The sequence below is a fragment of the Staurois parvus genome, unplaced genomic scaffold, assembly GCF_062004578.1.
Source record: "Staurois parvus isolate SC_StPar_1 unplaced genomic scaffold, SC_StPar_1.0 ptg000298l, whole genome shotgun sequence".
In the NCBI taxonomy this organism is placed as follows: Eukaryota; Metazoa; Chordata; class Amphibia; order Anura; family Ranidae; genus Staurois; species Staurois parvus.
Genome location: NW_028318094.1, coordinates 10,030,099 through 10,102,187, shown reverse-complemented (window position 1 = coordinate 10,102,187; position 72,089 = coordinate 10,030,099). Strand labels below are relative to the sequence as shown.

General features: G+C 44.0%; 1 long non-coding RNA gene across 2 annotated transcripts; it reads right to left on the bottom strand.

Annotated features, from left to right (window-relative positions):
* Window positions 1-25,922: 25,922 nt before the first annotated feature.
* On the bottom strand, window positions 25,923-51,158 carry LOC149458047 (uncharacterized). Of its 2 annotated transcripts, XR_016313536.1 has the most exons (4): window positions 50,878-51,158; window positions 46,901-47,304; window positions 44,860-45,039; window positions 25,923-26,150 (listed from the first exon to the last, which is right to left on the bottom strand). It is a non-coding gene; the product is annotated as an uncharacterized LOC149458047 (long non-coding RNA). The 2 variants fall into 2 exon arrangements; XR_016313535.1 differs by lacking the exon at window positions 46,901-47,304 and having other exon boundaries at window positions 50,878-51,144.
* Between the last annotated feature and the right edge of the window lie 20,931 nt (window positions 51,159-72,089).

Below are 72,089 nucleotides of genomic sequence, written 5' to 3'. Positions count from 1 at the left end.
ACATAGATAATAGACATGTGCAAAATTAAAAAATGTGTTATTTCATTTCGATTTGTTTTTTGGAATTCGTTTCGTTTATTAAAATTTGACCAAAATCAAAATTTCGAACGGATTCGATAATAATTCTAACATTACAATCCATATTCCACAATCCACATATGTTTTTGATGGTATATGGGCTATATGACCATAATGGAAATTTCTATTTCACAGTGCCTTTGTAGATCACTACTCACGTCACCATAGCGCAGCTCACAATTTTTTGTAAAGTATTTTAGTCTTTTCTAATCTATTCTATTCTTTTCTATAATTTTATATTCTATGCTAATTTATTCTGTTCAAATTCATTCTATTAAAAATTTGAATTTCGTAAGGCAGTTATATTCTTTCTGTTCTATTGTTTTTCTATACCATACTATTCTATTCTATGATTCTCTATTGTAAACTTGTCTATTCTTTTCTCTTCTGTTCTTTTATATTTGTCTGAATTTTTCGGAACGAAACGAACTGCACATGTCTAATAGATAAGAACTGGCATATTATATACTGTAAATGCTTTGAGCTAGAGAGGGAGTGAGAGGAGTCTCATCCTGTGTTTGTCTTTCTCAACGCTGAGACAATGGTAAGTGCTGGTCACACAAGCTGTTAATTGTTTCATCCACAAGCATTACAATGCACTGGACCTGCCCTGTTTGAAATCTGATTAAATGTTAATAGGACCATGTCTCTGGCCTGGTAAGAAAACTGTTATAATCAAAAATTAAAATGATAAAAATATATATAAACTTCTTTTCATAAAAGTTCTGACAACTGATTGCCTTTAACCCCTTCGCACTGGCGCCTCCCGGCCCTTTAAGGGTTTCAGAAGCTGGGAGGCGGGGTTTAGGGTCATGTGTCCGCCATGACACGCCATCATGGTGGTCACATGATCGGGAAAGGTCCCGATCGAAAGAGGAGATCGAGACCTTTCTGTGAGTACCGGACATGTGTGCTGGGAGCACGCAGGGCACGCTCTCTCAGCACATATGTTCTTTTTTAATAGAACGCAAATGTGTGGCCGCTCGGCGTCTAGGCCCAGAGGCCGGGAGGCCACACATTTGCGTTTGGCCGGCGTGAAGAGGTTAAGGACCATTACAGACAGAACATGAATAATGAATATGTTCTCTGTAAAGCATTGCAGAAAATAATAGTACAAATAAATAGTTCTGGTTGTTGAAGTACAGTGTTCATGTATTTTGTGCACAACTACATCAGTATTCAGTAGCGATATATTCTTCAACCAGTAGATGGCAGTATTTATAGGTTTGTAGCTAAATCTATGGTAAACTCTATGTACTTTTCTTTGAATAAAGTTTCTTGTTTCCTTGTTGCAGTGAAGCAGATAAAACACACTGGACTGTGCATGGTGTTCTATAGGGCTATATACAGAATTTCTAACACTGGTCATCCATACACAGTGGTAAGGCCTTTCAAGCAATGTGTCCCACAATTCACTAAAGGGTTTGCATACTGGTTTCTTTTAGTACTTTTTTTTTAAAAAGGTCCTATACCCAAGTCAAAAGGCACAAGGTTCTGAGTCATTACTGAATCCTGTATTAACTCTATGGTTACTGAATGTATGAGCAGGGGGATATGAGTGATAACTGACATTATTCTGTTACTAGCAAAAGAGTTAGAAGAGTGTACTTGTGTAATGACATAAAAGAAACTGTTATGTTGCTCTCCATACCTGGTTGATTGAATGCTAGCAGCCAAGTTTCTCATACAGCACGTACCTTCAGAGAAGTGTCTGGAAGTATGTGCAATAAAGCATTTGCTGTGTGGAGGAGTAAAGAAAGGCGCATGCAATGTACTCAGATATTATATGAAAAGGATATCCCTGGTATCTAGTTAGATATTTACTGTATAACCTTTCCACCCTTATAGAGCAAACATGAGCTAGTCTGGGGAGAAAGCACTTTAAAAAAAAGGATAACAGGGATGCTTTCTTTGATATAATTCTGTTTACAAAAAAAACCTATTGTCCGGAGTTAACATTATGAGTAAATGAAACTCAAATACATACAGGTAGGTCAGTTGGCTTTTTCCCATAATTGGCACTAGTGTGATAGGGGCAGACTGTGGGCTCCATTGATAGGCAGGGAATAAATGTTCCTTTGTACCCTGTAAAGCTTTGGGTCAGCTCTATGAATGCGGGAACTAAAACAACAGAAGGAAATCTGAACGGCAGGGCCCTTGATGATCATAAGGCAGCTCTAAGAGATAGCAGAAGATAGGAAATGTGAAAAGTTTTATTTATACATTTTTTTGACTTATCTTAAAGTATTACTAAACCCACAACAGTAAAATCAGTCTGTATATGTAGTAAAGCATGCTTGTTATGCTCACTGTGGAACCTAAGGGGTTAATCCTCTGCATTGCGTAAAAAGGCCGTTTGGTCCTCTCTTGTTCAAATGTCCACCTGATGAGACAGACTGAACCGTAGCCATTCTGCACATAATCAGCACAGGGCCAATCAGGGACAATCAGCATAGGGGCAATCAGCACTGTCCAGACAGAGGATCAGGGGTTCTGCATTCTCCTAGAGCAGAAAGAAAACTCCTCCTACAAGCTTTAACCAGTGCTCTGCTGAAGTCACAAGACTGCTCTAACTGCTGATGAGAAAAGGTATTTAGCAGTTTACATTTACTAAAATAATTGCATTTCTATGTTCTGTGTACTGTGGGAGACCAGATATAGTGAAAGCAGGGTCTCGGGTTTAGTAAAACTTTAATATATAAGTAGCTAAGGTGTATATAATGACTGACTGAAGCGCGTTCACAAGTGTGCTATTTAAATATGAGACCCCACTGAGCATAAGTGTGTAATTAAGACCATGTCTGGAACAAATACCAGTGGTACCACTCAAGTTGGTAAGGGTGCTATGGTTAAGCAAGGCCCATCTACTCCCCAGAAAAGCACAATACGTCATACTTCCACCAATTCCCTTTTTTCTATCACTCAGTAATCCATCCACCAGACCATTCTCCACCCTGATAGGGACTTTATCATGTAAGTGGAAACTGGTATGGGATGAGGACACTTATACACATACATTTCCCATATTTGCTGCACTTAAAGAGACAAAACACTGATTTTCACATCACGCAACAACAGTAATAACATCCATACAATTTATCATTATGGTCTCTCTTTCTACCTTCCTCCTAAAACCAGATACCATATATTTAGTATAGTTATTTATCATAGGTATTTATATAGCGACAAGGTATAAGGTGCTTTACATACTGTACATTCATATCAATACCTACCATCAAGGACTTACAAGGTCCCTATCATACATAAATGCATGCACACACAAACTAGGGCCAGTTTAAACAGGAGACAATTAGAGCCTGGTCATACCAGTGTGATTTCAGGTGTGATTTGAGAATTGAAATCGCACCTGAAATCGCATCTAATAAATGTGAATGTCAGTGTCTTAACATCTGCGATTTGCTGCAGTGCGATTTTAAAGTAGTTCTTCCATTACTGTTTCTGCAGTTTTGTTGAGATTTCACATACATAAAATATAATGGAAATCACACTGAAAATTGCAAGAAATCGTTGAAAATCTTCACAAGTAGCAATACAGTCTTCAGAAATTGCGCTGAAATTGCACACAAATCGTGCGATTTTAAATCGCAGTGAGGTGACTGGTGACTTAACCTAAATTTTTGTCTTTGGAGTGTGGAAGGAAACAGGAATAACCAGAGCAAACCTATGCAAGCACAGGGAGAACATGCAAACTTCATGCAGATGGTGTCTTGCCCTGCATGTACAATTAAGATCTAGTTAACATTTAAAAACAATAATAATAAATTATAAATTAGGATTAAAGACAAATACACAAATAGGCAATCACACAAATTATGATGTAGGAAAGGATTGAAGTTAATAAATTAGACAACCATTTCTAATCTAGATAAAAATAAAACATCCATGGATGAAAAAAATTGACTAACAGGAAAAAAAAATAAAAATAAATAAGGGAAAATTTGAAATAGAAAAAAGGAAGCAAAAACACAGAAAAAAAAAACAGGATAAAATAAGTAAAGGTTAAAAAAAACCCTGAAACATGTTATGTACCAGCATCCTTGAAATGCTTTTAAAAGGCTAAAAATAAATAGAATTTTTTATCTCATGATAAAATCCCCTGATGATAATTCCCTTCTTTTCCCTCTTTCTTGCTCCTATTTCTCTCTTCTTAAGCTATCTACCCTCCCCCCTTCCCCAACATCCTTCCTTTCCATCATTCCGCCATTCCTATCCTCCAACCTTATATCCCCTCTTAGTCCCTTTTTGTCTTCTTGAGCCCTTCCTTCTTATACTCCTGACCACCCCCCTCTCAGAAAGACATGCACATACATTCTACTGTCCACAAATCAGCCAACCCACAAATCATTGAAACTTACCGCACCATAAATCACTGTATTATGCACCACTGTTGCCGTAAACTCAGAGAACAATGTGAATAGTATAAGAATCCATTCTATGGGGCAATTAGTAAAACATTTCTGAGACAAACTTTATCTCAACCTTGTCTCAACTAGAATGCAGACAATCAGCTTTAAAAGCCTTTAGACCAATTTCCTTACTGAACAAGGATGTGAAGATATTAGGAAAAATTCTAAGCTTCTGCATCAACAGGTTCCTGCTCTCCCTGATACAGAGGTAAGCTTTCTACCTGGCCACCAAGCAGGTGACAAATTCACTTGAACCACTTATTGAACCACCCCAAGATTCCAGGCTTCCTTCCCTCCCTTGATGTCTACAAAGCCTTTGATTCCCTTTTGTGGGATTACCTACACTATGTCTTTGAGAGATGGGGCTTTGGTTATTCAATCCTGTTGTTGATCTTGGCTTTCTATTCTTCCCCCACAGCCCCTGTTAAATATACTGGCCATCTTTCTGCCCCCTTCTCTATTCATCAAGGCATAAGACAGGGGTGTCCATTATCTCCCATTCTATTTATCTTGGCTCTCGAACACCTGGCAATAACACTCAGGGATAACACCAATATCTCTGGTATTCAATACGTGGGTGTACATTACAAGGTGAACTTATTAGCAGATGATGCACTTCTGACTTCGCAACCTGCAGCACCTTCTTTCATGCTTTTCCAATCTTTCAGTCCTTCGGATTAATCCCCATAAAACAATTACGCTCAGCATCTCCTTACCTCCCTCTATCGTGCCACATCTCCAAACATTCTTCTCATATGATTGAGCCACTTCCTCTCTGGACTATTTAAGAGTCACACTAACCCCCTCATATTCTACTCCTTTCACGACCAATTACTAGCCACTTCTACAACCATTACCTTCTTCAAGCAATAATGGCAGTTACCCTCTCTGATGTAGATTGGCCGCATTCACACGGCTAAAATGACCATCCTCCCTAAAAGTCACCAACTTCCCAACTCACCCTGCTTCGTGCCACCACGGATATCCCCTTTTGGGTACTCTTGGAGCTTCCCAATTGTGTACCGATCCCCATGGCAGCTCTTCTGTGGCTCCCCTACAGGCTCTGCCCCTTGTCCCTCAATCCCCTTATGATTCAAAGTTTATGAATCTGGGACTCAGTCCATTATTTGGGCAACCTTATGTACCATTTTCTACCTCTTCTTTCCCTTTTCAATAATCCTTCTTTCCCTTTAGGTCTAGAACAACTGAGAGCATTTTTAAGGTGGTTGTCCTGCAGCTTCATACAGGTCCACCACTTCCTCAGCTCTCACACCTCTTCTTTGTGGTCTTCTATTCAGGAGACTTATGAAGCACCACCTACAGAGTTTTTCCGCTAAGTACAATGTCGCCCTCCTTGAAATGCAATTCCATCTTTCCCTTTCATTCCACAGCCTTCGAAATACCTGTTGACACTCTGCTGGTGCTCTAATCACTATTTCCCTAATTTACTCTTCCATGAATGCTATTGACCCTCCTTCTACTTCTTACAAGTCTGGTTGGGAGTGAGATTTGGGAACCTCTATTGACCGTGAGGAATGGAGTAAGGCCTGGTCTTCCTTAACAAAATATTCCTTCAGCACGACCACGCTGGAAGCAGCTTACAAGGTCCTTTTGGAGGTGGTATTGAGTCCCTGCCCATATTCCAGGTTTCAACCCATTCTGCAATGATAGGTGCTTCAGAGGCTGCAGCCAAAACAGTGATGTGGTTCACATCTGGGGGTCCTGCCCACGTCTAACAGGGTTCTGGTCTCAGGTGTTTGGGCTCTTATACACGTTATTTCATGTACCTATCCGTAAAGATTCTAAATTAACACTACTGCATTACCCGATTCAGGACCTATTTTAATACTAGCAGAAGCTTGCAACTTATCTGTTTACTGCCGCTAAACATACTATTGCTAGGGCCTGGAAGACACCTTCTGTATCCTTTGCAGTGGTGAAGACCAATCTGACCACCCTGATGATAAACGAAAAGATGTCCAGCATCTTACATGACTTCCATGCTAAATTTATGAAAGTGTGAGTCCTTTGGTGGTCGTATGCTCTCCCCATCCTACACCCGACCAGCTTGGGCAACGCATGATTGTTGATGCTATCATGCAAGCCTGCAAGAACCCCCAACCCCCATTCCTTCTAGTTCCCCTCTGGAAAACATCCCCTCCTTTCCTTTCTTATTCCTTCCCTCCTTTTTTTTCTCTTTTGTCTTGTGACTGGTTAACCGGTTCACCTTTTTTGTTTTCCCTTGGTATGCACCTAGGCCTTTAGACTTAGGCAAATTATGTGGACCAACGGCTCCTACCACGCAGTCGTTCAATAGATAGTGTACTACCAAAATGTTGACTATATGACTTGTTCCTTGGTGTGTACCCCCTATGTCAGTGTTCAGCTGTCTTGTCCTTTTTGCGTGCAACAATAAAAAATTATTGTATCAGAAAATTTTTATTTTCTAAGCTGTGTGGAAAAAATGAACGCTAAAAGCTATTTGGTTGGCAAAGGCACCAGAACGTGTCTCAGACACTTTATTAATTCCTCCTTTGAGTTAAGATAGTCTATAATACCTTTAATATGTTTCTTGTCTATGGTGACTTCTATACTTCAGTAATATTTTAGTAAAAGAATAAATAAAAAACAGTGTTGTTGGATTCATAGGCTGTGTGTGTTGGAACACATGGATTGTGCACTGCCTATTATGGTGAATAAAGTATACACAGGTAAGTTGGCTAATACTGTACAAGTATTTGTTAAAAAAGTCTACAAAGACAACACCCTTACATCTGACACAACAATTTCCATTTACGAATAACACGTTATAACACTTTATTACATTTTTCTCTCTCAATGAAGAAAAAGGTAAAGGCTTGCAAGTGTTTCACCTGTAGCATAATGTTCCCAAAAAAAAGAGAAGTGTGGGAAGAACCAGCTAACAGAGTACGCAGATAAAACCTGATGATTATGTTTTATGAACAGGAGATTATGGTGAACTTCCTTTTGTTTTCCCCTATTAGGTCGATACTCAGAGTGTGTTGTAAGAGGATGTTAACCCTTCTTGCTTTACAAAATAAAAAAGCAAGGAAGTGAGAAATTAGTTCACAATTCCCTATTCTCTCCATTGTAGTTAGGAATGGCGAAGATAAGAGTCACATGACAAGCATGACAAAAATTTTAATCCATATTGTCAGCATTACCATATTTAAAAAAATTACATTGCATATTAATTCAATTTCTTCAGCTGATTAAAACACAATTATTATTTATATATACAGAGAGAGTGAGTGTCGATTTCATTTGTGTTTTGGCCAAGAGTCGCAAGTGCTTTATTTATAATAAAGACATCAGCAGTATGTATATGTGTATATATATATATATATATATATATATATATATATATATACACACACACTTAGGCAACATATACACACACAGTGTATACTGTGTGTATATATATATATATATATATATATATATATATATACATACATACATACATACATACATACACACTCACCAGCCACTTTAATAGGTCCACCGGTTCAATTGCTTGGTAATACATATTGCTAATCAGCCAATCACATGGCAGCAACGTGGTGAAGACAACTTGCTGACGTTCCGACCAAGCATCAGAATGGGGAAGAGAGGGGATTTAAGTGACTTTGAACGTGGCATGGTTGTTGGTGCCAGATGGTTTGAGTATTTCAAAAACTGCTGACCTATTGGGATTATCACGCGCAACCATCTCTAAGGTTTACAGAGAATGGTCCAAAAAAAAAGAAAATATCCAGTGAGTGGCAGCTGTGTGGACGAAAAAAGCCTTGTTGAGGTCAGAGGAGAATGGGCAGACTGGTTTGAGGTTATAGAAAGGCAACAGTAGCTCATATAAGCTCTTGTTACAACCAAGGTATGCAGAATACCATCTCTGAACACACAACACATTGAACCTTGAAGCAGATGGGCTACAGCAGCAGAAGACCACACCGGGTACTACTCCTGTAGCTAAGAACAGAAAATGAAGGCTACAATTCGCACAGCCTCACCAAAATTGAATAGATGATTGGAAAAACAATGCCAGGTCTGATGAGCCTCGGTTTCAGCTGCAACATTCAGATGTTAGGGTCAGAATTTGGCATAAATAACATAAAAGCATGAATCCATCCTGACTTGTATCAACAGTTCAGGCTGGTGGTGTAATGGTGTGGGGGATATTTTATTGGCACACTTTGGGCCACTTAGTATATGGCCATTGTTTTGGTCATATTTATTCCAGGCCTTACATAGATGGGGCTTGGGTGAAGATATTCTACAAAGGGTCAAGGTGGTTTATAGCTCCCCATCAGTGACCCTAAGATACCATGGCTTCCAATCGCCCACTGCTCCTAATCCTTAGAGACATGCGACAAGGCTGCCTTTTATCACCCATACTTATTACACCCATACAGTTTATATCTGCCAACACCCTAACATTAAATGTCTAGAAATTGCAGGGGTTCATCATAAGACTGCTCTTATTTCAGATCACATATTCGTATGTCAATTTGCCACCCTATTTGGCCTTCATGTAAACCCATCCAGGTCTACTGTTATGAAAGTCTCCCTCTTGACCCCCATTTTCCAGACTGTTCAGGCTCAATTTCCATTCCTTTGGTCTTCCACCCTTCCACCTGGGAATCGCACTCACACCCAATTGGGACTCTATTATCCCCCCTATGTTCATTCAACTTCAAAATTTGTTTTCATTATGGAACCATGCAACCATTCCTGGTTTGGTCACATCTACGCCATAAAGATGATGTTCCTGCCTAAATTACTGTACCTGTTTCGAGTTATACCGTTTAGAGTCCTATCTCACATTCTACATATACTACAGACCCAGGTTTTGAACTTTATTTGGGACTCGACTTGATCCCGGTTGAGCAGACACCTATATTATACAAACCCAGAATTCGGGGGGGGGCTGAAGGATCTCCCATGGATTCACAACTATCTACTCTCTACTGATGGACAAAGGGATATGTTCATATGAACATATTACAGAATTTCACCAGATCACTTTGAGAGAATTCTTTCATTTCTACAATTGCGACATTTCGTTAAATCTTTGGTGAAGAGCCACAATGCTCCCAAATTCCTCATGGGTTTTGAGTCCTTTTGCAAAATGTCCCCAAATACAAAAGGTGTACTATCCCCAATCTTTGCTTGAAATTTGGGAAACACCTTTGATATCTCACCATCTTACTGTGCCTGATGGGTACAGTACCTCAATGAAAATCTCCCGCCAGAGTACTGGAAGACAATTTGGCAAATAACCTCTTAATGATCCTATAATATTCAAGCCCTGGAAAATTCATACAAAGTACTTTGCCAATGGTATTTCACTTTCACACCAGCTTGGATAGCCAGATGAGTTCCCACCTACCTGCTAAGGTTGTGGAGTGGAGGGTGATATGTTCCACATTTGGTGCATCTGTCCGAAGGTAAGTCATTTATGGATTAGGATATATACCATGATAAATTCAGTAACACAGGTCAATCTTCGCAAAAAACCATGGGAAACTCTCTTCCACAGATCAATAAAAGACATCCCGCAGCACACCTGCTGTCTGATCACCCGCATTTTTATGGCTACGAAACAAACCATCGCATGTGCACAGAAATCACCATCCCTTAACTTCGAAGAAGTGAAATCGATGCTTCAGGGTACATTTGTGAAAGAAAAACTAACTGCATTCTTAGAAGATAATCACAATGTTATACTTACTGTTAAATTAATTAACGGACGTCTCAAAGACTTTGGAAATGTTTAGCAAAGTTTCATACTGTAAGCTTAACAAAATCCTGCGCACTCTCCATGGGTATTGCAAAGGGCCCATTGGGTACTTGGACATATGTGTATCTACCCCTTCCTCTAATATGTTCAAAGATAATTATGAGTGTCACAGTATGGGAGCCTGCCAATTATTAATCCCCTTATTAATGCCTTGTATCACATGCCCTCAGCGTCCTGCTCTGTATTGTTCCAAATGTCCCCTGTGTCACTAGGCCAAATGGCCTAATTCAGTGGCCTAATCAAATTACTCTGGGCCCCCCTCCCTCCCGGCCAGCTGGCTGGGAGCTCTCTGCACACCTCCCAACTTGCCTTTCATCTATGCAGACATCATCCCTGCCCCCCAGGATGTCCCTGTCACCAGCCTGATTCTCCCAGGGGTCTAGTATTCCCTTCCCCCCCTCTCGGTTGCCAAGGCGACCAGGGAGCATCCTGCAGCAGTTTAAGAGGCCGATGCTAGGCGCTCCGTTTTCATTCCGTTGTGCAGTCATCAAAGGATCTCAAGCTCCGGCGAGACCTTTGTGACTAGACTCTGCAAGCCTACCCCAGCCTCACAGAGACCCCACAGGATGGAAGAGACAACCAGAGAAAGCCTGCCTGCGATTGTGAGAGGCCCCACAGAAGGGTGAGAGACTACCACAGCCTGCCTGCCAGAGCCAGAGGCCACCCGCCTGATCCGGACTCCACAGGTACCTGCGTTCTGCTTCTACCCCTGGGAGACCAGGCTCCCTGTTGGATCCGTGAGTACCTGCTTCCCCACTGTGTTACTTGAACTGTTGCGGTGGTGACTCCTCGCACCCCCTCTTGTGTTGGACTACCCATGTTACAGGGACACCCCCTTGGCTCTCCTAGTGGACTATAAGTGGGTGGGGCCCCCTCGTTACCCTTTAGTGGCAAATCCAACCTCTCTGCCACCCCCCGTATTGAAGGACTGCCGTCTGTTTGTCTCAATAAAGCTTTGTGCGTCTGCCATCCACTCTGTGTGTTCTGTCTTGCCTTTCCTCCGTCACGAGAAATTATATCAGACCATCCTAACGGAATTAACAGGAATTGAAACATTTTAACTATCATGGCTAGGAAGAATAGCGGGCTTTATAATGTTGATATTCCCCAAAATACTATATTACTTTAGAACAATTCCACTCATTCCCCATAATTACTTCCTGAAGTTGGACACAGCGTTAAAAAAATATATATGGAAAGGGAAAAAATTGCGGATTCCATTCGCAGCTCCTACTAAACATAAATCTGAGGGAGGATTGGGGTTGCTAGTTATCTCAACTTATTACCATGCTGCACACCTGGATCAGCTTCAAGTATGGTTAATCCCTTCGTATAAATTATGGGTTTAAATAGAATAGAATATGGTCCCTAACCAAGTCCTCCAAGCTTTATTAATTGCAAAAACCATTACACCTAAACTCATAAATACCTACCTCCCTTCTATCCCGGCAACACTTGAAGCATGGTTGGCAGGACTAAACAAAACTTACCACGCCTCACCTAAGCTCAGAATGGATATACCATTAACAGCGTATGAACATTTTATGCCTAATCTTAACACAAGACCATTGAGAGACGCAGGATACCATACCTTTAATTAGATTAATTTCCCACAGCTAGGAAGAATCATATATCCTTTTATCCAGATAAGCAACTACCATATATCAAACCAAAAGACATGGGTGGCAGTGAACTCTAAGATATGGCATGTTATATTGAATCCCCTTGGGCTAAAAAAAAGGCATATTGTGGTTCTATAAGTATCTACAATACGAAAACGTTAACTCTACTGTGGCATGTGTGGATAGGTGGGAGAGGGACCTGCAAAGATCTTTTATTCAAGATGAATGGCACACTACTATGACTACCATAATAACCTAGGCCTCACAAAGTGTACCAATCATTGGGATAACTCTCTAAAAATCCTATACCATGGTTACATCACTCCATATAAATTATCTAAGATGTACCCCAACACATCACTCTTATGTTGGAGAAATTGCGGTAGTTTGGGCAATTTATTACATGTTATGTGGGAATGTAATTCTATACAATGTTTTTGGCCTGATGTTTTTGCACTAATCTCTCAAGTGTCTGGAATGCTTACCAACCCCCAATTTGGCATTATTAAATCTTACCTTAAACTTATTCCCAATTCAATATAGAAAAATAATTGCCCACATTCTAATTGCAGCCAGGCTTATAATTACTAATGCATTGGAGTCCTCTAAAACCTTCAATATATCGGATGTTATTAATAGCATACACTCTCATTATATCTATGAGAGGGCTTCGCCATCTCGTCCCATACTATAAAGATATTCAATACCAAGTGGTCCTGTTGGAATAGTATATTTAAAATTAGAGATCTGTAAGATCTAATTCAAATACGTAATTAATAATTGGTGATGGTGCATAAAGTTAGAACTAATATGATTCTGAACTTGATCTCTGTTGATTCTCTATCTTTCTTCCAACTTTCCATTTCTCTTTTTTACTGATTCTATACTACATATACGCATAAATATATCTTTTGTCTACGCTTAAGAAAAACGAATAATTGCACTGTGTATATTAGGTTAGTCTTATTTAGACAAAGTATTAACGTGTGCTGTTGTATATACATTTCCTAGTTTGATACATAGCTTTGTCTATTATTAATCCTAATCTGGTGGATTAGGGCAAATATACGAGTGTATTACCAATGTTACAATTGTTATTTACTCTGTAACCATTTTCTAACTTGAATTACCTTGTTAAAATTTAATAAAAAAGAATTGAGAAGAAGATAAACACGCTAGTTTTCTCATATGGCAACCCTGGTTAGATTGTCAACGCATTTCTTGGTTTACTCCTGGACTGACCCAACTTTGACTTTGGAGGAGACTCCCCTTATGCACATCTTTCTCTTTTACTGAGGTGGTATGTGAGTGAACCCTGTGGTAAACCCCCCCTCCTACCCACCCTGTTTCTTTCTTTCTCTCTTTTCTCCTTCCCTCACACCATTCTACTTTTTCCTTTTACCTTTTGGTCTTTTTTTTTTACATCTTTTGCCTTTGCATATTATCTTACCACCACTAAATCTACTATGTGCCTTAAATCCTTGAGCCTATATAAGTGGTTATAGTTGACCCATAACAATCAAAACAAGGTAGAGCAGGACAACATTATGTGAAGCTACAGGTACATTCCTTTCCTATGCCACTTCGGTCTCTTATTTGTACATTTTCTCATTCCATACCTTTTGATGTATAACGCAAAGCCTTTGTGTGGGCATGATACTTCTTATACTTCAAATACTCAACTACCCTGTATCTAACTCTACCTTATTATATTTGTAACTTTCTGCCACAAAAAGTTTATTTTGGTACCGGAAATGAGTCCTGGGGTGGGGCTGGGCACGGATAACTACAGCTACTGTACAAAAGGTAGAAGCTTATCTATCAGCTAGACAAGTCATATCCACTTTATGAACAAATTCCAAAGTGTGAACACCGCTAAAAATTACTCAGTTCAGGTGGTTCCAGTGAAGGGAAGAGGTAATGCTACAAGATACAATGGTGTTTTAGACATTTGTCTGCAATTCTAACCCCCATACACCATGTTTGACGGTACCACTTTTAAATATATATTTAGACGTTTATAATTTTTGCATATTTAAAGAGACCCACTGACCACACACTCACCAGAAAAACCCTCCCTTGTGTAGACATACAAAAGTCCTGAAACTGCTGCTGGGCACCACCATTTAAGATTTAATGTCAGTGGCCCCAGCAGACTCAGAATTGTCACTCAAATATTCCCAATTCGCTCCTCCCCCAGCAGCTTTATAAAGGATATACAAACAATATTGTCTATAGTGCTGTACCTCTTAATCCACATCCCTTTAACAAACATATAAAGTGTCTTCTTCAGTGTATTGAACCATGTATAGTTTATAAAATCTATCATGTACCTTCTATGACATACCCAGCAGGAACCCAAAATAATGAGAGGGCTTCCCTTTCACTTCTGGTCCAGACACCCCTGGAGTGGAGCACAGGGAATGAGAGGACACATAGTGGCACATGTGCCAGGAGTCCAGTCAATGGAAGCTTCTCCTAGAAGGCTTGACTGCACAGTGCTTATGTAGGATGATGGGAAGATTCCTGAGGAGAAGTGGACTTGATGGCAACTGGCTGAATACTGGAGCACACAGCAGGCTGGAAGTGTAGCTGGAGACAGGCAGTGATTACCAGACAACAGGTGTGGTCACATCCAAGAGTCAGCAGAAACAAGCCAAGTTCACACCTGGAATCAGCAGAGATAAGTTGTGATCAGGCTCTTGCAAAGGTCAAAAACAGGGATACAAAACAGAGACAAGGGCAGGGCGGGTTAGCGGGGGTAAGCAGAACACAGGAACAGTTACATTTTTCTTCACTCACAATATATTATTTGAAAGTGCTCCCTACAAGTGATTCCAACAATAACTATTGCACTCACCTTTCTCAAGTGCTAACATGCACTATAATGTGCTTTCTATGTATCCAAGGGGTATATTTGTGAATGTTTTGAGTTTTCAGTCTTTAAAAAGAAACTTTAAAAGACGAACATTTTTGGTTATCAACTAAATCTAAAGGACTACACAGCCACACCTCTCTAGGTTATGGTCACTAGTGGAAGAGCTGTGTTCTCTTGTCCTAATAGAGATGGGCAAGTAAGCAATGTTATCCTAAGACAGGAAGAGTGTTACTGCCAGAATTACCAGGTGAAAATAATGGGGAAAAAAGCCTGAAGCAAGCAAACTAATGCAGCCACCTCAACTATTGACCGGTAAGCAGCAATATATTACATTTTAGTTTTTGGGTGTTAATACACATTAAAACTTATATGATATTTAATAATTGGGTTTGGATGTACTTTAAAGACACCCTGTCAGATAGCTAAAGATTTAATCTGTCAGGTCCCTACAATAGAAAAGCATCAGAAAGCCCATACACCATGGCCATGCATTGTTATTTATTCTTCTGACTCCTATGCCACTGCTGAGTCTTTTAGTGACCTAAGGATTTAAGGAAAAATGGTGGCACTTGGTGGGAGCTGCAGACATCCAACATTCCTAGAATGACAACAAAGCTTTCAAAGGCTGCAGCACTGGAATGATGAGGAGGTGGGAGACATCTGCTGCCAGAGAGGTGTGTATACATTGTATTCTATTGTAGAGACCTGATGGTTAAAAATATGACCTGAGCTGACCCCTTTAAGGTGCCTACAGACACAGAATGGCTGAGTCGTTTAAGGAGAAGTTGATAGCACTTTTGCTGTAATTCTTACTTTTAAACTCAAAACTATAGTTTAATCTAGTTATCTCTTGCCTTATCTGGTTCTTCCAATACCCCCATAATCCTATAATACATAAATGTATATTTTGCTTCCATGAACCAGCAGGCATAATTCTTATATTTCCTTTATGTATTAGTCATGGCGATGCAGTGGTGCAGAGGCACTCCCAACTGGCTCTCAATGATCTTAAAGAGACCCTGTCACCAGCTCAACTCACCCTTCTCCCATGTCTCAGAATCTATTCAGCAGACTGTAACAAATACTATATAGGGAAAACCTAGAGACCGCTTAAGGTACGCATTGGGGAACACCTCCAAAGTATTAAAAAGAAAGATGATGAGAGCCCACTTATGTTACACTTTGCAAAGTTCCATAATGGTAAGCCTGATGGGATGAAGGTTAAAGGGAATTTTGCCCTCAAGTTATCACCACGTAGAGGTGATTTTAATACTATACTGCTGCAAAAATGAAAAAATGTGGATTTTCAAATTGGATACATTAGCCCCTAAAGGCTTGAACACAGAGTGCAACCTGCAGGTGTTCCTAGATGCACACTAGACATGCATATATGCTTTAGTATTTGCCACTGACTATACTAAATACATTTGGAAACTCGGGCACTGCCCGAGGGCCCCGGGTCAGTAGGGGGCTCCATGAGATGCTGCTGGTACCTTTTTCATAGGCTTTTTTGAGTTTGGGCAAGGACACAGAGGCCCCATGATCCCCTATTGCCCTGGGGCCCCATGAGTTGTCAGTCTGCCCCTGGGTGGGTCTGGTGGGTTATGATATAGTTAGACTTTGTTCGGGAACTAGATAACTTCTCCAGTTCTCCTTTATGCTTCTTGGTTTTCTTAGTTGGTTTATTTTTCCTTCTTTATTAAAAATCCATTGTCTTCTTTTTAACTACTACCTGGATGAACAGATCATTAATATGCACTGTGATATTATATATGTGATATAAAGGGGAACGCTGTGAATGCTGATGTAAAGGGAAATACTGCAGACCATGATTTAAAGGGGAACTCTGTTGTAAGGGGGTGTCTGTGTCCCCTTCATTACACAAGAGTCCACAGAGTTCCCCCTGATGTAATGGGGAACTCTGATGTAAAGGATAATGCTGTAAATCATTATGTAAGGGGGAATGCTGCAGACTCTGGAAACGCTGATGTAAGGTGGTCTCTGATCACCAGAGCTCCCCTTTACATCAGAGTCTGCAGGGTTTCCCCTTACATCATGGTTCCCAATGTTCTCCTTTACATCAAAGTTCCCACTTACATGAGTGTCTGCAGAGTTCCCATTGCACTGTGGGGGGAATCCTGCAGACTCTGATGTAAAGGGAAACTCTGAGGACTCGAATTGAAGGGGGAACACCGGAAACTCTGATGTGGGGGGAGGCACTCTGGTGACCACAATCCACAGACCTTCTTCTGCAGAGTGAATACACTAAGGTAAGGGGGGGAGAGGTTACTGATATAAGGGGGAACCTTATTTCAGTGCCCCCCCCCCCCACAGAATGTGTGGCCTGGCTGGAGGTGCTGTCACTGACCTGATTCATAATGCACACTCAGGTGCACTGTGCAGTACAAGCTCAGTCAGACGGTCCTCTGGTTTGATGCTCTTCTCCTCTCCAGTGACAGTCCTCCCTTCCTGGAGGTACTCCCACTCCCGGCTCCCCCTCCAGTCCTTTCTCTTTCTTTCATAAAAGGTGACACACAGCGCTATTACATCATCCCGAGACTGACCACCTACCAAACCCCTGCCTGAGCCCGTCACAGCCCCGGCCTGCGGTCATTTTTTCTTATGGGCAGTGGTTGTCCTTCCCGGACATTTACGGAGAGTGTAGAAATTGCTCAATTTTTACAAGATGTCTGTAAATTCACGGGCAGTTGGCAACCCTGCTTTGGGAGGGAAACATGGTGATCCAAAACTCTGAGAGAATGGCCTAGACAACCCAAGTACTTCTGCTGTGAAATTTGAAAATGAATTGCTCAACAGTACTTTCATCAACAGACATCAGTGAGAGCTTGTTTTATAGGATATGTATAGCCTGGCCACAGATCCGCATTACAAATGTAAACTGTGATTGTCAGTCTGATTTCTTAATATACATAAGCTGACTGCAGGCAGTGAGAATGAAAGTGTAAACTGGTTTGTAAAGTAGACTGGAGCACAGAGAAGAGAAGCAATGTTAGATGAAGAGAACAGAGAGGGACGAAATGAGGCTGAAAGTGAAAATTACACCGTGCATTGTGGTGCGATAGAAAGAGAATGTATTTTTCTCTAAGTAGAACAGAGAGGACAAATATGATGTACAAAGCGAAACTATTCTAAAAATGAAGAAGAGAAAAAACCCTGATGTGCAAGGAGAAGGTTTTTTTCCCAGACATACTGATGACAATACCTTGTATCAAATAATGAATTATTGATTGTTTTCCACGCTGACTCTCTGACTTCACTACTCTGAGTCAAGGACCAAGAACATGAAAGCAGATAATACCTTAAAGTGGTTGTAAAGTCCCCTCATTACTTACCTGAGCCTCATCGCGATCCAGCCATGTGAATGACAGCCTTGGCTGTCCCAGGTCTCTGCCTCCTCATTAGCTAAGAAAGCAGTGGCTCCTTCTGCTGTCAATCACAGCCAATGAAGAGATAGAGAGGGTGGGGCCAAGCCACTGCTCCATGTGTGACTGGATCCACGGAGCATCAGGTGCCCCCATAGCAATCTGCTTGCTGAGGGGGCACCCTACAGGAGAGAGGGGCCAGGAGAGCCTGCAGAGGACCCGAGAAGAGGAAGATCCAGGCTGCTCTGTGCAAAACCACTGTACACAGTAGGTAAGTAAAGACATATTTGTTATTTTCGGGGGAAAAAATGAACCTTTAGATTCACTTTAAAGTGATATTAAAATCTCAGTTTTTAAGAACATTTAGTGGTGTATTTACTCACTTATTGAGTATGCAGCTTCTTTATCTTTTAATTCTTGCCTATGTTCCACTTTAATCCGATGCAATGACCCACTGCCCCAGGTTTACCGTTTCAGGTTTGCTCCTTTCTCTTGCAGCATCCTATGCAGCCACCTATGCATATAGGGACTAGAGTTGTGTCTCCCTACACTATGTGCAAAGCACAAAGCCTAGGATGGCAAGGCACTCTCCACATCCTCCCTTCTCTCCCCCCCTCTTCTCCAAGCTAATGGACTGACTGGAGACTACACTGTGCAGTAGTTTTGCACACAATTGCCCCGATCCTCTTCTTTTTGGATCCCCCACCGGCGCTCTGGCTCCTCCCCATAAAGCAGTACCCGCTGGAAAACTGCTTGCCCTAGGGGCACTGCTACGAGCTCCCTCCCCAGCCACTGCTCTATGCATCCATAAGAGCCACGGCTTGGCCCTCTTCCCCTCGGTCTCTCCTCATTGGCTCACTGGCTGTGATTGACAGCAGCGGGACAGTCCCCATACAGTCAAGTCTATTGTGAATATCGCTGTATCGAAGGGGCTCAGGTAAGGATTGGGGGGGGCTGGGGGGGGGGGCACTGCACACAGAACGTTTTTTACCTTCATGCATAGAATGGTTGAAGGCAAAAATCCTTTAACCTTTGGAACTACTTTAACCACTTGCCCTTCTGAGGGTTTTTCCCTTTCCTGACCAGGCCATTTTTTGCATTATGGCACTGCGTTACTTTAACTGACAATTGCGCGGTCATGCAACGCTGCACCCAAATTAAATTTATGTCCTTTTTTTCCCACAAATTGAGCTTTCTTTCTGTGGTATTTGTTTGCCTGTGTGTTTTTTATTTTTTGCGCTATAAAACAAAAAAGACTGACAATTTTGAGAAAAAAAACAATATTTTTTACTTTTTGCCCAGTAAAAAAATTAAAAAAATCAAATTTCGTCATACATTTAGGCCATAATGTATTTTGTGACAGGTCTTTGCTAAAAAAAAATCCCAATATGTGTAAATTAATTGGTTTACGTGAAAGCTATAGTGTTTACAAATGGTGGCATAGATACTGGGATTTTTTTTTTTTTTACTAGTAATGGCGGCAATCACTTATAGTGAGACTGCGGCGGACATTCAGACACTGGGGGGAGTACCATGCGATCTGTTTGCTGTGTGTTTTATAAAGTAGTGCATGTTGTTATGGTTCAGTGACATATGAAGTATTGAAGCCAGAAAATCACAATAAAAGACATATATCTGCAATATTCAGAAAATAGGCAGCAATGCCAACCCCTTTATTTCCCTTGTGAATTATTTATTAAAGTGAAAACATAATAGTTTTTGGTCAAAACCTTTTAATGTTTGTTAACAGTTAACAGACTTTCCATTATGATCAAATCTTTGTTGAATACCCGTTTATCACAGTTTATTAGTGACATTCATGTGGCTTATGAGAAGCTAATATTTCAGAATTTAAAGTGGAACTACACTACATCTGAGCACCACAAACCACAGTTTGTATTTAATTCAGTTTTAATATTTAAAGTGTTACTAAACCCTCAACAGTAATATCAGTCTGTATATGCAGTAAAGCATGCTTGTTATACTCACTGTGGAACCTAAGGGGTTAATCCTCCGCATTTTGTAAAAAGGCTGTTTGATCCTGACTTCTCTACTCCTCCTTTTGTTCACATGTCCAAGTCTTATCTCCTTGTAAGGCAGACTGAACCCGTAGCCATTCATGCTCAGTTTAGTGTGTATTGCTAGCAGGTTTTTTTTTCTTGGGAGAGTGCATGTGATCAGCACAGGGCCAATCAACACTGTCCTGACACAGGTCAAGGGGTTTGCATCCTCCTAGAGCAGAAAGAATACTCCTCCTTCAAGCTTTAACCAGTGCTCTACTGAACATTGATAGAGTCTCAAGACTGCTCTGACAGCTGATGAGAAAAGGTATTTAGCAGTTTATATTTAGTATAATAATTGCATTTCCATGTTCTGTGTACTGTGGGAGACCAGATATAGTGGATGCAGGGTCCTCGGTTTAGTAACACTTTAAAGCAAACTCACTCATCTATCCATGTAGCCATGCTTTACTTTACTGAAAAATCACTTTGAAAAACACCCTTTAGCATTTCTGTCCATGGCCATCTTGAATAAGGCCTGTTGATTCATGTAACATTTACTTCCTGGAACCCATCTGTCCTTAAAGCGGATCTCCAGCTGACACCCCCCCCCCCTGCTTACCTGAAGATGGTATCTGCACATTTCAGATACTCACCTGTCCAGTGGATCCAGTGTTGTCCCGCTGAGACCTTCTCATGCCCTGCCACCTCTGTGTCCCACACCGCCATGTTCCCTCTGACATCATTAGGTTCAGTGGGCAGGCCGTACATATCACGGGAGGCACAGCGGGCAGTGTGCATGTCATGGGCTGGACTTTTTTCTTAAGGATAAAAGGAAAAAAAAAAAAACGCACAATCCATTTACAGGATTGAAGGAGGGGTGGAATGCAATAAACTTTTTGAAAAGGGTGAAAGTCCACTTTAACTCAGGCATGCAGGAAGGATGGTATGCCTAGCCGAGAAAACCCCTCCTCTTCTCCTCCCCTTCTGAAGACTCCTGGGATGTATGACTTCATGTGCCTAGGCCTGAAAACCAGGAAGTAACTGAAGAAATGTAACAAAAAAAAGTTTAAAACAAGTAAATATGATTTACATTTCTATCTATTTACTAATGCTAACAGCATAAGGATTAATGGAATGAAGTTCTGCTTTAATAATGATTCTGAAAGCAATTACTACTAAGGTCTGATCCTCCCGTACCTGAACATTCAAGCTTTCATGTATCAGAAAGGCTAGTCAGTAACCCACAGCACCCAATCACACTTTAGCTCATGCTAGCCAGAGTAGATTCGTGTTGGTCAGTTGTTATGGTACTGCAATTTGCTTTTTACTCTTTTCCTTACTGAGGTAGACAAGATGGGTAGCTAAAAATCATTGTTGCATCAAATGGTACAGGGATAGTCCCACTGCAATCAAATTGTGGAACTCATTCTCTTACTTATATTTAAATTGAATATAAAAAAAAACCACAAGATTAGATTGTCATCTATTAGCTGTATTTTAGGGAAGGAAACCCTATGCTGTAATCTTTGTTAATTGACTGTAACATACAACTTTTTTGGAAAGATTGGTACATTATTTTACAGAAAATAATTCAACTGGCCAGCATGATAAAAACAGTCAAAGTCAGGGTCTCCAATGTAGGGGAGGGCTTCAATGAGGACAATCATGTAAGGTTCTTAAAAAAAACTCCAAGTAAAATGTATTCATTTGTTTAAATGTTATTCCATAATTGTTAAAACTAACACCCCCCCGACACAAAAAAACAGGTGACAGGTAGATTGCGTCCCTTCCTTGCCGACCCCCAGAACCCGGATAGGAGAGGTTGTCGGGGCAGCATTTACTAGAACCACTAGAACCAATCCCCTATATTTTCCTTCAGCACCAGCTGAAAGCCTGCTTGTCCTCTTCTCCCTCCCACCGACATTCAGCTGCTGCAGGTGGAAAATATAGGGGATCAGTTCTAGTAAATGCTGCCCACGCCACCCCTCCTGTCCAGATTCCCTTTCTTGCTGGTTACCCCTCCCTCCCCCTGTGTGCTCCTCTGGGATTATTTCATTATTATTTCCATTATTATGGAGATCAGAGAAAGAGCCTGTAAATATGTAATTTACCCAGCCCTTCTTTTTATGAATGAAGACAGTAAGTGATCAGTACTGTTTATTCACTGTGTTCATTTATAACTGACGCATAGTAAACTGTTTAAAATGCTTCAGTTTGTGAATGAACAGGAAGCCACTCAGAGCAGAGCGCTTTCCATTCATTCACTGTACAGTGCAGGTGAGGCTGCAGAGAAAGGGACTAGGGAATCTCTGTCCTCAGTCCCTTTCTCTGTCCCAAAATTGAGACATCAGGTGTATGTTTAGACCTCTGATATTCACCAAAGACCCCCAATGGGGCTCTTAAACTATTTTAAAAAAATAATACAAATTAACAGAAAAAAAATATTTAAAATTGCAAAAAAATAATACAAATAAAAAAAAAACAACAGACTAAGTTTTCCTTACTGTTTAGTTAGACCTTGATTAAAAAGGACACCGAGTCACATTGATGTTTAATCTCTTTCATGTTGTTCAGGTAGATCTCCACCTCTCAAAGGTCGCCTACCCCTTCTCTACACTGAAATGCAGCAGTTTTCTGCAGTACTATTCTATTTGGTCTGCTTTGTTTCTTTCTTTATGTCTCCTGCTGCCCTTATTTCATTGTTGAGTTGATCGTAGTCTGGGCTGTGATCCATGCCAAGCTAGCCAAATCCATCCTGTGGACACTTTCAGTATATCTAAGTGTGCAAGTTTGGAATTTTTTCGTATATTTTTCACCAGCCACGTGTTTATTGGACTTTTTTTCTCACAAGATTGAACATTTATCTTGTTATCTTTGCATTATTCATGATGACGTTTATTTGAGAGCGCAAGTTGTTTCTTAGGTTGAAAATTTTTCATTTGTCAATGACATTTGTCATTTTATGATCCTACATGCTCTACACTTCTAAAAGGAACAAGGTATATCACATTATGGACTTTTATGTTCTACATAATAGAAGGAAGCGTCTTTATGTCAGATTATGGCCCTTTATGTTCTACATGTCTCGAAGAGTCGTAATTTCAGATTGGGGTTCTATAAGGAAGAGTCTTTATGTCACATTATGGACTTTTATGTTCCACATATCTAGAAATAAGAGGCTTTACTTTAGATTATGGTCTTTATGTCATACATATCTGGAAGGAACTGCTGATTTGTTGGACTATGTGTTCTGTATGTACCAGGGCCAGATTAATGAGCAGCTGATGCTCTATGCACAACATAACAATGGTGCCCCTCCTTCAGATCCTTTCCCCTCTACGGATGTATACTTACAAAGATCCAGCTGCCCCAGTCTTTGTTTAGCTATGTCCTATGCTGCAAGGTCTCTCTTTCCAGGCCAAACAGGCATATTACAGCCATGTAGACTTCTTCTGTAAGTTAGCATTGTTCCCAGCTATCTCTGTTGACTACAAAGCACACCTCACTCTATGTTATGAAGAGGGGAAGTGTTATACAGTCCTGACAGTATAGACACTCTGGCCTCAGTGCCTCCACCTTCTAAAGTTGATCCATGTTTCTATTTCTCATAGGTACATGGAATCTGTCGCAAACACCAACAATTTTGGTGGGTAGATGTGACAGAATTCTAAAAAGTGCCTATGACACTCTTTAGGCCTCATGCACACAGGACATTTTTGTTTCTTCCCTGGATGCTTTTGCTCCAGGGGAGGAAAATGCAGCTTAAAAAAAGTGCCTAAAGCATTTTGTATGTGTATTTATGTGCATTCGGCACTAATGCGTTTTATTGGCTAGAACATTAACTTATTATGGTCATTAGAATGTATTAACCACTTGAATGCCGGGCACTTTTCCCCCTTCCTGCCCAGCCAATTTTCAGGTTTCAGTGCTCTCACATTTTGATTGACAATTGCGCGGTCATGGAGCACTGTACCCAAACTAAAATTTTATCAGTTTGTTCACACAACTAGAGCTTTCTTTTGGTGGTATTTAATCAAAACTGGGGTTTTAATTTTTTGCTAAATTAACAAAAAAAGACCGAATATTTTGAAAAAAAAAAACAGGTTTCTTTGTTTCTGTTATAAAAGTTTACAAATAAATAATTGTTTTTCATAAATTTAGGCCAAAATGTATTGCAAGCATTTAACTGAATGAAATCGATTCATTCAGGTTTTTTTGTTGTGATTAGATGTTAAATGCTTGTGATTAGCTGTGATTGGCCACGGCTAATCACATGACACAGATGGGCTGTGATTGATCCAGCCTGTGCATGTGATCACTGTGACCATTCACAGCTAGACACACTTGTATACAATGGATGGCATGAAAGGAAGCCATCCATTGTATACAACTGTCATGTGACCTGCAGTGATTGGTCACAGCAGGTCATATGGTACTGGCAATGGGGCCGGTACGCAGATCTGTCATCGGCCATGTCTGAGGTACTCAGCCGGTGACAGATCTCACCACAGTGCAGCCCTCCGGGCATGCGCAAGGCGCAATCCAGGAAGGACGTCATATGACCCCCTACCGAAGGGACGAGAGGCTGGCCCAGCCATCGTTTTACTATAGGCCGGGCAGGAAGTAGTTAACACTTAAATGAACACACCTATATGCATCCGGCATTCATTTTTGAAATTTTCTTCCTCCCAAACACTCCTATTCTGAATGCACAAGTGATGGGGTTTTTTTGCCTCTAAACACTCTTGCCTCTAATCACCTGTGAATGCCTATGTGTGCATGGACACATAGGCTAAAATAAAGGGGCGTTTAGGGGCAAAAAAAAAAATCAAATGCTGTTAGTAACAGCGTTTTTTACGTCTTGTGCGCATGAGGCCTTAGGAATACCACAGTATTTGGTTAGCCTGTATTTCAGCTTTGAAGCAGTATTAAACTTAAAAACAACAAAAAAAGTATTATATTACAGCTTCGGCTTTCTCTGAGGATTACAGATGTCACTGAGTAGGAGGGGCCTGGAGGGGCAGAGCAGAGAGCCAATGACTGACAGTCACTGGCTCTCTGCTCACAAAAGACTGAGTACTGAGTGATCAGCGGTGTTTGATCATTCAGATCTCAGTCTTAGCAGAAGCAGAGAACAGATGCAGCATCGGACAAATGCTGTATCCACCTAGGTGAGTATAAATGTTTAGTAAGGTATTATGAATAGCGCCACAGAAAAAATTAAAATAAATGAATATACAAATAGCTGCAACTCCTTACCTATAAAAATAGGGTGCATAAATAGTGAAAAAAACAGGTTGCGCTAAATAAATGTACAAATAAATATAATCATAAATAAATCATATAAAGTCCAATCAAAAATAAAATAATATAAAGTCCAACTGAAAAAGTCCAAAATATAATGCGTGATGAAATACAAAGTGTTCAACCAGATATCACCAACAAGTGTATCCATCACCGAATAAATTGAATGAACTCACCAGAGCAAGATGCTGATCATAATAAAAATCAGCATACAACGCTTTCTGCTCTGGGAGCAATGATCTGTAACTTAAAGCAGCAACACTAGGAACTTGATAATTGGTCTCCAGGAAGCAATACTCTGCAGGGAATATATAGCATCTAGATCCACTTCACCACTCAGCCACCGAATCCTTAGGATGATCAGACCTCCACTCAAAATACAAGGGAATAAAAACTCATGGTGCAGTACTTAATAAAATTGTCGATTTAATAAAACATATTGGACTTACAAAAGGCAGTGTCTAAGCCGACACTAGCATGAACAGCGTGATGAATACCACAAACACGAACCCAGCCTGGCTGCGCATGCGCCGTACCACCGACTAGGGAACGTCCTGACGTCACATCCAAAAGCTCCAACCTACGCGTTTCATCATCGACGTCCTCACGGAGCGGAAGCCAAGAAAAGTGGCAGCTAGTGGGTTGAAATAAGCCATTTAACCCTGGCAGGGGTACTTGCAACAATCAACTAATATTCATTTATGTAAAATATTTATCCAAAAAAGAAAAAATAATGCTGTAACTACTTAAAAAAGTGTTTGCTGGAGTCAAGCTTTAATTTGTTAGTTAAATTATTCTAAATCTACTAACACTACTTTCTTCTCATATTAAAAATGCTGCTGTCCAAGGGTGGCTCCATAGTTAGATAGTTACACAATTAGTCATGCTGGCATTCACACAGGGGACTGGGATATGGGGGCCCCCTTGTTAAAGGGGGCTTACAGATTACTATTCCTATTAGTCTACCAGGCCAGGGTTGTGGGAAAGTGGCCCTTGTCCCCCTATGTTAAGGGATGGCCTTTTATGGTTCAGAGGGGCGAGTGCTGGCTCATTGTTCTGCCTCCAGTCAGGAAATACATTATGCCTATCCTGCTTGCAATATCAAACTTAACCACTAGAGCCTATTTCGATAAGAGTTAATAAAAATTTCCATAATTATGGAGAACATAAAGAGATGCATCTTGGGAGCTCAGACTCCATCTTAGAGACTAGGAGAGAAGGAGCCTACAATCAGAGCACATGTTGCACTAAAACCTGCATCTATTTGCATCCCCTAAACGCAGCATTGCTGATAGGCTTGGACTTTCTGCCATCTATAGCCTAACTAATGCTGTGTTTTTTGTATGTTCTTACATTAAGTGTATGTTTTTCTCATCTGTTTTTCCTAATAGTTTCACCCCCACCCTGTTTTGTAAATAAAGCTTCAAGATTACATTCAGTCTGGCTTATTGTAGAATAGGAGGGTTTAGCTGCACGTCGAGTTACAAATAGGAAAACATGTAGCGAGGACAGAACACTTGTCCTCCCCCTTTGCTGGCCTGCCAGGCTACATGCTCAGATAAAGGTCTGGTATGGATTTTGAGGGGGACTCCATGCCATTTTTTTTTAAATTATGGCATGGGGTTCACTTCAAAATCCATACCAGATCTGAAGGGCCTGGTATGGGTGGGGGTCCCCACACTGTTTTTTTTAAATAATTTTTTATGCCGACACTTCTTTTTTTTACATTCTGCTGTCAGAGAGGAACCCCGCTGACAGCAGATGAGTCATGGTTGCCAAGGACTCAACTCCTTAACAACCAGTTATTCACTTCCGACCACCAGCATTATAATACCGCTAGTTTTCACTACTAAAATACCGCATCATTTCAAAAAATATGTAATGCTGCATTTTAGTAGTGCTTTTTAGTGAATTGCAAAAAAAATTAAGGTATTTTACCGGGCATGTTAAAGCAGTATATACCTCTTTGTGAATGGAGCCCCCTATGCTTTATTTTGCTGAGAAATGACTTTGAAAAACACCCCTAGCATTTCTAGCCATGGTCATCTTAAGTAAGGGCTGATGATTCAGGTAGCCTATACTTCCTGGAATTCATCTGCCCTTAGCTCAGGCATGTAGACAGGAGGGTGAACTGAGAAAGCCCCTCCTAAAGACTCCTGGGAAGTATGACATCATTTGCCTAGGCCTGGAAACCAGGAAGTAACTGAAGAACTGTAAAAATATGTTTAAAGTAATCAAATATGATATATACTAATGCTAGCAGTGTAAGGATTAAATATAGTCAATGATTGATTGAGAGAGTGAAATTCCACTTTAGGGATTTCCATTTGGTAGCTGCTGAAAACATTGGGAGTTCAGCAAAGAAGAAACTCTGAAAATTCCCTACACACATGGCTTTACATCATAGATTTGACTAAAATCCACTACTACACAAAGTATTCACAAAGTATTATGAATCAGTTATAATTAATGACCACATGAAAGACCAACTGCCACTAGTAACTGTCTATTGTATTCTACTACACAGCAGCTTGTTTTTCAATAACTCTTAATGACTTCCTATTTCTTGCCTGCTAACAAATGATTCAGCAGCCTATTTGTACCTAGTTTTAGAGGAAGTTATTCAAACATAATGCTCTTTTTATTTTTGCACACCTAAACTTTAAATTTGTTGGAGAAGTGAGGGAACCATGTCATTGTATCTCAGGGCCTTTTCAGCAATAGGGTCTTTCCGAGGCCCAGTATGCAGCATTTTAACTAAAATCATAGAAATAGTCTATAGACGAATCAACATAAAATGGACATAGACATCAATTGCCGATGAAAGTTCATAAGGTGAGTAAAGTGCTCAGAAAATCATGCGTCTTCCTGCGCCCGGTGGACGTGCATATAAGTGTATAAGCAATGCGCACTCACCAGAAAGCGCATGTAAATGCGCATTAGTAATGATGTGATGTCATCTAATGGTCATCATGGGACGATAGCAGGAATCCTAAGCCTTTCATCTATGGGTGGATGGATTCTGAAGAATGGATTTGTCAATATCAGGATCTTCTAGAGTTCCCTTTTATGGGATAGGTGGGTGCAGTCCTCTGTGTTTAGTGGAGGCTCCATCTCTGGATGTTAGGATCGCTGTGAATTAAAGAAACTCCTCGGGGGAGTCAAAGCAAAAGGATGCCCATAGTGTAGTAAGTTGGTAAACATTTATTTGCACAAAATCCAGGTAACATGAACAGCAGGGCATATAAAACCATGTGGACTAACCGTCCAGAGTTAAAATATGGCCGCCAGAGCTCTTTGTTGCTCTGGCGGCGTGGCATCAACGGCGTTACTGTCTCTTGCTTACGCGTTTCGTGCACCCGCACGTCATCTGAGGGGAGTGTCAGTAACACTTAGCCGCGTGCCTTCTATTTATATCCACGATAGTGCATATGTAATTAAACGTGCGCCATCTTTATATGCCCTGCTGTTCATGTAACCTGGATTTTGTGCAAATAAATGTTTACTAAGTTACTACACTATAGGCATCCTTTTGCTTTGACTCCCCCGAGGAGTTTTTTTAATTCACAGCGATCCTAACATCCAGAGAGGGAGCCTCCACTAAACACAGAGGACTGCGCCCACCTATCCCATAAAAGGGAACTCTGGAAGATCCTGATATTGACGAATCCATTCCTCAGAATCCATCCACCCATAGATGAAAGGCTTAGGATTCCTGCTATCATCCCATGATGACCATTAGATGACATCAAATCATTACTAATGCGCATTTACATGCGCTTTCTGGTGAGTGCGCATTGCTTATACATTTATATGCATGTCCACCGGGCCCAGGAAGACGCATGATTTTCTGAGCACTTTACTCACCTTATGAACTTTCATCAGCAATTGATGTCTATGTCCATTTTATGTTGATTCATCTATAGACTATTTCTATGATTTTAGCGCCGCACTTTATCTTGTTTTATTTATTGGAGGTTTTGCTTGGTTACCTTGTGCTTGGCTGCTTTTTTATTCATTTTTTCCATCACACATTATCTTGCTTACTTAGTACCTTTAGGCGCTCGCATTTACCCATATTTCCTATACTGTAGCATTTTAACTCCCTTCTTGGTCTGTCTGCATACAATGGAGGAAGAGGTTCAGTAAAATAAGAGTTCAGAGTCAGAGCCTCCACAAGGCAATTGGGACAGGAGCCTGGGGCCCCGTGGATGAGCAGGAGCCCTATTACAGTCTTCATGCTGCTGCAGTAAACAATAGGGTAACGCAATTTGTTAAAGCTGTGCACCTACCTGAAGGATCTATTTATGGGCAGGTGGTGTCTGGTGATACCATGACAGTACAGAGCAGCGTTTCTCAACCTTTTCAATACAGATGGACCCTTGAAATGGTTTTCTGGTCTCAGGGAACCCCTTCTAAAAAATTACTATATCTACAACTCATGATACATTAGTGTGATGGTCAGTGAGAAGAATGCTCCTTCCACTTGTGGTCATTTGGAATGGATCAATGGGTCATTAGGAACTTATCTGAGAGGAAGAAATTTCTTTTTGCTCAAGGAACCCTTAGCAACCTCCAGAGGAACCTTAGGAGTTCACGGAACCCTAGGTAAGAAACCCTGGTACAGACAATGCAAATGTGGTGCCTTCTTGGTGCTTATTCCAATCCTTATCAATTAAAATTGAAGGTATGGCTAAGGGACCAAAGTTGTTACCTTGTCTAAGGCTCCACTGTGCCTTAATTTATCTGTAAAGCTTTATACTGTATATTCCTGTATATTACAGATATGTGCTTGCTGTTCCATGTACTTGTATGAAATAGTATGCTGTTCTCTTTGTATTGCGTCCTTTGTGTGAAATCCCTGGTGTCCCCACCAGTCCCTCTGCTTTCCTATTAAAAACTGACTACACTAGGAATGAAAGCACAGCATGGTCAGTTCTCTAGCTGTGCTGGGAACTCAATCTGCTCTCCTCCAATGATCAGACGTCTGCTGACACACCCAACCTGCACAGCCATTCAATGGGAAATTCAGTGTGCTGCTGTTTCTCCTCTGCCAGCTCTCTGTTCTCAGCTGCATAAGGAGCTTAGAGGATATATGATTACTTTTAAAACAGGGGAAAAAAAAGTTATATATAATGTTTTTTATACCTATACATACATTTTTTGCATTTAATTTCTGTTTTAAACTGAATGGGATGTTTTTCAAGGTGAGGGTTTACATATACTTTATTTAATAAAGGAAATTTATAAACTCATGGCATATGCCCAACAAAAATCTTTCTGCAGTATTTAAGCCAGAGTTAGTTGGTACTAGTGCCTTCGGATGATTGTTAAACATGGTGATGTGCCTGTTGATAAGATAAAGTGAAGGTCATGTTCTCATCTTTGGTTCTACTCCTGCATAGAATAATTACATGCTCATATTTCAAAAGTATATTTGACAGCAATTAAGGTTTTGTGCAACATTTAGAACATCTGGGAATATTATTCTACATTGTTAGAAGAGTGTTATGTAAGAAACTTCATACTATTAAGGAAGTGACTGAGACACACGTGTAAAAGACATCATTATTAGCTGTGAACTACCAATTACTAATCATTGTTTACATGAGTGACTGCATGCTTAAAAATACAACAAATACAATAGGTTACTTATTCTTTGACCAGGAAACTTAGAAAACTCTGAGCATGAAGTGTAAATCCCAAACTATTAATTGATCAGTGATTTTTCAATAATAAACATTAAAGTGGACTTTCCATCCACAGTAAAGGTCCGTTATCCTGCCAGCAGCAGCCACTGCCCAATCAAACATTAAATGTTAATAATAATTTACAAGAAATAGATTTTATAAAAACTCTCACCTCAGTCCCAGCTTCTCCTGGATATTCTAAATCCTATGAGAATGCAGTCTTGTGGGATACTGAGTGTCCAGCTATCCTAGGAGGCAGCAGTAAGGCGTGATGATATCACCTGCACCTCCTGATAGGTGGGACCTAGGTGAGTATATTCTATCTTTTTTGTTAAATAATTATTTTTAAAGTTATTTTTACTGGTAATTTTGTTTTGAGTGGTGGGGGAATTGGGAGAGGGGGTGGTGGAAACATAAAGGTTTTTTACCTTAATGCATTATATGCCTGAGCCCATTCATGATCCAGTGCTGTGCATGAGAGTTGAGGCTCTCCCAGCTCTGTCCCTCCTCTCTGGACAGATTGATAGCAGCAGGAGCCATTGGCTCCTACTGCTGTCAATTAAATGCTGTAACGAGCGGGAGGGAGGCAGAGCCTCTCCGCCTGTGTCATGTGTCAATAGATGCAGACAAGGCGGCTTGGGAGCATTTCTGCACGAGTGCCCCCAGAGAAGTCAGCTTCATATAGGGGGCACTCACCGAAGAGGAAGAGGCAGAGGTGCCAGAGGGGAACCGCAGAAGAAGAGGATCATTATACAGACATTGCACAAATTATTGCACAGAGCAGGTAAGTATGACATGCTTATTATTTTAATTAAAATAAACCTTTAATATCATTTTAAGTACAATTATCCTTTAAATTACCCCCCATGCTCCCAAGCAACCCCCTCCAAGTCTACTTCTGTGGCTCCTTCAAAATCTTTGTGCAGTCTGCTGGGCACCACAAACCTATCATTGCAGAAGTCTCCTCGTTTGGCTCCCCATTTCGAAAGAGAGGCACTGATGAAGTCATATTATTACTTTTCTCTCTTGTTCAAAGTGTTAAATTGACAGAACAGTATATTTGTGTGGAGATGTGAGGTAGCAGGTGATGCTGAGTTTAAGTGTTACTGTGGGTAGACTATATCTGTCAGGAATGGACTCGCCAACAGTGGTGGGACTCACCTGCCTTGTGGGTTGCAGTACCAGGACTGGCCAGCTGGTGCTCTCAGCAACCAGAGGCTCACTCCTGCAGTCAGCCAAAACACCTGAGGCTGATTGCAGGAGGTGCATATAAGGAATGGCCAGACTTGCAATCAGGGCCTTGGTGTATGTTTCCCAAGAGCCCCTGTACTTGCATCCTGTCTGCTTCCTGTCTGATCCTGCTTGATCCCTGACTCTGATTGAACTCCGCATGTCCTGACCTCTGCTATTCCTGACCACTCTCCAGTCTGCTCCTTTGGTACCTTGTCTGCCTGATTGTTCCTGACCCGGCCCGTCTGACTACGCTCTGCCTGCTCCTTTGTACCTTGCCTGCCCGTTTGCTACCGACCCGGCCTGCCCGACTTCGCTTAGTATTGTTCTTTTGTTATCTGTTGGGGGCTTTGGTTTGGTTTGTTTGCACTGTGTTTATGTTTAGTCTTGCACTGCATTTATGTATTGTTTAGTCTTAAATAAATTATTTTGTTTATACTATATCTGAAGCCTGCGTTTCCCTGTGTCAGTCCACACACCTCTGGTCATACCCGGAGCCCTGACACTACACCAAGGCCAATCCTGACCAGAAGTGGCTGCACAGGGAAGCCATCTTGGCTTATTGTTGCTGGGAAGGATGGATCTTGATGAGGTGGTGTATTTGTCTCTGCTAGTGTTTGATGACAGAGATTATGCTTATCAGACTCTGAAGGAGTATACCAGGGATCAACTACTAGAGTGCATAAGAATCGCTCATTGCCTAGTAGATCAGGGCACAGAGTTCTCTGAGGTGCAACCATTGATTCAGGTTTGTGCAGAGTTGGTTTCATCTGGTACCCCCAAAAGCAGGGATGAATTTTTGCCGCCATTTAGTGCCGACCAGGTAGAGTCCCTGGTATGGTTACTGGAGGATGATGTGGATTACTTTCTGGAGCGCTATTCTGCATGTGCACCCAGCCTCAATCAGCTTGCAACGTCATTCCTCTGCTCAAGGCACTCTTCCTGCATCCCCGACAGCACCCCCAGTGACGGCCCAGTATACTCTGCTAACTACCACATATCAGTCCCCTGCTCCCACTCGCTGCACCTACCTTTTCTTTAACCCTGTAAAGAAGTCCTCTGTAGCAACTGCTCCCTTCTTTGTTCCATCCCCCAGCTCTTCTCTGCCTACAGCTGCTCTATCCACTTATAAATCTGCGCTTACTTCCTGTGCTCCAGTAACTAAAACCAGGAAAAAGCGAAAATTCTTTCCAACCTGTCAGGAATGGACTGGCCAGCAATGGTGGGACTCACCTGCCTTTTGATCTGCAGTACCTGGGCTGGCCAGCGGGTGCTCCCAGCAATCAGAGACTCAACCTTTCAGCCAGCTAACACCTGGAACTGATGATACTGGTGTATTTAAGGGATGGCCAGACTTGCAGACTCTGCCTTGGTGTTGTGTTTGTCCTGGGCCCTGTATCTGTCCTGCATCCTGTTTCTGTTCCTTTGCTACCTGTTCTGATCCCTGGCTTGTGACCCTGACCATCCCTCTGCCTGACCCTCTGTACTACGCTGCTTGCTACCTGTTCTGATCCCTGGCTTGTGACCCTGACCATCCCTCTGCCTGACCCTCTGTACTACGCTGCTTGCTACCTGCTGAACCTGGCCTGTGACCCCGACCATTCTCTGCTTGCTCCCCCTGTACCTACCTGCCCAATTGATATTGACTCGGCCTGCCTGACGACGCTTGCTTGTATGTACTGTTATCTGTGGGTGGTTGGTTGGGTTTGTTTGCACTGTATTATGTTTAGTATTGCACTGCGTTTATGTTTGTATTGTTAGTGTTAATAAATTACATTGTTAATCACATATCTGAAGTCTGCGTTTCCCTGCTTCAGTCACACACCTCTGGTCATACCTGGGAGCCCTGACATTACACCAAGGCCAATCCTGACCAGAAGTGGCTGCACAGGGAAGCCATCTTGGCTTGTTGATGGGAAGGATGGATCTGGATGAGGTTGCGTATTTATATCTGCTAGTGTTTGATGACAGGGAGTATGCTTATCAAACTCTGAAGGAGTATACCCGGGATGAACTACTAGAATGTATACGGCTCGCTCATGTTCTAGTAGATCAGGGCACAGAGTTCTCTATGGTGCAGCCTTTGATTGAGGTTTGTGCAGAGTTGGTTTCATCTGGTTCCCCCGAATGCAGGGATGAATTTTTGCCACCATTTAGTGCAGACCAGGTAGAGTCCCTGGTGTGGTTATTAGAGGATGATGTGGGTTACTTTCTGGAGCGTTATTCCACATGTTCACCACAGACACTAAGAGATTGTATAAACGCAGTGCAGTCATTGACCAGACAGTTCTTTGCAGTATGGGTTGAACAAAGCTGAGCTTACACAGACATGGACAGACTTGTTGCACCCAGCCTCAGTCAGCTTACAAAAACCCCGTCCTGCTTCTAACTCTACTCCTGTATTCCCACCAGCTCCTCCAGTTACAGCCCAGTATACTTGGCTATCTACCGCATGTCAGTACCCTGTTCCCACTCGCTGCACCTATCCTGCCTTTAACCCTGTAAAAAAGCCCTCTGTAGCAACTGCTCCCTCTCCTGTTCCATCCTCCAGCTCTTCTCTGTCTCCAGCTGCTCCATTCGTTTGCAGACCTGCGTTTACTTGCAGTGCTCCAGTAGTTAAAACCAGAAAAAAGCGAAAATTCTTTCCAACCAATACCATCCTGCCAGTATCCAAACCGGTGAGCCTGCCTTCCGTGGTTCAGCCTGAAGCCTCTACTCAGCCTGAAGCCTCTACTCAGCCTGAAGCCTCTACTCAGCCTGAAGCCTCTACTCAGCCTGAAGCCTCTACTCAGCCTGATGCCTCTCTTCAGCCTGATGCCTCTACTCGGCCTGATGCCTGTACTCGGCCTGATGCCTCTACTCGGCCTGATGCCTCTCTTCAGCCTGATGCCTCTCTTCAGCCTGAAGCCTCTCTTCAGCCTGATGCCTCTCTTCAGCCTGAAGCCTCTACTCAGCCTGATGCCTCTCTTCAGCCTGAAGCCTCTACTCAGCCTGATGCCTCTCTTCAGCCTGAAGCCTCTACTCAGCCTGATGCCTCTCTTCAGCCTGAAGCCTCTACTCAGCCTGATGCCTCTCTTCAGCCTGAAGCCTCTACTCAGCCTGATGCCTGTACGCAGCCTGATGACTCTCTTCAGCCTGATGCCGGTACGCAGCCTGATGCCTCTCTTCAGCCTGATGCCTGTATGCAGCCTGATGCCTCTCTTCAGCCTGAAGCCTCTACTCGGCCTGAAGCCTCTACTCGGCCTGATGCCTCTACTCGGCCTGATGCCTCTACTCGGCCTGAAGCCTCTACTCGGCCTGATGCCTCTACTCGGCCTGATGCCTCTACTCGGCCTGATGCCTCTACTCGGCCTGAAGCCTCTACTCGGCCTGATGCCTCTACTCGGCCTGATGCCTCTACTCGGCCTGATGCCTCTACTCGGCCTGAAGCCTCTACTCGGCCTGATGCCTCTACTCGGCCTGAAGCCTCTACTCGGCCTGATGCCTCTACTCGGCCTAATGCCTCTACTCGGCCTGAAGCCTCTACTCGGCCTGATGCCTCTACTCGGCCTGATGCCTCTACTCGGCCTGAAGCCTCTACTCGGCCTGAAGCCTCTACTCGGCCTGAAGCCTCTACTCAGCCGGACGCCGGCATTCAGCCTGATGCCTCTACCCAGCATGATGAACTGATCCAGCCTGACGATCCTATTAGGCCAGTTGACTCGATGCCCGCTGTTGATCCAGATGATCCGGTACCTGATCCGGTGCCCGCTGTCGTGCCAATTGACTCAGAGCCCGCTGTCGTACCTGGTGACTCGGTGCCCACTGCCTTGCCAGATGACGCGGTGCCCGCTGGCGAGCCAAATGACCTGATGCCTGGTGACCCAGTGCCCGCTGTCATACCTGGTGACCCGATGCCCGCTGTCGAGCCAGACGATCCAATGCCTGGTGACCCGGTGCCCACTGCCTTGCCAGATGACGCGGTGCCCGCTGGCAAGCCAAATGACCTGATGCCTGGTGACCCAGTGCCCGCTGTCATACCTGGTGACCCGATGCCTGCTGTCGAGCCAGACAATCCGGTACCTGATGACCCGGTGCCCACTGTCGTGCCTGTTGACTCGGAGCCCACGGCCTTGCCAGATGACACGGTGCCCGCTGTCGAGCCAAATGACCTGATGCCTGGTGACCCGATGCCCGCTGTCCAGCCAGACGATTCAATGTCTGCCCCAGTGCCCGCGGTCATGCCAGTTGACTCGGAGCCCACTGCCTTGCCAGATGACGCGGTGCCCGCGGTCGAGCCAAATGACCTGATGCCTGGTGACCCGATGCCCGCTGTCCGGTCAGACGATCCAATGTCTGACCCAGTGCCCGCGGTCATACCAGTTGACTCGGAGCCCACTGCCTTGCCAGATGACGCGGTGCCCGCTGTCGAGCCAAATGACCTGATGCCTGGTGACCCGATGCCCGCTGTCCAGCCAGACGATCCAATGTCTGACCTAGTGCCAGCGGTCATGCCAGTTGACTCGGAGCCCACTGTCGTGCCTGGTGACTCGGTGCCCGCTGCTCCGCCTGGGGGCCCGAGACCTGTCGCTCCGCCTGGGGGTCCAGCGCCCGCTGCTCCACCTGGGGGTCCGGCGCCCGCCGCTCCGCCTGGGGGCCCGAGACCTGTCGCTCCGCCTGAGGGCCCGAGACCTGTCGCACCGCCTGGGGGTCCGACGCCCGCCGCTCCGCCTGAGGGCCCGAGACCTGTCGCTCCACCTGGGGGTCCGGCGCCCGCCGCCCCGCCTGAGGGCCCGAGACCTGTCGCTCCACCTGGGGGTCCGGCGCCCGCCGCCCCGCCTGGGGGCCCGATGCCTGTCGCCCCGCCTGGGGGCCCGATGCCTGTCGCTCCGCCTGGGGGTCCGGCGCCTGCCGCTCCGCCTGAGGGCACGAGACCTGTCGCTCCACCCGGGGGTCCGGCGCCCGCCGCTCCGCCTGAGGGCCCGAGGCCTGTAGTTCCGCCTGGGGGTCCGGCGCCCGCCGCCCCGCCTGGGGGCCCGATGCCTGTCGCCCCGCCTGGGGGTCCGATGCCTGTCGCCCCGCCTGGGGGTCCGATGCCTGTCACCCCGCCTGGGGGTCCGATGCCTGTCGCCCCGCCTGGGGGCCCGAGGCCTGTCGCTCCATCTGGGGGTCCGGCACCCGCCGCCCCGCCTGAGGGCCCGAGACCTGTAGTTCCGCCCGAGGGCCCGAGACCTGTAGTTCCGCCCGAGGGCCCGAGACCTGTAGTTCCGCCCGGGGGCCCGATGCCTGTCGCCCCGCCCGGGGGCCCGAGGCCTGTCGCCCCGCCCGGGGGCCCGAGGCCTGCCGCCCCGCCCGGGGGCCCGCTGCCTGCCGCTTCGCCCGGTGGCCCGATGTGCCTCTGCCCGGGGTCCTGCCCGATGTGCCTCTGCCCGGAGTCCTGCCCGATGTGCCTCTGCCCGGAGTCCTGCCCGATGTGCCTCTGCCCGGAGTCCAGCCCGATGTGCCTCTGCCCGGGGTGCCTCTGCCCGGAGTCCAGCCCGATGTGCCTCTGCCCGGAGTCCAGCCCGATGTGCCTCTGCCCGGAGTCCAGCCCGATGTGCCTCTGCCCGGAGTCCAGCCCGATGTGCCTCTGCCCGGAGTCCAGCCCGATGTGCCTCTGCCCGGAGTCCAGCCCGATGTGCCTCTGCCCGGAGTCCAGCCCGATGTGCCTCTGCCCGGAGTTCAGCCCGATGTGCCTCTGCCCGGAGTCCAGCCCGATGTGCCTCTGCCCGGAGTCCAGCCCGATGTGCCTCTGCCCGGTGTACCGCTGCCCAGAGTCCTGCCCGGTGTGCCAGTCTTTGATATCCCGCCAGTTATCAGACCCGGGCGGTGGAACATTTTTCCCAGCTAGGACTGTTTGGAGCGTCCTGAGGCCGCTCCTTGAGGGGGGGGTACTGTCAGGAATGGACTGGCCAGCAATGGTGGGACTCACCTGCCTTTTGATCTGCAGTACCAGGGCTGGCCAGCGGGTGCTCCCAGCAATCAGAGACTCAACCTTTCAGCCAGCTAACACCTGGAACTGATGATACTGGTGTATTTAAGGGATGGCCAGACTTGCAGACTCTGCCTTGGTGTTGTGTTTGTCCTGGGCCCTGTATCTGTCCTGCATCCTGTTTCTGTTCCTTTGCTACCTGTTCTGATCCCTGGCTTGTGACCCTGACCATCCCTCTGCCTGACCCTCTGTACTACGCTGCTTGCTACCTGTTCTGATCCCTGGCTTGTGACCCTGACCATCCCTCTGCCTGACCCTCTGTACTACGCTGCTTGCTACCTGCTGAACCTGGCCTGTGACCCCGACCATTCTCTGCTTGCTCCCCCTGTACCTACCTGCCCAATTGATATTGACTCGGCCTGCCTGACGACGCTTGCTTGTACAGTTGTGTCCAAAATTATTCAACCCCCACTGAAATTGAGTGTTTTGGCCAGTTTGACATTGCTTTTGATCATTCAGTCATCTTGCTTACATTTACATTAAAGAGGCACTTGTAGGTCAGACAAATATAACATAACAGTTATAATGAAATAACCACAAATGTCTTTTCTGTGCTCACAGCATTATCAGTTTTATTCAACCCCCAAGTGACATTCAATCTTAGTACTTAGTACAGCATCCTTTTACAGTTATAACAGCTTTTAAACGTGAAGCATAGCTTGACACAAGTGTCTTGCAGCGATCTACGGGTATCTTCGCCCATTCTTCATGGGCAAAGGCCTCCAGTTCAGTCACATTCTTAGGCTTGCGCACTGCAACTGCTTTCTTTAAGTCCCACCAGAGGTTCTCAATCGGATTTAAGTCTGGTGACTGCGATGGCCACTCCAAAATGTTCCAGCCTTTCCTCTGCAACCATGCTCTAGTGGACTTGGAGGTATGCTTGGGATCATTGTCCTGTTGAAAGGTCCAACGTCTCCCAAGCCTCAGGTGTGTGACGGACTGCATCACGTTTCCATCCAATATCTCCTGGTACTGAAGAGAATTCATGGTACCTTGCACACGCTGAAGCTTCCCTGTACCTGCAGAAGCAAAACAGCCCCAAAGCATGATTGACCCTCCACCATGCTTCACAGTAGGCAAGGTGTTCTTTTCATCATAGGCCTTGTTCTTCCTCCTCCAAACATAGCGTTGATCCATGGGCCCAAACAGTTCTAATTTTGTTTCATCAGTCCACAGAACACTATCCCACAACTTTTGTGGTTTGTCCACATGGCTTTTGGCATACTGCAGTCGACTCTTCTTATTCTTTGGAGACAGCAAGGGGGTACGCCTGGGAGTTCTGGCACGGAGGCCTTCATTACGCAGTGTGCGTCTTATTGTCTGGGCTGAAACTTCTGTACCCACATCTGACAAATCTTTTCTCAGTTCCTCAGCAGTCACACGGGGACTTCTCTCCACTCTACGCTTCAGGTAGCGCACAGCAGTCGAAGTCAGCATCTTCTTTCTGCCACGACCAGGTAGCGTTTCAACAGTGCCCTTTGCCTTGAATTTGCGAATGATGCTTCCTAAGGTGTCTCTTGGTATGTTTAACATCTTTGCAATCTTCTTATAGCCATTGCCCTTCCTGTGAAGAGAAATCACCTCTTCTCTTGTCTTCCTGGACCATTCTCTTGCCTTCACCATGTTTGTAACCACACCAGTAAATGTCTAGAAGGAGCTGAGTATCACAGTCATTTTAAAGCTGCCTAATTGGTGCTTATTATGCTTGATTGCTGCTCGGTGACATCCACAGGTGTTTTCAATACCTGATGGAAAGCACCTGTATGAACCTCTGTTCTTCAGAGTGGTAGTCTTTAAGGGGTTGAATAATTGTGGCAATGAAGAAACCACATAAGAACCATTTACTACTGTATTACATAAACAATTGATGTCATTTTAGTTGCATTTGGGTAGTTACAACGTCCTTGTAGGATTTGATTCTGAATACAATTCCAAATGTACACTATAGTCCCTAAACCCCTTTACAGCATTGGGGGTTGAATAATTTTGGACACAACTGTATGTACTGTTATCTGTGGGTGGTTGGTTGGGTTTGTTTGCACTGTATTATGTTTAGTATTGCACTGCGTTTATGTTTGTATTGTTAGTGTTAATAAATTACATTGTTAATCACATATCTGAAGTCTGCGTTTCCCTGCTTCAGTCACACACCTCTGGTCATACCTGGGAGCCCTGACACAACCAGTACCATCCTGCCAGTATCCAAACCGGTCAGCCTGCCGTCTGAGAACCCGCCTTCCGTGGTTCAGCCTGGTGCCCCGGCACACGCAATTCAGCCTGATACCCTGATGCCTGATGACCCAGTGTACGCTACCCAGCCTGATGGTTCTACCCAGCCTGATGGTTCTACCCAGCCTGATGTTCCTACCCAGCCTGTTGAACTGATCGAGCCAGATGACCCGGTGCCCGCTGTCGAGCCAGACGATCCAATGCCCGATGACCCGGTGCCCGCTGTCGAACCAGATGACCCGGTACCCGCTGTCGAACCAGATGACCCGGTACCCGCTGTCGAGCCAGATGACCTGATGCCAGATGACCTGGTGCCCGCTGTCAAGCCAGATGACCCGGTGCCCGCTGTTAAGCCAGACGATCCGATGCCTGATGACCCGCTGTCGAGCCAGATGACCCGGTACCCGCTGTCAAGCCAGACGATCCGAAGCCTGGTGACCCGATGCCCGCTGTCTTGCCAGATGACTCCGTGCCACTGTCTTGCCAGATGACTCGATGCCCGCTGTCTTGCCAGATGACCCGGTGCCCGCAGTCTTGCCAGATGACTCGGTGCCCGCTGTCAAGCTTAAAGACCCGATGCCCACTGTTTTGCCAGATGACTCGATGCCCACTGTCGAGCTTGACGACCTGATGCCCGCTGTTTTGCCAGATGACTCGGTGCCCACTGTCTTGCCAGATGACTCGGCGCCCACTGTCTTGCCAGATGACTCGGCGCCCGCTGTCTTGCCAGATGACTCGGCGCCCGCTGTCTTGCCAGATGACTCGGCGCCCGCTGTCTTGCCAGATGACCCGGCGCCCGCTGTCTTGCCAGATGACTCGGTGCCCGCTGTCTTGCCAGATGAGTCTGTGCCCGCTGTCTTGCCAGATGACTCGGTGCCCGCTGTCTTGCTTGACGACCCGATGCCCGCTGTCTTGCCAGATGACCAGGTGCCCGTTGTTTTGCCAGATGACTCGGTGCCCGCAGTCTTGCCAGATGACTCGGTGCCCGCTGTGGAGCTTGATGACCCGATGCCCGCTGTTTTGCCACATGACTCGGTGCCCGCTGTCTTGCCAGATGACTCGGTGCCCGCTGTCTTGCCAGATGACTCGGTGCACGCTGTCGAGCTTAAAGACCCAATGCCCGCTGTTTTGCCAGATGACTCGGCGCCCGCTGTCTTGCCAGATGACTCGGCGCCCGCTGTCTTGCCAGATGACTCGGCGCCCGCTGTCTTGCCAGATGACTCGGTACCCGCTGTCTTGCCAGATGACTCGGTGCCCGCTGTTTTGTCAGATGACTCGGTGCCTGCTGCTCTGCCTGGTGGCCTGGTGCCCGCTGCTCGCCTGGTGGCCCGGTGCCCGCTGCTCCGCCTGGCGTCCACCCTCTGATGAAGTGCCGTAGCACGAAAGGCCTCAAGAGGAGCCAGTAGCAAGTGTGACTTTCTGACCACTGGGACCACGAGGAGGTCCGGTGGTCTCTTATTCTTACCTTTGCCGGGTTAGTACATGCTTTATCTATTTTCCATACTTACCAGTCCGCTTGATGGCCGATGGTATTTGTGTGCACATGTGACCCTGGCTTAACTACTGTTGATCCAATAAAGTTCTTGAACCTACTACACTATTGGCGTTCCCTTTTTCTTTGACCCTCTTGCTGGAGGGTTTCAGATCTGCATCTACCATTTCTGGGGTACCTGGAACCAGGAGGGGGATCCCTGTCTACCTATCTTTTGGGGCGAGAGGGCTCTCTGGACCTGGAGGTATATCACTGCACCCAAGGCTGATGTCATTATTTGAGAGGGATGACCTATGTGTTCTTTGGATCTGCATGCCTGGCTGGTCATCTGGATGAGATTGCATACATGCGCGGTTGGTAAGTGCGCATTTTTTCTGTTTGATTCCAGTCACCTAATGAGGAGGAGGCCTTCACATGTTTATGATCATTTTATTGTGAAAGGACTTTATGAACTATTTTTAATTTATTTCTAATTTTACTGATTTAATTACTTTTTTACTTATTTAATTACATTACAGCGCTGCACTATATATACTTATTAAAAAAGAAACTTGCATAGCTTTTGTTATATGGATGCAACCTGAAGAGGTGTAGTGGATTGTGATAGACAGTCCACGTTTTATTAGATGATCAGTAAAATGACAATTTTATAGTCTTGCTACTGTCTGTTTCTTGCTCTTTAAATTCCTTACTCTCTTAAGTAAACAATCAGATATAGGTTGACAGAACAATGATGATAATTAAGATGGCGCCTTCATCCGGAGTCTCACCCTTGGTGACTCATTAGGAGAAAAGTATCTTTTAATGTAAACCACCCCCATAAAAGGGAATGAGTCTTTTTGGGGACAATGATTGGAAGATATCAACACGGATGGAAGAACACACAGAAACCCAGTGGACTTTTCACCCAATCAATGTATATGCTTTGCCAGCATCATAAGCCCTATAAATGATACTGTTAGTTCCTCAATAAAACAGAATTTTAGGAAGTTGGCAAACTGCGAAGTGTCAGTGTGTTACTTCCACGTGCACGTATTCTCATATTAATTTGGCTCACTGGTAGATCACGGTAAATGGTCTGTAAGTGACCTAGTCCAAAACAGAGGTATTTCATACAATGGATTATATGTGGATGAGCAGCACAGTAATCTAGTGGTTAGCACGTCTGCCTGGCAGTACTAGTCTCATCGGATTGAATCCCAACCACGGCACTACTTGTATGGAGTTTGCATGTCCATGCTTTGCCTGGATGGGTTTCCTCCCATGCTCCAAAGATATGCTGGTAGGTCATTTGGCTCCTGTCTAAACTGGTCCTAGTATGTGCATATCTGATTCTGAATATGAGTTCTTAGATTGTAACCTCCTTGAGGGCAGGGACTGATGTGAATGTACAATATACTGGGGTTAGACAACAAAATAAAAACATTACATGATTTGCAGGTGTGAAAGTGACCACATGTTTCGCTTTGGAAATAATATAACATTATTTTGCTTCCACTGTGTGATGAGACACCTAGATAACAGGTGGGAAGTCTCACTTTCGTCATTCACTGTGTACGCTGCTAGTAATAATACGAAGTCATGTCAGAGCTTACTGAGTCTCAAAGAGGGCATGTTGTTGGTGTCCGCTTAGCTGGTGCCTCTGTGACTGACATTGCAAATATAAAACAGTATCCCATGAAAACTGAGAATGAGCTTTGCAGTCACAAGTTTTATTCTTATTCCGGGTCACAATCCTGCGCAATGTCTTTTTATCTCTTTTGGACAGTTGACCATGTGGGCTGCGCTTATGCTTATCAGATGATATTTTCCCGGAAACTGTATATGCCGTTATAACCTTTAAAACTGTACCTAGCAACACGGCAAATAAATTGCCAACTTTAGTCACAGAGGCACCAGCTAAGCGGACACCAACACTTTGCCCTCTCAGTAAGCTGTGTCATGACTCCGTACTACTAGCAGTTCACATAGTGAATGACGAAAGTGAGGCTTCCCACGTGTTAGCTAGGTGTTTCAGCACGTACGAACGTAAAAGCACTCATTGGGGCGCCTACATGTGAAAACATTGTTTGCGATACACATGCATGTGCATGCCAGAGTAAGAACAATAATTACAGCACCAGACTTCCTTTATAACACTAAACTGATGACCTATAGGGGCTTTTGAAGTGTCTTCTATAGAAAATGTCAGGTACTGACATTTTTCACCATTTCATAGGCACACACAAATTTAGGTTTGGCATGTTGGGTATCTATTTACTCAGCTCAACCTCCTCTTTTATATTTTGCCCATAATTTGGGTAATATATTATGTTTTCCCTAAAATTTCACTGTAGTGTTATATTTACTGAAATTTTGCGCTTCTCAGACCTTTGCAATAATATCGTGTGACATAAAAAATTGGAACTGCCACTATTTTATTCTCTAGGGTGTCTGCTTTCAGAAAATACATAATGTTTGGGGGTTTTGTGCAATCTTCAGGCCTAAAATGCCTTTTTAAACATGCATGAAAAAACTGCAAAAACAGATCTGGCAGTAAAAAGGGTTAAAAAGGTATGTCAGAAATGACAGCACGCATACACCTCAGTAAAGTTTCTTTAAAGCCCAACTCCAAGCCTGAGATTTCCAACCCTCCTCATTTGCCTTTCACCCCTTTGTTATTTTATATCCTTAAACAAATATATATCCCTACCTTTTTTTCAGGTGTTTTCTATCTGGCCCATTGACATCACTGATCCTTTTCATCCTCTTCTTCCTCCGGTAGTAGGTGTATCTGAAATGCTGCAGATCAGGTTCATCTATTGATGATGCATTAATCTCTGTAGCATTTTCTTGTGAGTCCAGGTTGAGGATGGAGTCTTCACACCCTGGTCTAACAGAAAGTGAGTTGAATGACATTATTCAGTCGGTAGGAGGAGTGGTGCTGGATGAATTACAGGCTGAGTCTTTGGGGGACAGTGCCAGAGATATTGCAGACAGAACTATTTTTTTTAGCTTTCCTCATGCCAAGGGACTGATTATTTCTTTATCCCTGATTCACACTAAATGGGGCTCTGAAATCGCGCTACTTCAGCCGCAGTATTGTGATTGCAAAGCTGCCAGTCAGTGCGGTTTCATGTGCACCTTGCCGACATCTGTTCGACTTCATGTACAGATGTCAATGCAAGTCGCACATGAAATCGACAAAAATAGTGCAGAAACCTTTTTCAAAATCGATGCAAGTTGGAGTCGCACTAATTTGAACAATTCCATAGGCACAAATAGGGTGCGACTTGTCATGCGATTTTGAATCGTCAAATTGCTTGACAAATCGCATTGGTGTAAATGGGTTCTTAATGTTATTGAGCAGCTTTTTTTATTAGAAATAAACCAAGGTCATGTTCTTGCAGTCTATTAATGTTATTTTCAGAGCAGTAACATTAATACTAACTTAGTACTAGTCTAGTTATTTTTTTACACCCTTCCTTGTTTTTAATCTGTGCAGGTACCTGTTGATGGATTTTTGACGTCTGCAGTGGTTGCAGCAATTTCTAGTGGTTTCTTGAAGGAAGCTGTGGGATGTTACTGCATTCTGCTAAGAAATATTTGAAGCTGCAGGTTACATCTTCTGGGGGCGATACAGCATTAGTTATGTGTAATGGTTTGTATCCTAATACCTGCATGCAGCTTCTTCTGTACTGACTTTCCTCTAGCACTGTGAGGGTCAGCAGCTTTTGAGAAAAGTTACACTGCTGACCCCCTCCCCTTTCCCCTTCTGCCCTTCCTGGCATTCACAGAACTCATACCAATATTGTTCCACAGTGCGTGGCAGAAGGGGGCGGGCGAGTAGCACAACTTTCTCCGTAGCAGCGGCTGCTGTTAACCTTCACAGTGCCAGAAGATAACTGTTCAAGGCTGTATCCAGTGGCTCTAAAGGAGGCACAATAGGGAAGTGCAACACACTCTAACTTTGGTAAGATTTCTTTGTTTAGTTAGAGGCTTGCTTGAAACCTAGATAAGAGTCAGCCTGGGAGCAAGTCAGTGAGGCAACTTCAGATTAGACTGGGAGGCTCTACATGTCAGGGCTTCTGGAGCCCTCCCACCCTTCTAGAAGCAACTGGCACTTTTTAGAAGAGGGGCAGAGGAGGGGAGGAGGCTTGGATTTGTATGTTTGAGGGAATCTGTCTAATCCCCAGGCAGGAGGCCTAGCATGGTGGCTAGGATAATCCTTAACTATGGGAGAGCCTGATCAGCAGGGGGAGTAGGAGTCAGGTGGAGGATGGAATGAGGAAGGTGCTGCTGGTGTAGAGCCTGGGAGTGGGGAGTGGGCACCAGAGGAGGGGGTCTGCCTACAGGCTGAAGCTGGACAGTGTCCCACAGTCTAAAAAAGAAGGGGAAACAACCTGTGCTACACCCCAGGCAATACAATGTGTGAAAAAAATATATATTCTGAAACAATAGTGAAACAATTAGTGAACTGCTGCTACTCTTTCCCTGAACACCAGAGAATACAAACATATAAAAAATGAGTGCGCTATACACTAAATAATCAAACAATAATCAATTAAATAAATGCTGCTACATGAAAAATGGGCATAAATTAATTGAAATTATATAAGTCCACAGTCATATATTAAATATTTAAAAGTCCCAAAATCCAATAACACAGTGCTGTGTGCTAAAAATATCCTCCAACGGAAAGTGCATAGGTGTCCCCAAATGCTTGACACAAAAGAAAAAAATCAGCCTCTTACCAGACACTTTGATCTCCAATCAAGAGATCAAATGAGCAGATGGTGTTCAGATCCCACACTAACACCCTAGTTAGCCATATCAAAGAGATGAATAGAAGATGAATGGACAACTGCAGGTTCACTTAAACGAATCCATCACATCAGACAGCTCTCCACATCATGCAAGGAAAGGTTTAAAACAGAAGAAGAAAACTTTATAGTGCAACCCGATAAACCAGCAAAGAATTTATTAAAGTATTGCACTTACATAGATAAGGTGCATAAAGGCAGTGTAATCATTTAAAATTCCAGCAGTGTAAGACCACCGGCCAGAATGAGGTGACATCACAGAAAGCTCCGCCCGACACGCGTTTCTCCAAAAATGGTGTCCTCTGGGATTGGAGAACATTTATACGTCCCACAGTCTGCCAAGGAAAAACAGCCTGTCAGCATTGAAGGAGCCAGCCTAGCGAAAGGCCTGAAAGCAGCTGCAACCCATTAAATGTCAGGAACAGGACAGTGTGATAACTTCTACACCACCTGGGCCAAAGAAGAGAGAGGTGGTCAGGTGGACACTCTCAAGACAGACAAGTGGATGAGGAGATTTTCATCTGGGGTCTGAGTAGGTTCTTCCAAGGGGACAAAGTGCTCCTTGCAAATACTGTGTGCTGATTTCTGTCCTTTTTTGCGAAGAAATTTGTCCTCCAAAGTTGTACAGTTCCATTTGGCATCCCATATATCCATAGGCCCCATCAAAGTTGTTAACCCCCAAAATAATTTAAAAAAAAAATCTCAAAGACTGTTTTACTGACCTTGGATGAAAGTGTGGAAAATGCATGTTGCCTGGCTGTGCAGAGTTTAGGGGGACCCAAAAACTCAGTGGCCCTTGAGAAGGTAGTGCTACAGAAGATTTTTACCATTCACAGCAGTCTGCAGGTAAAGGGATATACACCATTACACATAACTAATGTGTTTGGTGCTGTATCCCAAACAAAATTACTAAACATCAGCATTAAATTCGAATGTTCCCCACAAATGCCATGCTGGCAGCAGGGTGACTATTGATTAAGGATTCTTTTGATAGAAACATCCAGTTATAGATGTAGAGGTGGTCAAAGGCCAAAAGGTGACATGAATGTGTGGGACCAATCTAACAATTGGAACAGGACTCTTGATCATAAGCTTTGAACATAACTATGGATGTTTAGGCTGTCTGAGCATGCAGACTTATGTTTTGGAATGGGCAAGAGAAGTGGGGGAGGATGGCAATGGCTTATCTCAAAAGAACAAGACTTTTAAATCTGTATCACCACTTCTTTCCAAAATTGGCTGGCTAGGACCAGAGACATTAAAATGGTTGCCAGGTGACCCCCCATCACATATCTATAACAAACTAAAGTGGTTGTAAAGGTAAACTTTTTTTTACTTTAATGCATTCTATGCATTAAGGTAAAAAACGTTTTAATAGTAACTCTCCCGCAGCCCTCCCTCCCCCCCAATACTCACCTGTGCTCAATCTCGATCCAGCGCTGTGCATGTCTGCAGCAGCTCTTCTCCCCTGTCTCACATGCTTGGCTGAGAGCAACGGGAGCCATTGACTCCTGTTGCGGTCAGTCAAAACCTGTGAGCAGGGGGCGGGACCAAGAGAAGCTGTGTGTTTGAATAGACGCAAACAGCCCAGCTCGAGATCAAGCATGATAAAAAAGCATGAGCAAATGAATGCTGAAACTCCTGCGCTGGACGATGAGCTCCACAATGTCCGTAACCCCACATGGAATACTTTTTGGGAATGCAAGCCTTGCTGCCCTCAACGGACCAGAGAAATCCAAAGGAGCTGTGTGCAAAGAAACAAATAGAGGGCGCACGGGCCTAGTGCATTACCTTCTAAAAAATAGATTTATTGAATAAAAGTAGTATACTCACAAAAGAATAAAATCAAAGGCACATCACAAAAAAGACAGCATGGTGAAATCTCCCTAGATGGTGGCTGTTGGGGGACTGTAGGCCTCCAAATGGCTGATGCGTTTTGAGGCAGAACTTCTTCTGGTTATGGTTATGTTTGAAATTTGCACATTGATTTGTGGATATAAGAACTACGGCACCATTTTGGATTTGTTTCAATTGATGTATGCACATAGTGTTGTAGGGTGCAAGCAGCTGCTTCAAATAAATTAACAATTATTTTATTTATTTGAATATAGACAGTATTTTCATAGCAGTGCAAACTTTTTGAAATGCATTTAGCCCTAAAGTGATAATGTGTTCCAGGTTGCCTTTAAAATATGAATGTATTAAACTGAATAGTTTTAATAGTTTGAATAGTAACATCCCTTTTGTGTTATAAATTAGGGAGGGAATTGGATTTGGAAATATTTTTATGGGGTTTTGTAATCCTTTGCGGTTTGGGGAGATTATGATACTGACCAGAGGTCTTTTGCTTAGGAGTATTTTTGAGCCCAATGAGGGGAGGGAGCTGGTTATGTGGTATATGGTTTGAAGACATAGGATAGGTTGTTTCTTCTGGGAAAGACATTGGCTTATACTGAGGTTGGGGACAGCAAGACATAAGAGGAATAGGGTGCTTGTAGGAATGTTGGGGAGGAGTATGAACCTGTCCGGGTTTTTTCCAGTTGAATATTCTCTGGTGGTTATAATCATCTATGTCCCTCCTAAATTTATTAATTTTAACTTTTAGAAGATCATCTTCTCTTTTAGTATTCTTTATAAAAAATATGTAACCAACTAAGAGGGAAGCGAGACATGTTGTCTTGTAAATTTCTAATAAGAGATTTGGCTTTTAGTATAAGTGATGGGGACCTGATGTTCCTCTGTTGGATAATAATATACATCCATTTATGGGAACATAATTTGGATATATAATCCCATTCTTTTTGCAGATCCTGAGACAGAAAAGAGCATCTGTGTTATATTCTCAATCCTCTTGGAGTAACTTTGGAGTTAAGATATTGTTTAAAGCAGAGTTCCAGCTGAAAAAAAAAATAAAAGTCAGCAGCTACAAAAACTGTAGCTGCTGACTTTTAAAATATAGACATTTACCTGTCCCTCAGTCCAAAAGTGTCCTTACCGCAGGTGGTTTTGTCTTCTCTCCCTGGCGTCAGCATATGCAGTGTGGGCACCCAGCTGTGACAGCTTGCGCATGTGCGAGAAGCACTGCACTTTGCGAATGGTCCCATAGTCTTCTGGGACCTGTCACATGTCCCAGAAGATTACAGGGAGAGAGGGGGGTGGGGGGGGGGGGGGGAGGACAACTTCCACTTCTGATCGGCTAGGCAATCGCAACAGAAGTGGGAGCAGGTACCTGTCAAATTTGGGTACCCCCCCCCCCCGCTTCCCAAAGGTGCCAATTCTTAATGGGGGACAAAGGCTTAAAGTGGAACTTCCCCTTTTGGGTGGAGCTCCGCTTTAATAAAAAATAAATCCCACCATTGTTGGTTGAGATGGACAATGGTTTCTTCAAGTCTTTTAAACAAAGCACATGTGATTATGAATGCATTTATCTATATGGCAGTAAGAAGAAAAGAGCTCCAAAGGAAGGAGCATGTAGAGTTCTTCAAGATCATCATATTTAGCAGCTTTTATTGATATTATTATTATACAGTATTTATATAGCGCCAGAAGGTTTCAACTCCATATTTAGTACTATACAACATGCATATGACAAGTCTAATAGCAATATTGCACAAATGAAAAAAAAAAAAAAAAAAAAAAAGGACAGTAGTGGATTACTGGCTACTTCTGGTAAGTATTCCAGCCACTACAGCCTGAAGGTGCTTCAACCTAGACAGTGGCGTCCCAATCGCATGGGGTGACACCCAGGGGCATATCTGCCGCTTGGCAGATCGGGAGAGCTTGGCATGGCTCGGGTGGGAGGCAGGCTCAGGCGGAAGGCAAGCTTTAGGCAGGCTCAGCAAGTCTTGAGCAGGGAAGGCGGGCTCGGCTTATGCCAACCTGAATTAATAGCAAGTCGGCTGTCTTACCCTCTCTGTGCCTTCCCAGAGCGCCGATTCCCTGCTGCAGCCACTGACTTTAAGATCCGACAGGAAGCCCAAGTCCGGACTGACCAATGCAGCTATGCTCCGCCCACCTGGCCTCTCTGCAGCCATCCGGCCGTCTATTCCATTCACTGCATAGGGCTGGAGGGCAGAGTCTAGAGGTCAGCTGACCATGAAGAGGGGGTGCAGGAGAGGAGACTATCACTGCATGTCAGGTATCAGTGCAGCCACAGACACCACGAACCCCAGATAAGTGCTCCTTTACTTGTCAAATAGAGTCTCCGTCTCTCTCTCCCCCCCCCTCCTCTTTCTCTCTTCCCCCCCATCTCTCTCTCTCTCTTCTACCATTCCGGGACTCCGGGAGGTGCGACGGGGACACAGGGAGGGGAAGAGCCCAGCCAGGCTGTGTGTGCACGACAGGGACCGCCCACCTCTGAAAGGATCGATTTTCTTTATCCCCTCAGAGACCCCCGATCTGTGGAGAAATTTCTGGTTATCAGCAGAATTCTGGGAACACCCTATGAACACGGAATAACAGCAGACAGCTTATGTTGAAAGATGTTCAAAGTTTATTAGACATTACTTAGATTATATAGAGTACAAGACAGAATTAAAAATGGAGGGGGGAGCGAGTTTCAAAACTGCAATTTGTAACTTTCTATCATGAGCTGACTACATGAAACATGACATATACATTTCTGAGTATAAACTGTTTCTGCTAGTTTTCTGAGAATCGGCTGAACACAGAAAGCTCAGGGACACCTTATCTTTGTTTATACATCCTTGAGAAAACTGAAACAGTTTCATTAAACTTCTAATATATCTGCAAAAACCTACCTTAATACTTAAAATGGCATACATCAACAAAATGGAGGTTATCTAGATATTTTCAGAGGGGTGACACCACGTGTTAGCACACCGGGTGACACCAACCCTAGGGACGCCTCTGAACCTAGATCAGTGCGGATGAGAGAGGGGAAATGTGGGGAGTGCTGGAACACAGTCCCAGGCAATATCATGGAACACAATGACAGGATGTGTGGAATCAGATGAAGCAAAGCACAAATTAGGACTAAATAGCTAAAGCATACCATAGGGGACACTGGTAAAACAATATTCCAAAAAGACAATTAGTCCATAATTCACACATAAAAGTCTTTTGAAAGTCCATAAGGGATGTAAGGTAGATAGCTGCCTGATGTGATAGATGAAGCTTCTCTGTGGAACAGGATATAAATGGAAAAACCAGCAGCACTAATCTAAGTGTAGTATTTAAACAGCTTGGTTTAATCAATGCAATAAAAGACTCACAAGAAATTAATTAAAACTCGCAATGAATACGAATGGCTCCTCAGAATAAGTCCACCTCGGGTACAGTAAGTGTGAGGTCCATGGATCGTTCGGCAACACTGGTGGTGTCCAGGACTCCAAGAGATCCGAAGCCGACAGCCATGATGTTACCGGAAGCGGAAGGTGATTGGCACACGTTTGGAGCATGTGCACTCCGTCCTCAGGCCATAAGCTCAGTCATCTGGAGTGTGGCTTATAAGGGTAACTCAGGCGGGCGGACTACACAGACCAGTTGGCCCACACATGCTACAGATAATGAGCTGATGGATATATTAATACTCAAGAGGTCTAACAACTACCGTATTTTTCGCTCCATAAGACGCACCTGACCATAAGACGCACCTAGGTTTTAGAGGTGAAAAACAAGAAAAAAAAATATTCTGAATCAATGGACTGCAGACACAGTACAGGGGATGACCAGAGACTGCGGACACAGTACAGGAGATGACCAGAGACTGCGGACAAAGTACAGGGGATGACCAAGAGACTGTGGACATAGTACAGGGGATGACCAGAGACTGCGGACATAGTGCAGGAGATGACCAGAGACTGCGGACATAGTGCAGGAGATGACCAGAGACTGCGGACATAGTGCAGGAGATGACCAGAGACTGCGGACATAGTACAAGAGATGACCAGAGACTGCAGACAGTACAGGAGATGACCAGAGACTACGGACACAGTACAGGGGATGACCAGAGACTGCGGACACAGTACAGGGGATGACCAGAGACTGCGGACACAGTACAGGGGATGACCAGAGACTGCGGACACAGTACAGGGGATGACCAGAGACTGCGGACACAGTACAGGGGATGACCAGAGACTGCGGACACAGTGCAGAAGATGACGAGAGACTGCGGACACAGTGCAGGGGATGACCAGAGACTGCGGACACAGTACAGGGGATGACCAGAGACTGCGGACACAGTACAGGAGATGACCAGAGACTGCGGACACAGTACAGGAGGTGACCAGAGACTGCGGACACAGTACAGGAGGTGACCAGAGACTGCGGACACAGTACAGGAGATGACCAGAGACTGCGGACAGTGCAGGGGATGACCAGAGACTGCGGACAGTGCAGGGGATGAGCAGAGACTGCAGACAGTGCAGGGAATGACCAGAGACTGCAGACAGTGCAGGGAATGACCAGAGACTGCAGACAGTGCAGGGAATGACCAGAGACTGCAGACAGTGCAGGGAATGACCAGAGACTGCAGACAGTGCAGGGAATGACCAGAGACTGCAGACAGTGCAGGGAATGACCAGAGACTGCAGACAGTGCAGGGAATGACCAGAGACTGCAGACAGTGCAGGGAATGACCAGAGACTGCAGACAGTGCAGGGAATGACCAGAGACTGCAGACAGTGCAGGGAATGACCAGAGACTGCAGACAGTGCAGGGAATGACCAGAGACTGCTGACCTTTGGGGAGGGAGGGGGAGCGGGTACCTGAATTTGACAGGTACCCGCTCCCACTTCCGCGGAGTTGCCTTCCCTCTTCTTCCCGGGCCGGCTTCTGTGACAGCCGGGTGCCCACTGCGCATGTGCGAGAAGCGCTGCGCTTTGTGAATGGCCCGGCGCCTTCTGGGACCTTTCATGTGTCCCAGAAGACACCGGATCATTCACAAAGCGCAGCACATGCGCAGTGGGCACCTGCCCGTCACAGAAGCCAGCGCGGGAAGACTGTGCAGCGCTGGAGCGAGGAACAGGTAAGGCCCTGCAGGAGAGAACAGCTGAGCGGCCGGCCCGGTATTCTGACATGGTGGCGGCAGAAATACCGGACCGACCGCTTTATATTCGCTCCATAAGACGCACTGACATTTTCCCCCCTTTTTTGGGGGGAAAAAAGTGCGTCTTATGGAGCGAAAAATACAGTATTTAGATCTGAGTAAAACATTATAAAAAATAAATATATATACACAATACTTACAATAGGAGTTTTTATGTAAAAGATGTTATCATGAAAGGTATTTTCAAAAAAGACCTTTTCATAAAAAGGGACGATTTCATTAAAAAGGGTGACAGGGCTGTTTGTGTGACAGACCGAAAGGGTCCTGTAGGAATTAAAATGAAAATACAAATTTAAATTACAAATCAGACCATAATATCACAAAAAACACTAGGGAAAGAGGACAATAGCATGTAAGTTATTAACAAATAGAGCTGGTAATGCAAGAAAGAGTACATAGAAAATACAGACTGGTACATAATGTGTATGGATCATATTACAGAACAGTATGTAATTCTAATTCTTCATTTAGGCCACTAGGGGCCAAGGTATCGAGAGTGTAGATCCAAAAGGTCTCTCTCTAGCAGAGCCGCTTATAGTGCTCTGCCTGGGGAGACCCCGATATGGATTCAATAACCCACACTCTCCTGTGATTGCATTCCATGCTATTGCCTGGGACTGTCTTCCAGCACTCCCCACATTTCCCCTCTCTCATCCGTTAACAATGAATGGCTTCCTTTCATTCCATTCACTGCTTATAACTGCTGCTAGCTGTGATTGGTCACATGTACAGACTGGGCCAATCTCAGCCCATCTGTAGTATGTGATCAACTGTGGCCAATTACAGCTGATCACAACAAAAGTTACTGATTGAATCAGTTTCATTCAGAATAAATGCTTGCTTATACCAATAAAATTTGTTTGTATAGGGTATCATAATATGTAAAAAAAAAAAAAAAAAAAAAATTCCAGATCCCTTGCCCAAAGTAGTACAACGTTACTATGGTAACATTGTATTGCTCTGGTCACAGGAGTATAAATAAAAAATCATAAAAAATGTCATAAAAAATAAAAAAAAAAGATAATTTCTTTGTTTTTGTTTAAATGTAATGTCACCAGTCAATGTCCCTGATCACCGCACCAGTTATATGATGACGCTGTACTTCATTGATGACAATATATAAAGAAAAAAAGTGGAAATTTTTTTAATTTCTTCATTTTCCACGAAATTATGATAACTTCAAAAAAACTCGCCGTGCCTCTTACTAAATACCTCAGACTGTAATTTTCAAAAAATTGGTCATTTGCATTGTATATGTACTATCTTGACATTCTTGGGCCTCAGGAACTGAGATAGGCCGTCAGTACATCAAGATTTATCAATTTTTACGTACAGTTAGGTATATATATATATATATATATATATATATATATATATATATATATATATATATATAGACACAGGTATTTACCAAATCATATTCAAACTATAGTTATATAATTGAATCAAAAGCTGTTTCATGGCCAGGTGTGGGCTACTCAATTATTTTTTCATCAATTAAGCAGGTAAAAGGTCTGGAGTTGATTCTAAGTGTGATATTTGCATTTGAAATCTATTGCTGTGAACCTACATCATGTGTTCAAATGCAAGTGAAACAGGTCATTGTAAGGCTTCAAAAATTAAACAAATCCATCAGAGAGCTAGCAGCAACATTAGGAGTGGCCAAATCAACAGTTTGGTACATTCTGAGTAAAGAAGAATGCACTGGTGAGCTCAGCAACATAAAAAGGCATTGACGTCCACGGAAAACAGCAGTGGTGGATGATCGCAGGATCCTTTCTATGGTAAAGAAAAACCCATTCACAACATCCAGACAAGTGAAGGACACACTCCAGGAGGTGGGCTTATCATTGTCAAAGTCTACAATCAAGAGAAGACTTCACAAAAGCAAATACAGAGGGTTCACCACAAGGTGCAAACCATTCATAAGCCTGAAGAATAGAAAAGCCAGATTAGACTTTGCCAAAAAACATCTTAAAAGCCAGACCAGTTCTGGAAAAGCATTCTTTGGACAGATGAAAGAAGATTAATCTGTACCAGAATGATGGAAAGAAGAAAGTGTGGGTTGGAACAGCTCATGATCCAAAGCACACAACGTCATCTATAAAACATAGTGGAGGCAGTGTGATGGCATGGGCATGCATGGCTTCCAGTGGCACTGGGTCATTGGTATTTATTGATGATGTGACAGAAGACAGAAGCAGCCGGATGAATTCTGCATGGTTTAGAGATATACTGTCAGCACAGATTCAGCCAAATGCAGCAAAGTTGATTGGACCGCGCTTCACAGTACAGATGGACGATGATCCAAAACACACTGCAAAGCAACCAAGAAGCTTTTGAAGGAAAAGAAGCAGATATTCTGCAATGGCCGAGTCAATCACCTGATCTCACACCAATTGAGCATGCATTTCACTTTCTGAAGGCAAAACTAAAGGCAGAAAGACCCACAAAGAGCAACTGAAGACAGCTGCAGTGTAAGGGATTTCCGGCAAGACGTACTGCGATCGAAAATGCGCGATTACACACGCGCATGGCGAAGATTGGCGCCAGATGGCCTATTTAAGGAGTGTCTCTGTTCATGTTCAGTGCTGACTGGTCTTCAGCTTCCCCCTGTATGATTCCTTTGTTGCTGAACCGGCTTGTTCCTCACCTTACTCTGATTGCTCTCCTGATACTGGTTCCTGACTTCGACTCTGCTACTGACCTTGGCTTTTCCTCCTGATTCTGTACCGCGCTGCCTGACTGTTGATGACCCTGGCTTTTCCATGACACTGCTCCTGTCTCTTGTCCTCACGACCTACCTTGCTCTGCTGCACGTCTGGCAATCTACCATACCTGCTACTCCTGTGCCAAAATCAGAGGATCTTCATCCTTCCAAGGTATTCATCTGCAAGAGCTGCACACAACAACTACTGGCACTCTTGTTCCCCTGGATCCTAGACTCCCTCTGTTTCAACCTCAGCGGGGTCAGGGCTAGTGACACAAGTGAGGCCGACCTCATCAATTCAGTCTCCCATCAGGAACATGACATGTAGTTAGAGCCTGGAAAAGCATCAGAAAGGAGGAAACACAGTCTTTGGTAATGTCCATGGGTTCCAGACTGCACGCAGTCATTGCCAGTAAAGGATTCTCAACAAAATATTAAAAAATGAACATTTTATTTATGATTATATTCATTTGTCCAATTACATTTGAGCCCCTGAAAATGGAGGGACTGTGTATAAAAATGATTGCAGTTCCTAAAATTTCTACTTGATATTTATGTTCAATCCCTTGAATTAAAGCTGAAAGTCTGCACTTCAAATTCATTTGGATGGTTTTGTTTTAATTTATTCTGGTGACTTACAGAGCCAAAAGTATGAAAATTGTGCCTGTGTCCAAATATATATGGACCTAACTGTATATACCATAGTTTGTGAACTCTATACATTTCCTACCAACTAAATAATAAACACTTATTTGGGTTATTTTCGTCAAAGAAATTAGCAGAATGCATTTTGGCTTAAATTTGTATAGAAATATTTATTTATTTTTATTAACGTTGAAATCTTTAGTGATCATGGAAGTCCATGTTTCTGTTGGAAGAATGCAATACCTGTTTCTAAGCAGAATTTCATTGTCCTTTTTGTCCCACCTTTAAGATACCCATGTAAAAAATGTTTTATATTTCAAAGCTATATTGGCATTGAACCTACATCTTATTGAAAATCATATATTTACTGGTGCATGTATTATTTCTTGCACGTGACAAAATGTATTTACAAATTCTGCCATGTCCTTAATAGGCTTTGAAGTTCCCATTCACATTACACATTTCAATGCAAAAAATGTTTTCTGGAAATACATACCGTGGCGGCATGACATGCAGTTATAAGTAGGGTTGCACCTATAGCGGTACTGACACTTATAACCGCATGGTAACAGGTGCCCAGAAAAGCATCAGAAATGCATTAAAAATGTATATGCATGAGCAGTGTGAAAGCAGCCTTACAATTATGGTCTGGAAATGGTAAAAACACAGAGTTCAGCTGCATTTTTTTCTACCCCAAACTGTTCTCTTTTAAGCTGCAAAGGCATAGACTGAGACTGCAATGCTTTGCGTTGCGGTACGGCAACCATTATCCCCCTATTGTGTTCAGTGGGCAATACTGGGAGCCGCGCCGCAGTCATGTGCATGGTTGCAGTGCAGTGGTGAGGATTTTTAGAAGTTAACCACTTACCCATCGCCCCATAGCAGATGTACTGCTACAGGGCAGCTTCATTGGGAAAAATCATGTAAATATACATGATTTTGCATTTTTAGGTAGGGGGCACATGCGTGCACGCGCCGCCCTACCCGCGCTGCTATTGGCTCTTAAGGATGTCAATCACTGGGTCCTGGATAGCGATTTTCGGCCAGGACTCAGTGATTGTTGGCGAAGCTGAAAATGGGAGAGATCTGTGTGTAAACAACACAGATCTCTCTCCTGTTAGCATGGACGTGCTGCTTTCTATCTCTCTGCACAGCATGAAAACATGTAGCAGAAATTTGAATTTTAAATTTTTTTATTGTATTTGTTTATAGCAGAAAGTACAAATTATTGGTTTTTTTTCAAAATATTTGGTCTTTTTTCATTTTAATAAAAAAAAAACCATTGGTGATCAAATACCATGACGGTGCAACTATTAGTTAAAGTAGCCTTTACACCTTTTAGTAGTAGTAGTTTAGTAGTTTTGTACACCTTGTTTGAACCCTTGTATAAGAGAAAAAAACAAAGAAATTTATAAAAAAAAAAAAAAATGTAGTGCAGTGCTAAATAGCAAAAATGTTCTTGTCAAGAAGGGGGTAAACCCTTCCAGAGCGGAAGTGGTCAAAAGTAAAGTGTTTTTTTCAACATACATTACCCAAGCATTGCCCACCGTTGTCACAACAGGAGACGGTCAACACAGTCATTGCTGAAGTACATGCATGGAGACACAAAATGGCTGCAGGCAATCAGCAGTATTGAAATACAACAAAGCATGAAAAAAAAGGTATGGTAACTCTTTATTATACATAGGGTTTAACCACTAGCCTACAGGGCACTTATACCCCTTCCTGCCCAGGCCAATTTCCAGCTTTCAGCGCTGTCACACTTTGAATGACAATTGCGCGGTCATGCAACACTGTACCCATATGAAAGTTTTATAATTTTTTTGAGACAGATAGAGCTTTCTTTTGGTGGTATTTAATCACCTCTGGGATTTAATTTTTTTCTTAAACCAAAAACCACTGAAAATTTTGAAAAAAAGACAATTTTTTTCTTAGTCTCTGTTAGAAAATTTTGTCAACAAGTGATTTTTCTCCTTCACTGATGTGCGCTAATGAGGCTGCAGTGATGGGCACTGATGAGGAGGCACTGGTAGGTTGCACTGATGGGCACTGAAAGACAGCACTGATACATGACAGTGATATATGGCACTGATAGGCGGCACTGACTGGCACTGTTAGGCAGCACTGATAGGTGGCACTGATTGGCACTGATGGGTGACATTGAAAGGCAGCCCAGATGGGCACTGATATGTGGCATTGATGTGCACTGGTATGCACGGATATGTGGCATTGATGTGGCACTGCTGAGCACTGACTGCTGGCACTGATGGACACTGACAGGTGGCACTTCTGGGGCCACACTGATCATCAGGGCACACTGATCATCAGTGCCCTGATGACCAGTGTACATGTCCCCTCCGCGGAAAGCAGATTACCGGCTCTCCTCTCCTCTCGAGCTGTCAGCGTGACAGCTCGAGAGGAGAGAAATGCCGATAACCGGCATTTCCATGTTTACATGTGATCAGCTGTGATTGGACACAGCTGATCACATGACCGAGCCGACATCTTCAGCTCTTTTCCATGATCCGCGATCTGCTGTGTCCGAGGGACACAGCGCACCGGCGATCGCCGCGCTGCGCGCTCCCTGAGCCACGCATGCGCGGTGAAAATGGAAGGACGTCAAATGACGTCCTATCAGAATGAGAGAACCACCTTGCGCCCGTCATTTTACTATATGGCGGGCGGAAGGTGGTTAAACAAACTGTCGCTTAGTTGGGGTATATATCCACTTCGGTTATAGTACCCATAAAATACAAACTCCATGCAGACAGTGTCACTGGTGAAAATCAAACACTAGTATTGCAAATAAGACAGCCCTACTCACCACCCTGCTGGCCATCTTATTGGATGTCAGCTGCCTTTGTCTACACACATTTTAAAAGTGGGGAAAGGTCTGTAGACCAACAAAAAGTTGGGAACAATGTAACTGATAGCAGTGCTGGATTTATAAGAAGTTACAAGCCAGCAAGATTTCTGGCAAGATCAACAGGTATTTTTTCATTTGTTGGAAAGACATAACAAAACACTTTAATGGTATATTTAAAGACTATAATGGAGTAAATGTTTACACACATACTTTTAAATCCAATATTTTCCATGCATTACAACCACATACACTTTGTTCCATCACCTGTCAAGTGATCAAACTTTATTCAACCACTTGCCCTCCAGAGGATTTACCCCCCAGGCCTGACCAGGCCTTCTTTAACTATTCGTGCTGCACTATTTCAACTGGTAATTGCGCGGTCATGCAATGCTGTACCCAAACAAAAATGTATGTCCTTTTTTTTTACTTAAATAGAGCTTTCTTTTGGTGGTATTTGATCACCTGTGCACTTTTTATTTTTTGCGTTATAAACAAACAAAGACTGAAAATTTTGGAAAAAAAAAAACTATATTTTTTACTTTTGGCAAAAAAAAATATATAGTAAACTCAAAGTTAGTCATAAAATTTAGGCCAACATGTATTCTGCTACACGCCATTGGTAAAAAAAGTCCCAATAAGTGTATATTGATTGCTTTGTGTGAAAGTTATAGCGTCTACAAACTATGGTATAGATCAGCAATGGGCAAACTACGGCCCGCGGGCCGTATACGGCCCAGCGGACCTTTTAATCCGGCCCGCGGAGCTAGGCTCCCGCTAGGCTCCTCTCACAGTCCGCCCTGAAGACCGGTGCAGCATGAAAATCTGTCTCCTGTGAGGATCTGTCCCCCTCGACGTATCTGCGCATGTGCCGGAGATCGCCGATCGGCTGCTAATGCCTGAAACTGGCACATGCGCAGATACGTCGAGGGGGACAGATCCTCATAGGAGACAGATTTTCATGCTACACCGGAACGAAGCGGGAACACGGCGAGAGGAACGCGTGGAGCAAAGGTAAGTGAATTGACACAGGGGGGACTTGGGGACTTAATATGGGGGATGAATTAATAGGGGGGATGAATTACTATGGGGGATGAATTACTATATGGGGGATGAATTACTATGGGGGATGAATTAATATATATGGGGGATGCATTACTATATGGGGGATGAATTACTATATGGGGGATGAATTACTATGGGGGATGAATTACTATATGGGGGATGAATTACTATATGGGGGATGCATTACTATATGGGGGATGAATTACTATATGGGGGATGAATTACTATGGGGGATGAATTACTATATGGGGGATGAATTACTATGGGGGATGAATTACTATATGGGGGATGAATTACTATATGGGGGATGAATTACTATGGGGGAGGAATTACTATGGGGGATGAATTACTATATGGGGAATGAATTACTATATGGGGGATGAATTACTATATGGGGGTGAATTACTATGGGGGATGAATTACTATGGGGGATGAATTACTATATGGGGGATGAATTACTATGGGGGTTGAATTACTATATGGGGGATGAATTACTATGGGGGACGAATTACTATATGGGGGACGAATTACTATGACGGATGAATTACTATGGGGGATGAATTACTTTATGGGGGATTAATTACTATATGGGGGATGAATTACTATAGGGGGGATTAATTACTATGGGGGAATATTACTATACTTACTATGGATGACACATACACATCATTCATCTACTCTTGGTCCGGCCCCCGGGTCCAATATATGAACCCATTGCGGCCCTCAAGTCAAAAAGTTTGCCCACCCCTGGTATAGATACTGCAATTGACACCATTTTTTGCTATACATCGCTGCGCTAGTTTAACTGACAATTGTGCGGTCATGCAGTGCTGTACATAAATTAAATTTATGTCCTTTCTTTCACACAAATAGAGCTTTCTTTTGGTGGTATTTGATTACCTCTGGGATTTTTTTTTACACTATAAAAAAAAAAAAAAAATGCCAAACATTTTTTTTAAAAAACAATATATTTTCTCATTTCTGTCATAAAAAATACACAAACTCAAATTTTGTCATACATTTAGGCCAAAATGTATTTTTCTACATGTCTTTGGTAAAAAAATCCCAACAACTGCATATTAATTGGTTTGTGTGAATGTTACAGCATCTACAATCTATGGTATAGATAATGGAATTTACACAGCTTTTACTTTCTGACTGCCTATCACATTTCTTGAGGTGCTAAAATACCAGGACAGTACGAACACCCCCAAATGACCCCTTTTTGGAAAGGCATGAGAGGCATGTTGAGTCCATGGAAGATTTAAGGTTTCACTTGAATGATATATTGCTGACATATGCCATGGGAATTACACCCCAAAATACATTCTGCTACTTCTACCGAGTATGGGGATACCACATGTGTAAGACTTTTTGGGAGCCATACAGGAGCCCGAAATCCAATGACCACATTGAAAGTGCGTAACTTCATTTCCTCACTACCTATCACAGTTTCGGAGGCCCAGAAATGCCAGGATAGCATCAAACCCCTCAAATGATCCCAGTTAATGGGGGAAGTATGGGTGCTGCAGAATTTGTGGCCTGCCAATCAGGATTTGCAAGCACATCCGGAAGAACACAATGGGCTCTACAGGTCTTTGTTTGAATTTTTGGTGGTTGCGGGACAGTACTTGTGCTAGCCACCACACCAGCTTGTACTGCACTTATGGGACTGGTCACGTCACCAAGTGATACTGCAATGCCGGTATGAAAAACCAGGATGTACTAGGCGGCTGTGTTCTACAGGCCTGTGTGCAAATTCTTGTTGGCTGCGGGACACTACTTGTGCTCGCCACCACACCAGCTTGTACTATACTTATGGAACTCGTCACGTCACCAAGTCATACTGCAGTGCTGGTATGTGGAATACCTGGATGTACTAGGCCGCTGGTGCTCACCAGCTCACCAAAAGGTAGAGCGGCACTAGTACTGGCACTCTACTGCATATGAGAGTCATCATGCGACTGTAACATCTCAGCAACCTGGGAATGGGGTCAGGTACTCCTGACCTTAGTAGGGACCTCTTCTCCATTGTCTGAGCTATCTGTCTGGGTGCTGCTGCTGTCTACAGGTTCATATTCTGAGATGGATTCTGTCAGTGAGACTTCCCATTCGCTCTCATCTGATATGCCCAGAATCCTGTATGCCTCTTCACTAGAGTACCTTTCACTGGACATTTTGGCCACTAAATTTAAAGGTGAATAAAAACAAACAAGGGCGCACTCTCATCGTGCATTACCGTGGTATAACACGTAATTTATTAAATAAAAAAGGATGTATACTCACAAACCAACGTGATTATAGGCAGTATAGGTGATCCACAAAAACAGTCACAATGCAATTGTGTCTAATGATGCGGATTACTGACGCGTTTCGGGAGCTGAACCCCCTTCCTCAGCTCAGAGGAAGGGGGTTCAGCTTCCGAAACGTGTCAACTAATCCGCATCATTAGACACAGTTGTATTGTGACTGTTTTTGTGGATCACCTATACTGCCTATAATCACGTTGATTTGTGAGTATACATCCTTTTTTATTTAATAAATTACGTGTTATACCACGGTAATGCACGATGAGAGTCCGCCCTTGTTTGTTTTTATTCACCAGTGGTCAGATTTCCCGATCTCAGAAGGGCAGCACCTCTTCGGTTGGCATTTTGGCAATTCCTTGGTTTGCATGAAGATTGGAGCGCTGGTTTCGTTTATCTCTTGGAGTGCATTCACTAAATTTAAAAAGGTACCTAGTGTGACTCACAGGAAAAACAGCACCTGGCTGTCATGGACTGCTAATGCTATCTGAAAACACTGGTGACACTAATACAGTGATCAGCAAAAAATCTGTACACTGTACTAATGACACTGGAGACAGGGCAGTGAGGGAGTTAACTAAGGGGCGATCAGGGGGTTAAATGTGTCCTAAAAAGTGTCCTAACTGTGTAAGTGTGCTGTTTTACTCACGTGTCTGCTTTCTTCTCTCTCTGGGATGGAATGTACCCGGAGAGAGAAGATTTCATATTTACTGTACCTGTGTAAATGTAAACACAGGTACAGGACAGGGATTGATCATCCGTTTCAGGCCGAACATCACTGGCCTAAATCGGACGATCGATCGCTTGGACACCGAATCAGGGCACCAGCGGGTCGGCTCGCATGCATGCTCCAGGCCCGCGATCACCATGGGAGCGCGAATCACATATATATATATATATATATATACACACACACACACACACATGATTTTGCGCATCCATGCCACCCTGTAGCAGTATTTCTGCTATACAGCGGTGCGGAAGTGGTTAAACAAGGCCCACCACAATCCTCTATTGACTGTTACATATTCTGAACTACAGTGTCTGTCGCCAAAGTTTCTCTATTTTTCAATGACGGGTTTTATCAGCTTCCTTATTCTTTAGTCAGGTGTTTAGTAATAATGTGCAGAAACAAAGGCCTTTTTTATTTCTGAAGATATCTAGCAGTCTTTGTATCCCAACCATCAGCAGTAACGTCAGTGCATTGTATCCAGGGAGCTAAATGCGCAAGACCCGGGGTCACAGCAGCTGAATACACCCCGCTCAGAAAACAGAGACAATGAATTGCAAATGACACTCCAGACAAAAAGCAGAGGGAGAAGGAAGGAGCAAAAGAAACCTCATTCACTGCAAACACCACAAAAGGACTGTGCCTGGACTGAATTGGCTTTCTGTACACACTGATCCTGTATGACTGTGTGTGGTAAGAAACGAAACCTTCCACAGAAAGCAAGAAAAGACAGAATCTGGAGTCCTGGGTGGTTCTTGTTGCATATTAAAGGTTGAACTTGAGGCAGATATAAAAGGAAAACTAATGCAGCCTTTTAAACATTAATACATCATCATTAAATGTGTTTTCCAAGTGCAAGCAGTGTAGGTACTTTTGGCTTGGTATCGGTTCCGCCATACAGTCTGTGTACAGCAGAGCTAAGACTAGGACTGGTAGAAGCAGTTTAAGGAGCCAATCAGCTTTGAGAAATTGTTTATGTGCCAAAAAAAACAAGCTAATAAGAAAAGAGAGCAGAGTGACACAGTTAAAGCGGAACTAAACTCTCTCAATCACTCAATTAGCATTAACTATTTTTAGTCCTTAAAACAGATAGGAAGATATACTATTATTATTTTTGTTTACATTTCTTCATTTGCTTCCTGGTTTCTGACCTTGGCCAAAATGCTGAAATACATCCCCAGTGTCTTCAGGAGGGGAGGAGTGACTTTCACACCCAAGCACACCCTCCTGCCTGCATGCCTGAGTCAAGAGTAGATGAATTCCAAGTAAATGCAACATGAATCATCTGCCCTTACTTAAGAAGACTGTAGCTAGAAATGCTAGATGGTGTTTTTCAAAGTGTTTTCTCATCAATATAAAGCACAGAGACATGGATTGATGGGGGAGTTTGCTTTGAATATTAAAAGTGAATTAAATAGCATTTTCAGTATGTGGTTTTCAGACAGTTTAGTTCTGCTTTAAGTTTATCAGTCTGCTGCTTCTCTTTTCACTGTCCAGTCACAGGGTGAGGGAGAGACAAGACCAGTAGGTACTGCTAAAACACAACAGAGAAAATTTAGGTCTCCAGTCCTGCCAGACAGAGCTGTGCATATCTCGGGATGGGATGGACAGACATGCAGATCCTTTGTTGGACCAACAAGAAGGCTCAAAGGAAGGACAAGGCAGGGTCAGATGCATCTTTTTTTGGCCTTGTTCACACGGGCGTACCTAAGTGTATACCTGTGCAAGGGCTGGGTTTCCTCACACAGGGATGCACAGGTATCCCTTGTATCCCTGTGCAGGCAATCCCATTGAGATCAACTGAGACACAGTGGCTGCATGAACACCCTGTCTAAGTTCAGGGACCCAAACCCACACAGTTGTCACATTGGGAGCAGCGGCTCTGCCCGTGCAACCGTTGCGTCCCAACTGATATGAACGGGACTGCTTGCAAATGGATGAACAGAACACCTATGCATCCCCATGTGGGCAAACACAGCCCTCACATGTACGCTTGATAACATCTGTGTGAACCAGATCTTATAGGTAAAAGTCGAGGTTTGCCTAAATTTCCAAATCTGATCCTTTTAAATGCTGATGTCACTTATTCACATACTCAGTTTGAATAGACATGGTTTGTAACCATTGTGCAAGTCCTGTCCTAGGGTGACAATATTTACTCATTATACTGTATCAATGGAAGAGCAGTGTTGTCACCCTAGGACAGAAATGTTTTACAACTGCAGAACATCTTCCTCTCTCCTTGACAAAGGTGGAGGCATTCTGAATCCACAGAAAAGAACTAGTAAGAGCTCAAAACACGGTTTAGGATTTCAGAGCACAGGAATTTACCAATTTACTGGATTTGTGGCAGAATCAACAGTTTTTTTTTGTTTGGTTTTATATTTTACACTTTCTGAAAAGAAGTAACAAAATATTTTTAATGGTATATTAAACAGACTAAAATGAAGCAAATAACACGCATCGATCGAGTTTGCATACACTGTAAGGTGTGTAAACCTGGCTATAAACTAGCAGAGATTTGTTTGAAATGGTCAGTTTTCAGTACTTTCTTCAATTTTCTAATCATTAGTGGGGTCAAATCAACATTCATTATCAACAGCGGTGAGAAAATTCAAAGGAGCAAGATGGAAACTTTTTTCTTGATTGAATGCATTTCGAACAGTGCATGTGGTTTCATTCAGAAATGACTTGCAATCCAAAATTGAATGTTAAAAACAAACATAATTTTGAAGTACTTTCAAACAACATTTGTCCAGTCATTAAATGTACAATAATAGAAAAAAAAAAAAATCACATGAATACTCACAAAAAAGCTTGTTTGAAAATCTACTAGTGTATGACCAGCTTTATATTAACCGCCTCCCGCCCGCATATAAGGAAATGACATAAGAAAACGGACAGGCAGCGGTTCTCTCGTTCTCTCGTTCATATGACGTCCTCCCACTCTATCCACGTGTGCGTGCCCCTGGGGCACAGCGGATCACCGATCAGCGGAAAAAGCCAATGACGTTGGCGCTGTCATGTGACCAGCTGTGTCCAATCACAGCTGATCGCATGTAAATAAGGAAATGCCGGTTATCGGTATTCCTGTCCTCACAAGCTGACAGCTCATGAGGAGAGGAATGCCGGAAATCGGCATTCCTCAGAGGGGACATGTACACTGATCATCAGTGCCCTGATGATCAGTGTAGCCCCATCAGTGCCACCTGTCAGTGTCCATCAGTGCCACATCAATGCCACATATCAGTGCCTACCAGTGCAAATCAATGCCACATATCAGTGCCCATCTGATCTTTCTTTCAGTGCCACCTATCAGTGCCAGTCAGTGCCACCTATCAGTGCCATATATGAGTGTTGCCTTTCAGTGCCCATCAGTGATGCCTGCCAATGCCCATCAGTGCCACCTACCAGTGCTTCCTATCAGTGCCCATCACTGCAGCCTCATAAATTTTCCGTTGTTTTTGGTTTGTTTAGCAAAAAAATAAAAAACCCAGAAGTGATTAAATACCACCAAAAGAAAGCTCTATCTGTCTCAAAAAAAATTATAAAAATTTCATATGAGTACAATGTTGCATGACCGTGCAATTGTCATTCAAATTGTGACAGCGCTGAACGCTGAAAACTGGCCTGGGCAGGAAGGGGGTAAAAAGGCCCGGTAGACAAGTGGTTAAAATACTAAGTTCTGCACCAACACTGAACACACTGCCAGTGAAGCAAAACGAAGGGGAACCAAAATAACTCTTACAGGAAGAAGGAATGTCAAAATATCTTTCTTCACTTATGGTCTGCTTTACCTAACATAACTAGAAATATAGAGAAGAGATTATTACCAAATATTCTCCTTACCCATAGCCTGCTTCCCCATAGCACACTGATAGGTATTTCTTGGGGACTGGTTAAGATGAGGATATGAAATAAGCCCAGCACAAACCCCAAGCAAGGTAAATGGCTCAATCTCCAAATGTGTTGTCTGTCTTGAAAAGAAAGGAGAAAAGAAAATATCATGAATTTAACGAAGAACTCTGGGATAGGCAACAAAACTCATTTTGTTGCCTATCCCAAAAATTCCGCTGCCCCCCTGAAAAATGCCGCCCTAGGCAAATGCCTTGTTTGCCTTGTGGTAAATACACCCCTGGAGGGGAGCAATAGTGCCCCATCGTTGGTGTCAGTGGGGGGGGGGGAATAGTGCCCCATCGTTGGTGTCAGTGGGGGGGAGGAATAGTGCTCCATCGTTGGTGTCAGTGGGGGGGGGGGAGGAATACCATCGTTGGTGTCAGTGGGGGGGTAGAATAGTGCTCCATCGTTGGTGTCAGTGGGGGGGGGGGAATAGTGCTCCATTGTTGGTGTCAGTGGGGGGGAATAGTGCCCCATCGTTGGTGTCAGTGGGGGGGAATAGTGCCCCATCGTTGGTGTCAGTGGGGGGGAGGAATAGTGCTCCAATGATGGGGCACTATTCCTCCTGCTGACACCAATGAAACTTACCTTGCTGACCCCTGCTCCAGCCTGGGCTCACTCCCTCCCTCTCCTATCCACAGCCAGCATACCTGGCTGCAGCAGCACTATCTGCATGGGACAGACACTTACCGTTCAGCTGTCTTCCTTCTCCGACCGCTTTCCTCTTCACTCGCTTCGGCTGCTCCCTCACTAGATCTTCTTTGATCTTCACGCTGCCACTCGGCTCCTCCTCTTCAAGCTCTGCCTCCTTGCCGGTGATTGGCCGCCTGCGTGCCTTTCCTGAGCTACAGTTCCAGCGGCCAATCACTGGTGAGGAGGTGGAGCTTGCAGAGGGAGGGACAAGCTGCTATAGGCTGTTGAGTGATACCGGAGGTGTGGCCAGACGACAGGGGCGCCATGTCATCCTGCCCACACATCGTGATCAAGGGAAATGAAGACACTGGACCCGCTGACCGCACAACTTCTTTACCACTCCTCCAGCAGTTCTTTGTGGACAGGATCGACGTGGGACTAGGACACGGAGTTGCGGACCCAGGTAAGACACAGCAGCCCACCCCTGTACTAAGTGTCCCTTCTGTGGGAAAGGGGGGGGGCGGCGGCGCCAGCGTGCCGCCCCCCTAAAATGTGCCGCCCTAGGCAAATGCCTTGTTTGCCTCGCGGCAAATATGCCCCTGCTGCAGCCACACATGTACAAGGGGCGTGTATACGTGTGTCTGTGGGGCAGAGAATGCCCCATCACTAGATGACTGGTCTGTAGAGGTGACAGCTCACTGGTGGGCTCGCACACATTGGTTCAGATCCTAGTTCGAACACGCCTAAGATGATCACTGGTGTGGAAGAACTCAAGAGGCCTGCACAGAGCCTTGACTTCCATCCTACAGAACACATTTGGGATGAATTCCCTGGGAGCGTGCAGCACCGCAAGCCGGTGCCCGCTGTGTCCCGATCATGCGATCACTGATTGGCCAATCAGTGATCACATGAATAGTAGTAAGCAAGATGTCACTTCCTGACATTATTGCTTACTACTAGTGAAATCTGTGAATGATCACAGAGGTCACATGGTACAGGGCTATTCACAACAGCCTTGTACCATGTGACAAGCTGTGACCAATCACAGCTCACACAGTAGTTCTCAATGGCTGCAAGAATGCAGCCAGAGAGAAGGAGAAATGATTGCTTTTACAGCCTTTGTGGGTGTAAAAGCAATCAGTGCAAAAAAAAAAAAAATCATCACCCCCCCACAAGTAGTACAATGTCACTATGGTAACACTGTACTGCTAGAGTGACAGTAATAATATAAAAAATAAAAATGTAATTTTTGTTTTAATTATAATTTTTGGTTATAAACTAATTTGTTTTTTTTTTTTGGCCAAGATTTATGAAGAAAGATTTATTTGCAAAATTTTATAAGAAAAACACTTTTTTTTTTCAAAATGTTTGGACTATCTGGCCCATTGACATCACTGATCCTTTTCATCCTCTTCTTCCTCCGGTAGTAGGTGTATGTGAAATGCTGCAGATCAGGTTCATCTATTGATGCCGCACCATTCAGCATTTTCTTGTGAGTCCAGGTTGAGGATGGAGTCTTCACACCCTGGTCTAGCAGAAAGTGAGTTGAATGACGCTGGCCATTATTCAGTCGGTAGGAGGAGTGGTTAAAGTTCACTAGAAGAAGGAAAAAAATAAATAAATAAATAAATAAAGGGAGTGGAGGTCACATGTATCAAAAAATGGAGCTCTATTCTGCGCCAGACTCTATTGAACAGAGGGAACTGCGGGCCGGAAGTGGGAGGAGTCTGCGGGCCGGAAGTGGGAGGGGCAAAGCATGTTGCTTAGCAACCGGCTATGCTGCTCAGTCTGAAGGAGGAGCTGATGGAGTCAACATCATCTGAGCGCTGCGGAGAGGCGGACTGGCCAACCAATGGACTGTGGAGCCTGATGAAGTAGGTGGAGCCTGATGAAGTAGGTGGAGCCAGCGACATGTGGGCGAATGAGGGAGGAGATTTATCATTTTAAATGATTGTATATATGATCGGCGGGGTCTGGGTGGGTTAGTTACTGGGACCGCCCCCAGCAGATCGGTGTAGTAATTACTGGGACCGCCCCCTGCAGATCGGTAGGGTAGTTACTGGGACCGCCCCTCTGTCAGTTCTGGACTGGGCTGTCAGTAAGCTTGGACCCAGACTGCCAATCGGTGAGCGCGGTTGTAGAGAGAGGAGATGGAAGTCACATGTATCAAAAAATGGAGCTCCATTCCGCGCCAGACTCTATTGAACAGAGGGAACTGCGGCCCGGAAGTGGGAGGAGTCTGCGGCCCGGAAGTGGGAGGGGCAACACACGTTGCTTAGCAACCCGCTATGCTGCTCAGTCTGAAGGAGGAGCTGCTGGAGTCAACATCGTCTGAGCGCTGCGGAGAGGCGGACTGGCCAACCAATGGACTGTGGAGCCTGATGAAGTAGGTGGAGCCAGCAACATGTGGGCGAATGAGGGAGGAGATTTATCATTTTAAATGATTGTATATATGATCGGCGGGGTCTGGGTGGGCTAGTTACTGGGACACCCCCCCCCCCAGCATATCGCTGGGTAATTTATTGGGACCGCCCCCTGCAGATCGTTGGTGTAGTTACTGGGACCGCCCCCTGCAGATCGTTGGTGTAGTTACTGGGACCGCCCCCTGTCAGTTCTGGACTGGGCTGTCAGCAAGCTTGGACCCAGACCGCCAATCGGTGAGCGCGGTTGTAGAGAGAGGAGTGAGTAGGCCGGGACGGATGTTCCCGGTTGGTTGGAGCTGTGGTGTGCAATGATTGGGTGATCGGACAGATCTTTCCTGGGATCGATCTCCTGTGTGCACAGCCAGCCCTGTGATCTGTAGAAGCCGCATTAGATGACATGGGAACAGCAGGTGGCAGGATGATGACATTGCAGCCGCTGTATTCCTGTAGTAGAGGCTCTCCAGGTCTGGGACATGACTCTGGTAGAGGCTCTCCAGGTCTGGGACATGACTCTAGTAGAGGCTCTCCAGCACCTCAGGCTCAGACACCACCACTCTTATTAACCATTTGCCCTCCTGTTGGTGCTATATAATTCCTGTATAATAATTATGTTCTTTTGTTCACACAAATAGAGCTTTCTTTTGGTGCTATGTGATCAACTCTGCGGTTTTTTTTATGTTTTGTGCTATAAACAAAAAAAGACAACATTTAAAAAAAAAACTATTTTTTTGCTTTCGGTTATAAAAAATATATAGTACACTCAAATTTAGTAACAAATT